At 42.5% G+C, this 72089-nt stretch overlaps 1 long non-coding RNA gene across 2 annotated transcripts; it reads left to right on the top strand.

The window, feature by feature from the left end:
* Nucleotides 1–33577: 33577 nt before the first annotated feature.
* Nucleotides 33578–69211, top strand: LOC112547279 (uncharacterized). Of its 2 annotated transcripts, XR_016349145.1 has the most exons (5): nucleotides 33578–35683; nucleotides 39565–39635; nucleotides 60240–60443; nucleotides 66928–67386; nucleotides 68421–69211. It is a non-coding gene; the product is annotated as an uncharacterized LOC112547279 (long non-coding RNA). The 2 variants fall into 2 exon arrangements; XR_016349144.1 differs by lacking the exon at nucleotides 68421–69211 and having other exon boundaries at nucleotides 66928–67642.
* Nucleotides 69212–72089: the final 2878 nt, after the last annotated feature.

Genomic DNA, 72089 nt, shown 5'->3' with positions numbered 1-72089 from the left:
CGCAATCACAAAAGAGTGCAAATGCCACAAGACATCACCACGCATATGCGGTCCAGCCAAGTACTGTTACTAGAAAAATCTCCATTATGCAGTGCTGGGGCAAGCCCAGCACCTATGGTGGAGCACCCACGGGGACATACATTTCAAAGAACGACAGTTACTGCACCAAGGTGAGTAACTTTGCTTTTACACACAGGTGTATTCTATGTGCAAAACTAAAAGATCATGAATCCCTTGTGTATATAAATATAATGTGCCTAATTGCCCTCTCTGCAGCAGTTTCAGTGGTATCAGTAAGGCCATGCATATCACAACTCAATGTGGGTGAACTCACGTTTGTACAGAGAGGTTACATGAGGTGCTTACCAATGTGTTTAATTGGTTCAGAGGATCTTATACAGACCTTCTGCCATGAAGAAAATGTCATGCTCTGTGCAATACATATTAATGTCTGGAGAAATGAACACTTCAGTCTTCAATTAGCTTAAGGAACCTCACGTATTATATAGTGGTCTAAGTTCACAAAAGGACTTAAGCATCTATTTTTGATTTTATGGGTGTAAATCCCAGAATCAGTGGCATGGGAACATTTTTAAGAGTGGGGGTGCCAACATTCCCCTTTACCCTATCCTGCCCCATCCCAACTGAGGCCAAGAGCAAAGCCCTGAGGTGCAGAGCCAGCTGCAGAAACTCCAGAGCATGAGGCAGCAGGTGGGTCTTTGTGTGCAGAGTAGATAGCACAGCCTGCAGCACGAAGGAAGGCAGCTGGGCCAGAGGCGTAGTGAGAGTGTTATGCGCATGGGGGCAAAAGCAAATCTGGCACATGGCTGAGCCCGACCCTGGGATGGGGGGAGGGAGCTTATACCATGTCTTCCCCCACCCCCTCCAGTTTGGGGCTGAGCCCCCGCATGCACTAAGCCACCAGCAGAGATTGAGGAGGGTGGGGATGGGGGCGAAGAGGTGGGGAGGAGGCTCTAGCTGGTGGCAGTGGGAGGAGGAGGAGCAGGTGAGCCGAGGGATGACAGGGGGAGCAGAGGGAGACTAAATTGCCACCCCCTCCTAGCATGGTGCCTTGTGGGGCAACTGCCTGCCTCCTACCCCCCCTCACCACATTCCTGGCTGGGCCCCTTGGTACTAGGCTGGGAGCCCACCGGTGCTGCAGAACCTCTCACACTCCTTGTTCCCACTTCTATGCCCAGAATCAATCCCCATTGGGAGTCACAAAACCCCTGCTTAGCTGCTATAAACAGTGTCAGCACATACATTTGCTCCAAACCTTTAGTTTGCAGTAAAAGTTTTCTAGGCACGTATATTTCTACTGATGTGCACGTATACAGCAAACCCATGGTAGGCAAAGCCCCCGAGCGATTCACACTCTGGAAGAGGAATGCCGGTCTTCCTCTCTGTGGGTATGTCTACACTACAAAGTTAATTCGAACTAACGGACATTAGTTCGAATTAACTTTGATAGGCGCTACACTAGCGCTCCGCTAGTTCGAACTTAATTCGAACTAGCGGAGTGCTTAGTTCGAACTAGGTAAACCTTGTACACGACCTCCGCACTAGGCACAGGAAAGCGGCCGTCTAGGGCAGGAGAACTGCCAGCCTGGCCACCCAGGAGCAGGTGTGCATGAAAATCAAGGTGGTCCACTGAGATCCCCGACCCTGAGCCCTGAGCTTAGAATGGCCATACTGGGTCAGACCAAAGGTCCATCTAGCCCAGTAGCCTGTCTGCCAACAGCGGTCAACCCTAGGGACCCTGGAGGGGATGGACCAAAGACAGTGACCAAGCCATTTGTCTCGTGCCATCCCTCTCCAGCCTTCCACAAACTTCGGGCAGGGACACCACTCCTACCCGCTGGATAATATCACTCCATGTACCCAACCTCCATGAATTGATCTCACTTCTCCTTAAACTCTGTTCTAGTTCTAGCCTTCACAGCCTCCTGTAGCAAGGAGTTCCACAGGTTGACTATTTGCTTTGTGAAGAAGAACTTTCTGTTATTAGTTTGAAGCCTGCTACCCATTCCTTTCCTTTCGTGTCCTCTAGTCCTTCTATTTTGGGAACTAATGAAGAACTTTTCTGTATGCACCCTCTCCACCGCACTCATGCTTTTATAGACTTCTATCATATCCCCCCTCCATCTCCTCTTTTCTAAGCTGAAAAGTCCCAGTCTCTTTAGCCTCTCTTCATATGGGACCTGTTCCAAAGTCCTCATCATTGTAGTTGCCCTCCCCTCTCCCACCTCCTTTTCCCAGTCTCCCCCAGTTTTGTTCAATAAAGAGAGATTCTATTTTTGAACACAATTGTCCTTTATTTTGTACATCAGGAAGGGGGGCTAGAGGGGTAAGTGGAAGGAGGTGAGGGAGGAATGGGGTACGAGCCCCCAATGGGGAGGACTGGCCTGGCTCTGCGGGCTTCTGGGGGTGGAACCTCTCCTGCAGCCCCCCAATTGCCCCCTCTCCCCAGATGGCAGCCTGCGGCAAGTGCAGCCGGTCTGATGGCCGAGTGCTGTGATGTGCCCAGTGTGGGTACTCCGGGCAATCCAAGCCAGGACTGCTTTGCAAGCGGGGTACCCCTGAGAATTGTCTGTCCGGGGTGGGGTCGGGTCCCTTTAAGCACAGCCCTCGGCTAGCCTGAGACAGCAGCTCCACGCTCTAAGTCCTCATCTGATGCGCTGCCGGCACTGCTTCCGGCCATGCTAAACCCCGGTTCAGGGTCCACTCTGTGTGGACATGCTAGTTCGAATTAGCAAAACGCTAATTAGCTAATTCGAACTAGTCTGGATGCGTTAGTTCGAATTAGCTCTGCAGTGTAGACATACCCTGTCTTACCTGATCTGGTAAGCATGCTCAGATCTTCTCTATAAGATTGGGTTCCTTCCTAGAAGAGAGCAGGGGGTTGCGGCAGGAGCACCTGTCTCTTACATTTTAGCCCAGTGAGTAGGGTGAGTGAGTATGAGGCTACGTCTAGACTGCAGAGTTTTTGCACAAAAATGGTAATTTTTGTGCGAAAACTTGTGGATTGTCCATGCCTCAAGCTTGTTTTTACACAAGTAAATCAACAGAATGGAGGAGTTTTTGCACAAGAGTTATTCCTTTTTCTATGAGGAATAACTCCTTTTTGTGCAAGAGCTCTTGCACAAAAAGGTATATGTGGACAGGGAACTACCTCTTTTTGTGCAAAAAAACGCTATCGAAAAAAGCACAGATGTCCCGGTGGGCATTCTGTGACTAGCTATCAGCGCTTTCTTTCGAGAGTGTGTCCATGCAGTCTGGACTATCTCTTGCGCAAAAGCGCATCACTTTTTAGATGCCCTTTTGCAGTGTGGATGCTTTCTTGTGTAAGACGTTTTTGCAAAAAGCTTCTTGCGCAAGAAGCCTGTAGTATAGGCATAGCCAGAGACCCCCAGTTTGAGTCCCTTGCTATCTGAAGGGTATAAGGGACTTGAATAGAGAAGTGCCACCTCTCAGCTCCATGATGTAACTACAGGGCTATTATGGAATTTTCTGATGGGGGAGTGGTATGCTCCATTAGTCTCTCCCATTGAGGCTGTTGCACCCATTGGAGCATGGGGACTGGATTGTTGGTCTTCCACATCCTAGATGAGTGACTCTGTAGCTTTGAGGTTAGCACATTCTTATGCTCTGTAGCTTTGAGTTTAGCTTGTGTTATCACAGTAGCTTTGAGTTTAGCTTGTGCTGGCTTAGTGCTTTGTTCATTATTTACTCATACTGGAATTGCTTCAACAGGAGAGACTGAGGGATTTCTCCACTTCAAAATATCCCATAGCACCTGAGAGGTTGTAGGTACCTGTTTAAATCCCTTCCCCCCTTATAAGGAGTTTTCTGCATTCCAGGTGAGTATCCTAGTGACAGGGTGGAAAATTAAGAGGATGGTTTTCCTTCCCTAGATTCTTGCTAAAATGATGTAGATGTCAAACACCAAGAGCAGATTGCAACTAGTGAAGTGAGTGGAATCCATTTCTTATCAGTATGGGGGGGGGGACATGTGAGCTCTGCACATGACCCTCCATGTGACTTCACACCCATCCCACAGCCTCCACAATCTCCCTGTGCCTTCCCCCTTACTTGGAAATGGGGGTAGGGGGTCTGTCCTTCACCCACTACGCCAGTGACTTCAGAACCACAGCAGCAAAAGGAGCATAATGTAGACCATTGGGTGGCTCCACACCAGCAGGGCCTCCAATGCAAATGTACTGGTCCCAGCCCTTCTAAACAGGGTCTTCTCCATCTGCACAGCAGCCCATCTGGGGAACAGGGCTGAGGGAAGGGCTGGGCATGGTATAGTCATGCTGGAGGAGCTGCTGGCATGGAGCCGCCCACTGTCCCCATGTTCTGCTCCTTTCCCCGCTGCAGTTTTGCGGAAGCTCTGCGCTTCAGGGCTTTTCTGGGAACTGCAGTGAGAAAAAGAGCAGAACGTTGGCAGTTTCTCTCATGTGGCTATACTAACCTCAGCCCTTCCTCCCCCAGCTCTGACTTCCAGCAGGACTTTGGTACAGATAGAGGACACCCGGCATGGAAGGGCTGGGGCAGTACAGCTGCACTGGTCTTCCCAGTGTGCCGTACTAGCTATAAATACTTGCTGGTATGGTATGATATAGCATACTGGACTGGAACACCAGTCTTGGACTGCTGTTTGCAACTGAGACTCACAAACAGGGGGAGGCATCTTCCCATAGCTCAGATTTTGAGCATCTATCTCTGAGAAAGGGGCAGGGCATAGCACATATCCCTCTGCTTGCATCTCCCATTAGCTAGTTTAGGGGAGAAGCTGCCTAATATGCTAGTTTTTGTGTACCCCATTTGCAGGCTTCTATTGCTCTCCCTTAATTATATAGAGAGTTTAGCTGCTAACACACACTTTCTGAATCTTAGGCTATGTCTACACTGCTGAGTTTGGTTTTTTTTTTTTTGGAAAAAGATACTCAAATTGCAAACCATAATTTGCATATCTTTTTCCATTTGTTTTTTTGGAAAAGGCTTTTGTGACATTTGGCCCATCTACACCTCCTCCTTTGGAAGGTCCCTTATTCCTCATAAAATGAGGAATACAGGGATGCCAAAAAATGAGCCCGCTTTTTTGGAAACTGATCCGAAAAAGCAGACGCGTTCCCTGGACGTGATATCCCAGAAAAACTCTGCAGTCTAGACATAGCCTTAGTGATTTTCTAGGCATCTAAAAGCTTAGATTCACAATGCTGAGTATTATAGCGCCTATCTCTCAAACCGCCAGCATGAAAAGAATTGCTGTATTAGCATTAACATACAACTTCAAACTCTTTTGATTTCAATCAATATTTAATTTCTTCGGGTCTGAACAGCGCCTGATATTATATCAGATGAGGCAAAAGTCAGACTGAATAGTTTGTCAACGTTCTCTTTAGAGGAAAATCTGCAAACTGATCACGAGTGTAAAAATATGTAAACAAATTTTTCTTAAGCTGACAGCAGTGAAGATATAAAAACCAAGATATTCATTATTTTTACTTTGGGGAAAAATATTAAAACAAAATTTTACTCAGGTTATAGTAATAGTTACATGAACTACCACTAAAATTTTAGGGTGTCAAAATAAAGTATCACTATCCTTGTTTTACTAATCTTCAAAATCAAGTCATAGTTAGATGACTCCCATCCCCCCAAAAAAACCCTAAAAGAACTACCTAATGCATCAGCCTGGGCGGGGGAGTAGTGTCAGAAGCTGGCTCAACTCTAGGACCCAATCCTTACTTACTATCAAGTTAAGTACTTATTTTTGATAGTTGCTCCATAAAATTCAGTGGGACTACTTAAAACAGTGCTATAAAAGCAATGGAATGATCAGTTTCTCGGTAAATGCATAGGAATAGCTATGGACAAGAGATGTGAGCACCTCCCCTTTGGGGTACTAGTAAGCAAAATTCTCCAGCTTTAGAGTGCTTGAGAATTTTCCTGGTCAGAAAGCTACCCATGCCGGAGAAATAACAAAAATAATGTTGGAAGTGCACACAAGCCACAAAACCAATAATAATTTCACAATATCAGCAAAAGAGCAACATGCGCCTGTAAATGACATTCTTCAGTAAGGTTATTGAGTGGCAACTGTTAACATTTAAACAGCTGTTTGAACTATGATGCAGCAGCTTGTGAAAGCATTTTGAGGGACATTCTACTGTTCTCGCGCTCATTGTTCCAAACTACACAGAATGTAAACTGGGCTTAAACTGAGTTACAGAACCATGTTCAAGCTGTGCTGACTGGTTTTCTTGCACATTTCTAATTCTACCATAGTTTGGTATACCACTTCTGCAAAAGAGGACTTTTTGCGGTGTTTTGGAGAACATAGACAACATGTGGGTCCCTCCCATGCCATGAATGGGAGGGGCAAAGGGCCAGCTGACAGGGGGCTTAGTGGGTGGTCTGCCTGCCCCACATCCACCGGTAGCCAAGAGGAAAGTTGAGCACAGCGAGTTGGGGCTGTGTTATCCCACCTGCCTCGCCACTGCCAATGAGTACAGGGGGTTGTTTCTCAGGCTATGTCTACACTACAGGCTTCTTGCGCAAGAAGCTTTTTGCGGAAGAGATCACCCTACTCCCTTCTCTCCATTTACTCCACACCTTCACTATGCTTGTGAGTTAATCACAGAGTTCATTATCCTGTGCTATCGAAGCTAGGTACCTGAACTACCCTATGTTTGGTAATGGCTGTCCCCTCTCCCTTGCAAGGAATCCATAGACCCTATATCAGCAATAAGCAAACTAAGCTAATGAGTGGGCCTCATGAGTGGCTCTCCTTCCTTTAGTGGGCCACAAAATTGTCATAACCATGATGGTTTCTGGAGAGAGGGTAGTTTTGCTAACTGCATTTGTGTACCTAGAATGTGCTAGGTGTGGCAGTTGAACCATAGCAGTGATTGGATTGGCTGCATAGGGAGCACGTGGCTCTCACAATGTTGTGTGCAATCAATACACATCTCACTTCACATGCCCTTGCTTTACATGTATGTCACTTTAGTAATATGGTTAGGAAACAAACTATGCAAATGGAAACCAGAAGACTCTGGCAACCCTGCCATGGGCAATGGTAAAGAATATGTCTCATGGGCCACACATAGAAACCTGATGGGGTGCTTGTAGCCCATGGACCGTAGGTTGCCCACCACTGCCATATACTTTGTTTTTCTGATTTTCATGACATTTATATCAAGTAATGCACCTACATCTCTCTAAATCTGCTTCCTGTTTGCTCTTTTCCCTGGGCACAACATTTTCTGCAAAAAGCATTCACTAGGGTGCCATTCTCTGAATGTTTTCAGTAAGTATATGAAGGACTAGCATGAACACAAAGGAGCTCAGTGCTGAACCTTGAACTACTAATCATTTACAATAAACTATTCAGTTTCTCCATGTTGCCTTCTGTAGTAACAGCACCCTTAAGCATGTCTGAAATAGTCTTCAGATATTTGTTTAATTCTCATACACCTACTCCGCACTCAACTTATTTCAGAGTGTAGTCATAAGCCTTCTCAAGAGTGAAGAACAGCGTGTTCAGAGTTTTCCTCTTTTCTTTGCTTGTGGAAAAAAGTAATCTTAATGTAAAGAGAGCCTCCATTGCTGGCTTGCCTGGCAGGAATCCAAACTGATTGCCAGTGAGCTTTACTTATCTTCATAGTCTCTTATCAATAACTTTCTCACAAGTGGTCTTTATTGTGTGGTTTGTGAATTTAATCCTGTTGTAGTTACCACAGTCTTGTATGTTTTCTCTTTTCAGTATTGGTACAAATATGCTCTTCTTCTATGTATCAGTCAATTCTCAGTCCGCATGCTTCAATTTTCATTGTGTTAGTATATTCATGCCTGCTTTCCTCAAATACTTTCATATTTCTGTTAGTATGCCACTGGGGATAAGAACCTTTGTATTTTCCATGTTGTTCAATGATTCTGCAACCATTACTTCTCAGACTGCTGCCACCAGACCCATACAGCCTTCTATTTCCATCTATATCTATCCCATATTCATCCCTATGGTATCTCAGATTCTCTTGCTGTAGCATGCCTATCAACTATAATTAGTGACTATTCTATTCAGACAAGTAGTACAGGCTGGGCCTCTTTGGTCCGGCATCATTAGGACCTGACCAGACCTGAACAAGAGAATTTATTGGACCAGGGGAGGTCTCCTGCCACTGGCCCCCAAGCACATCATCTGCTGGTGGCAGGTTGCTCCAATAGGCAACCCTGCCTCACCCTCCCCCACCATTGCTGGGTCCCTGGGTGGCACAGGCTCCGGCTCCTACACAGGGCTCATTCCTATGCTGCTGGAAGCAGCTGCGGGGCTGAGGCTCCAACCCTGGCTCTGTGCAGCCCCAGCCAGGCGCCAGGCAGCCCCAACCTGGCCCCACCCAGCCAGGAGAAGCCACAGGACTCCGACCTCAACCCCATGTTCCTGGGGGCTGCTGGAGGGCTCCAGCCCCAATTTTGTGCTGTCCCCAGCCAGACTCTGATCTATGGACCAGCTGGCCCTCCTGCCCATAGGCTTCTGGACTCTCTGCTCCAGGATGTTGCTGGACCAGAGAGACCCACATTTTGGAGGTACAACCTATAGTACTTTACCAGATTGCTTGACACTGAAAGACCTCAAACTCAGGCTCTGGTCAACCACCAGATGACCACATTGTACTGGTGGGTAACCTCCTTTGAAGCAACTTGCTTCAACAGATCTCTGCTGCCATGGAAGCATAGAGAAAGGCAGTTTGAAGGCACACAGTAATACTGAGCATTTATTGACAAACTCCACTTAGGTCAGTGTGCTATCAACTTCTGTATTTCTTGCAGCTTCCAAATGACATAAGGGGACCATTAAGTAGACTATGTTTTAGTAGCTTGAACTAGAGGTTACAGAGGCAGAGATGACAGGTCCATTGCATATTGGAAGGGCTATAAACTCAGCAAATTGAAACTGAAAAAAAGTAGAGCAAGACTGGGGAATATCATAGCTCAGGCTAAGGTAAAAAGGAACTTTAAGTAATTACTTGTTTCAGGGAAATATTGTTGCAGATTATAGGAATTAGTAATACAATAGTAGAGGGGCATTTTCAGCCTTTGGCGTAAACTCCCACTAAATCAATAGAAGCAGTGATTGTTTATGCCAGAGGTAAATTTGACCAGTGCTGCAACTACTCTTGTGTTAGTGGGCATGCTGAGTCTGCTGCCAAAAATAGCTTTACATCACTGTTAAACTAATTTCTGGGGCTGAATTAATTGTTGTTACATCAAGGGTAATTTTGGCCCCTGCTACAATATTTAAAAACTATTTTACAAGCATATTTAATGTTGCACAAAGATAATTTCTTTTAAAAATTGTTTCACTTGTGACACATCCACTGAATAGCATGGTATGGCTGATCCTCTTATTTTGTTTTCTTCTGTAACATACTGCATTCTGCTAAAAGAAGTAGAGGTGAATATGGATCGTTTTAGTTATTCTTTGGACTTCCATGACTCACAAGAATTACTCTGTAATGAAAAACGCATAGATTCTGTTTTCTAATAATTGTTTAGTTTCATGTATTTTGCTTATTTTTTTTTAATTGACAGATCTGTAAAGATTTTATTTTTCATGATTCATTGAAGAGTTAAGACTTTAAAAGACATGGCCTGTTAAACAATTATGCCTCTTTTTCATTAAATTATACAGATATAGATGAATAACACTAAATAAAAAGCCCCTAAACTACTATTGGTAAGGAATTAATAGCTAGAAAAGAAAACAAAGCAAGCTGTGCAAGTTGTCTTGTTATTCTAAAGGCTAGATGGAAAGTTGTGGCTCAGTCTTGCTAGCATCTTTGAGAAATGTAGAAAATGTGACCTTTCTTTTGCCTGAGAAAATAACTTCCAGCAAACAAAACATTTAATTGGACTCCTTACTCTATAAGTCAACATAGTTTACATGGGATATGTTATCAGCTTTGTGTCTAGCATTTCTTAATGCTTTGCTTCCTTGTATAGTATGTTCTCATTTTAGAAGACTATTTTAGTTTTCTAGGTTGCAGAATGTAATCTGTTCTTGTCCACCCTATACGCTGACTCTGTTCTGAATTGTACAGTTTTTTGCATATTTAGAGTAGTTTTATTCTTACAAGACACAAATTATTCACTGCAGCTGGCAGTGACTTTTGTTTTAGAATGGTGTATTGTTCCAAACAGGAACTGATTTGGGGATGCTGATCAGTGTACTATTCTATGCTGTTTTTTTCAACTTCTTATAAGCAGCCATTCCATGCTAGATCAGGGCAGCCTAGAGCAAAGAAAACTACTGAAATATCTCTTCATTTGTTTTAAGACTATGCATACTTAATAGGCTACAAATAGAAAATAAGCCACCCATTATTAGTCACATGTATAAAGATGTCACTTCCCATCCTGTTAATCCTGCTCAAATGCCAAGAGAAAAACTGCACTTTTCAAATGTATTTAGAAGACAAATGTCTGCATAGAAAAATTAAGGGATAATTATGAGAACTCTTGGACTGCAAGAACCCACCTATTCTATTATTCAGTGCGGAGTGTGGAAATCACTTGACGCATAAAGAGGTGTACTACGTATGTAAGGCAGTTGTGTGTAAATGTTGTCTATTTGGCAAGAAAGATTAGAAACCAAAAATAAGACTCGTAAAAATTTTCTTTTTTGTCTCCTTTAAATAGAAGCTGTTGAAGCACGATTTTACATCTTTTTCCAGTTCTGAGCACTAGTTCTCCTTAAAGAGAGCAGCAATTTTCAGCACCATCCTACAAAGCTGCAGGAATATCCATGTAAGAGCATTTTAATTGTACAGTGCTGTGTTGTAATTGTCACCTGTTAGAAAGACAGCTGCAGAAATGCTAACTAATGACGTGTTCCCTGGAAAGACCATTCATTGCCACAGAAGAAAAAGGCTGAGGCATCAGAAACATGGGAAGGAAGCAAGTGTATCTGTTCTATAACTCACAGCAGAGCCAGCCTTAGTTTGCACTGAAATTCTCATGGTTTTTAACACCACCTATGGAGCTTTGAAAGAAACAAACAGCAAGTTCCTCCTCTGCATATGTTTAAGTAGCCTACACTGTTGTGGTGGAAAAATGCTAGTTGGACATATGTTTATTCAGGGATTTAAAATAAATGTGAAAGCCTGTACATTTCAAGTTCCCTTCCAGGTACTAGAATCTTTCCCAACTCTATGGCTCAATTAAAAGCAGGTTAAGCTTTTCAACGTCAACCATATTGTTCTTGCTTATAAGGTCAATTCTTCCCCCCTGCTCCTCTCTCACACCATAGCAATTCCACAAAAGCTAGTGAGGTAGCCCTGATTTTAGAATACTAGAGATATTAATCCAATAGAGTTAATGGAACTGACACTGGGGAGACGGACGCTGACTCTTTCATTACAAAACTAATTCAATAATGGAAGTTTGAATAAATGGAAGTGCAAGAGCCAGTATTCATTTACATACTAAGGAATTTGTAGGTCCATTACTTAACAAGGAAGAAGAGCAAATAATAAGTGACATCAAGAAAGCTGAGGTTTTAAATGCCAATTCTGACATTTACTAACAAGTTTAATTGTGACCAGATGTTTAACACAGCTAATATTAACAACAAGGGGGAACAAATGCAAACTAGACCAGGGAAACAACAGATTAAAAAGTTGAGATAAGTTAGATGTATTCAAGTTGACAGAGTCTGATAAAATCCTTCCTAAGATACTTCAAGAACTGGTGGAAGCAATCTTGGAACAATTAGCAATTATCTTCAAGAACTTCTGGAGGACAGGGGAGGGGTCCCAGAGTAGTGGAGAAGGACAAATATAGTTCCTGTCTTTAAAAAGGGGAGTGAAGAGGGAGTGTTAGACCAGTCAGCCTAACTTTGATATGTGGAAAGACACTGGAATAAATTATGAATCAATCAACTTGCAAGCACCTAGAGGAAAACAGAGTTTTAAGGAATAGTCAGCCTGGACGTGTCAAGAACAAATCATGCCAAACCAACTTCATTTCCTTCCTTTGGCAGAGTTACCTCTGGGGAGGCAAGGCTTGACTTTTATTCAGGGCTTTGACACAGTTCTTCATAACATTCTTTTAAACAAAGGAAATACGGTCTTGAAGAAGTTAGTATAATGTGGGTGCGCAATCAGTTGAAAAACTGTACTCAGAGTAGAAGAAGGATGTGGGGGTGATGGGGAATCACAAATTAAATATGAGTCAACAATATGATGCAGCTGCCAAAAAGGATAATATCGCTCCGGGGTATTTTAACAAGAGTATTGTAAGTAAGACATGGGAGGTAACTGTCCTACCCTACTCAATACTGAGAGAGCTCATCTGAAGCACTGTGTCTAATTTGGTGCATCAGACTTTAAAAAATTATAGACAATTTGGAGAGAGTTCAGAGAAGAGCAACAAAATTGATACCGCGTTTCGGAAACCTGACCTATGAGGAAAGGTTAATAAAACTGAGTATGTTGAGGCTTGAGAAAAGCAAACTAAATAAGGACCTATTGAGTCCTCAGTAGGTTAAAGATAGTTATGAACAGTTATATCGTTCTTCATGTCCACTAAAAGTAAAACAAGAAGTAATGTACTTAAATCTGTAACAAGGTAGATTTAGATTAGAATATTAGGAAAAAATGTCTGATGATAAGGGTAGTTAAGCTCTGGCATAAAATTTCAAGGGAGGCTGTGGAAGGCCCATCATTGGAGATTTTTAAGGATGGGTTGGATAAACACCTCTCAGGAGTAGTCTAAGTTTACCTGGACCTGCTTCAGATGATAGGATTGAACTAGATGACTTCTGGAGGCCCATTGTAGCCTTACATTTCTGTGATTCTATGAAACTGGACACAAATTTTACCTGAAGCAACATACCTAAATCCATTGGTCTGTTTGCTCAGTGCCTTTGGGAATCACTTGTTTCTCCTGCTGATTTTCATTCAATTTCTCTATTTGAATTTGACATCTAACTTTGACACTCTAGTCCTGATGTTAAAAATTGTGTCCAGTATATTTTGCATGTATTTGAGCAGTTCATAGAATCATAGAACACTAGAACTGGAAGGAACCTTGAAAGGTCATCGAGTCCAGTCCCCAGCCCTCATGGCAGGACCCAGTACCATCTAGACCATCCCTGATAGATGTCTATCTAACCTGCTCTTAAATATCTCCAGAGATGGAGATTCCACAACCTCCCTAGGCAACTTATTCCAGTGTTTAACCACCCTGACAGTGAGGAAGTTTTTCTTAATGTCCAACCTAAACCTCCCTTGCTGCAGCTTAAACCCATTGCTTCTTCTTCTATCCTCAGAGGCCAAGCAGAACAATTTTTCTCCCTCCTCCTTGTGACACCCTGTTAGATACCAGAAAACTGCTATCATGTCCCCTCTGTCTGCTCCTTTCCAAATAAACAAACCCAATTATTTCAGTCTTCCTTCATAGCTTATGTTCTCTAAACCTTTAATCATTCTTGTTGCTTTTCTCTGGACCTTCTCCAACTTCTCCACATTTCTCTTGAAATGTGGTGCCCAGAACTGGATACAATACTCCAGCTGATTTGAAATACAGGCAGTCCCCGGGTTATGTACAAGATAGGGACTTTAGGTTTGTTCTTAAGTTGAATTTGTATGTAAGTCGGAACTGGTACATATTGTAGGGGAAACTCTAGCCAAACATTTCTCCAGAGCTCAGTTTTATTCTCCCACACCTCACTTCCCTCAGTCCTTTATTCTCAAGCTGAGGTGTCTGCTGAGAAAAGCCGCTCCGCGTCTCCCTGTTCTGCTGGGGGGAAGCAGCTAGTGCGGGGTTGCCTCACCCCGTTTGTAAGTAGGGATCCGATATAAGTCGGATCCATGTAACCCGGGGACTGCCTGTATACAAGTTCACTCACTTGAAGAGAAGTACTGCAGCCTTAAGTGATATCTACATGGCAGCAAGTTGACTTGTGTCAATTCATTTGGGGATCAGACCATGTATCTATAAAATTCTAATGTGGAGGTTTGAGCCCAAATTGGTGGTTTTCATCTTCAGATGAATTTGAAGGGCTGCTGGGTATCAGCTGCAACAGGTTGGACATTTTTAGTGTTTCAGAGGGAAACAGCACAGGGAAGTAATTGGGGATGATCTGGGAATAGTTGTGGGCTAGATCTGTAGTTGAAGCCTGAGTTCAATCACAAGATTAAAGCTGTAACTTAGGACTGAATTTATCCATGTGTGCAAGGACTAAATTGTGCTTCTGGACTGCAGGAGATCTGCATTCAATTCATGATTGTGTCACAGATTTCCTGTGAGATCTTATTCATGTCACTTAATCAGTATGATTAGGTTCCTTATCTGTAAAGTAGGGCTAATGGTGCTTCCTTTCTCCAATGTATTGACTGTTTTAAGAACATAAGAATAGACATACTGTGTCAAAACTGTTTCCCAACAGTGGCTTGTGCCAAATGTTTCAGAAGGAATGAACAGAACAGGGCAATTATTGATTGAGCCATACCCCATCATCACGTTTATGTCAATTATAAACTTTTTGAGGTGTGCGTTGTTGTATAGTGCCTAGCAAAATCAGGTCCTAATCTTAGCTCTGAGAACTCAAGACACTCCTTTAACATTTATACCTAATCCTGAACATCTAACGATAAACGTGGATTGTGTTGTTGCACTGTTGTGTTTTAGACTTGATGCTTGAAATCAGAAATGGTGATTTAGAAGATCTGATGATCCATCAAGAAGGGATATATAGGCAGAGAAAATACTTTGAGGCAAAGACTGACAGTTTAGGTATTAAATAAGCATGTTTACATTTTTATGTTAGTTTTGTGATTCTTCTATATTTGTCTGTATTGGTCCCTGTCTTTCATATAGTTTATTTGTAGTTTGACGGTTTTTTTCTAAATCATGGTGCATAAAATAAGAATAAAACAGCTAGCAGTCTGCTGCTGCAATTCTAAAGTTATATATAAAATGGGAAGCACTTACTTCCTTTTAACAAACTAATTTCAAATAATTCCATTTTCTCATAGAGCACTCTTCAAATAGTTTATCGTTTTTTTTCTTAAATTAAAGACTGATTTTTTTGTTGGTTTGTTTGTTAAAGATGTGTTCACTTGAGAGGGAGGAAGGGTGTAAATCGCACCGTGACCCAGTGATTCTAAAGGGTCCAGATCTTCCAGCTGCCACTGCCGCTACTGTGCTGCACTCCAGATGGCTCTAAGGACTGGGGAGGGCAAGCATAGCATGCTCCAGGTAGCACCGAGGGCCGGCTACTCCTGTCCCTGCTTCTTCTGCCTGAGGCCCTGCAAAGTATAATTGTTCAAATGATTCCTTATATGCCATACTTTGTATAACGTGCATTGCAATTGTATTACAGTGATAGCAACAATGGTATAAATTCCTTTTCATACAGTATCACACTGGTATCATTGTGAATGTACTTTTAACAGCCTAATTAGCACCTAAAAAAGATGTATCTACACATATGCCATCAGTAAAAACAAGTAACTAGGCAGACTTTATTTCTAAAAATCTGATGGTCACCATTACCATTTGTGCTCATGAATCTTTGTGAATGAGACTTGGTAACTGCACTTTTGAGCACATTGCTTTTGGGAATTCAGATATGAACCCTGGTTAATGAACTTGGAACATGCAACTTCCAGATAGCTGCAGTAAGTGACCATCATGGAATTTATTGCCTTGTTCTTATCACCATGTAGTTTCTGGGTCTCAGTATTTTTTAGAAGCTCTTTAAAGATTGTTTGGCTCTCAGTATCTTTTGAGTCATTTAGTTCATAAAGAAAATGTTGTGCCCTGGAAAAACCTGCTTCCCATTGCAATACATTGCCTGGAATTATGACATCCTGCACTCCACAACTGTAAAGGGCCTTTGCGTCAAGCGCTTGACTTTTGAATATCACACAATGTAACGCTGGGTGAACTATTAAAAAGATTAATACTATGCTACAACATTGCAGTTTCTCAGAAAATGCCAGCAGTGAGGGCAAGCATAGCAAGTGCTTCAGCTTAATGATGATAAGAATTATTCCATCACTTGGAAGAAAAATTCCAAGCAAAAGGTTCACCCACACAGAACCTGAAGAAAATTATGTTGGAAGGAGATCTGGTCATGAATGACCTCTCTCAAAGCAGTGGCCATCAAAAACATAGGAACAGCAATTTTAGTCAGTATTTCTTCATGTTCACAGCTATGGAATCAAAACATGGTTACAGCTTGGCTATTAGAGTACAAGGATTATTTAAAATGGTTAAAGGAGGAAGCTTTTGAGCTAAATTTTTTGGCGCACAGACAGGAATTTTCCTGATGTAGGGAGGGCTGTTAAAATGCAGTGTACAATCTTCTTCCTCCCATCTAACCCAAAACTCCTATGCCATAGAAGGAACAGCTTACCTGTACGGTGGCAGAAAATAAAAGGGAATATGTCTTGTGATGGGATGTTTACCCAACAGGAGAGGTGAACTAAGGGTTAACATGAGTCTGAGAGCTCAAGTTCATCCACTTTGTTGTGCCTGGAGAGTGTGCTGGCTTCATTTGTTACTAGACCCAGCTGGGAGGAGCTGGGACTTCACTTATTAAAGAAGTAAGTGGAAACTGCAGAGGAGTTAATGGAGTTTCAGTCTCTGGGAGCAGCTAAGAAAGGCTGATTGAAGGAGGCCAAGAGACAGGGTTAATCCCTATGCTGGGCCCTGGAAAGGGGATAAGACACAAGGAGGCAATTCTGACTGGTGATATCCAGCAGAGAACAGTGGAGCTAGGAGGACCTAGGGAGAAGCCCTGGAAAATAAAAGGGAAGTTGTGTTAAGCTGCAGGGAAGCATCACCAGGCTTTTAGATGGGAAGGGTCCCAGAGGAACAGCAGCATGCCTGAAGGAGACCAGTCTGCTTAATACAGGGTCCCTGGCTTAGAACCCAGAGCAGAAGGTGCGTCTGGGTTCCCCTGTCAGCCCTGGGAAAGGACCACACAAGCTTGACGTAAGGACCAGTGTGGGGCTGAAGACTGAATCTCAAGGACAAATCAAGGAATAACCTTAAAAGGGACAGAAGGAGCTTTTGTGCTGGAACATGTTGGACGTTCAGTTGTACTTTAGAGCCTCTCCCCTTCTGGGAGAACCAAAGTGGCCAGGACGAAGGACCATGTATAAGAAGAGGCAGATCACAGCAGAGCTGGAGTGACCTTCAGCTAGAAAGAGCAGCTATGAAGTCATGAAGGCATGCTGTAGTAGTGAGTCTACTTTTCCACATGCTCACGTACTTGTGACAGGAATAAAGGACAGTGTGTGTGAATATTTCAGATAAAAGAGAGTAGAGAAGGAGGGGAAAGAACTGCAGATTGTTCTGGTAGGGCCACAATTAGGGGAAATAAAACTTCTACATCTGAAATCATCAGGCCAGTTTCATGCCAGATTTTTCAGTTTTGTGGATGAAAAATGCAATTGAACAATCCTTTCGCTAATTGCTGCTGAGTGAGATGGTGCAGCCTGTGGAGCACCATACCCCATGTAGCACCACAGCACAAAGCAGATGCTATTGCATTAACATTTTCTTGCTATGGAGGTATGGGCTTTATAAAGCAAAGGCCAAGGTTTGGCAGCATTGTCTGAACTGGCACTAAAGCCATTTTCAGTGCTAGAGTTGTGGATTATGAATCTGAATGTCTGATCGTTTCTGGGTCTTCTCTGATGACAACATTCTTTGTTTTACAAGGAATGATTCCTGTCTAAAGCCCTGGTTATACAAACAATTCACATGGACAGATCCCATATGCTTGTGTATCAGGGAGAACCTAGACCTTGGAGGCAAGATTATGCTTTGGTGCAGGGGCTTTTCTGCCTATTAGAGCACAGCTTTGCTGAGCAGTTACTGACCTACAACCTTAAAGGTATTTTTCAGTAATACTATCGGGGGCAGTACCACTTAACCTGTTGGTGCAGATTGATTTGCATACTCATTGAACAGACATTTTTGAATAACCATTTAATCGGGATACAAATCTCTTTGCTTCAGTTGGTAACTGTCCCAAGTGAAAATGGTCATATCAACGTGTCATCTGTCTACTCCTACTTCTCTCAGTCCTCCAACTCCCTGCCCCTTTCCTGTGTAGGTTGAACCACCAAACTCTGATGACTATGTCATACCAATTTGTTGTTAGCCACTTTTCTCACCTGCCCCTCTTCTTCATCCTACTCTTCTCTCCATCCCTCCCTTCTCCTCTTATAAGTGGAAAGGGGAGCAGTCCTGAGACATCCAACTTAGAGCTGTGCAAGGTGAAGTGAGAAAAAGTGGCATACGAGGTGCCGCAAAGGAAGGTGGCTCAAAGAAAGAAGCTCTGAGATGGAAGCTGGAGATGAAAGCACCTTTGAGTGGTGCTTTACACATCAGCTCCTCTTCCCAGAGCACCATGGCTGCTCTCCACATACCTTGTGAAGAGGAGGGAAGGAAAAGAAATGGAAGTAAAGTTAGAGAGTAGATTAGTGGAAAGAAACGAAACAGACAAATGTTAACATAACTAGAGACACAAGGCGGGTGAGGTAAAAGACATTTGTCTCTTCCATCTTGTCTCTCTAATGTCCTAGAACAAACACAGCTACAGCACCACTGAATAGAATATTCATGTAATTATTCATTTAAATATTGAAATACAAAACTTGGTGAGCAAGGAGTTCAAGTGGCTATATACCCTTATTCTTCAGGACATAAGCCAATCACTAATTTGAGGGGTTAGTAAGAAACCTTGGGCAGGTGATTCCCTCTTTCGGGGTTCAGTGGCTGGGGCTGACGGCATTCACACAGGATGCTGGGCTGGATAGATTACTACTCAGATCTAGTATGGCAATTCTTATGCTCTCCATTTAAATGGATATTACTTGGCCGACCGACTCGCCAGACCCTTGGACAAGGTGGAAGACTATCTGGAACATGTCACCGAGGGGTCCAGTGGTGATTTAAAGGGCCTGTGGCTGCAGCCATCTGTGCTGCCGCAGAAGCAGCAGTGGTAGCCGGGAGCCCTGGGTCTTTCCCCACCCCATTTGTCAGTGTACTTGATGCTATAACACTTTAGCGCTGCTTAAGAGATCTATATAGCATTTTGCCGAGTGTGAAGCGTTCTTTCTAGAACTTTACGTTTGGGGTGGCAGATGGGATAGGTGTAATATTTACCTACAGCAGATGCTGATTTGAGACTGACACAGATTCAGAGTGGTGATCCTGTTTCTGTGGGTGTTTGCTTCCCCTCCACCTCCAGCTTCATTATGTCTTTGTGCTGGTCTCCGAATTACTGTGCTAGTGCTAAATTAAATCATTTTTTCCTCTGAGGGGACACTTTTATCTCTTCAGCCTCTCACTCTTTTAGTGTAATGTTTTCTGTATAGTGTTTATGTTGCATTCCTCCTTTATTTTCCCCTCTTCCCTTGTTCCTGTGGAGTGAAATGTACTGAAATGATTATGGCAGCTGTAACCTCCTAAATCCCTCAGGAACATAATAGTTCAGAGGTATCATTAAACAAAGACATTCTAAATATTAGACTCCTATGGTAGCTTGTAAGGAAGCACTAAGGCAGGGAAGATTAGAACTTACAATGGATAATAGCCAAATACATTTGAAATAGGTAAGGCCAAGTTGTGCCTCTGTAGAATTTTCTTGTACTTTCACAGTTGTTCTTGCAGGCTGACATCTCATGATACTGCATTGGACAAACTTTTCTATATTATTTTAAAATCTTTTTTTTTCTCAAAAAGCAAAAATCCCAAGATTTGCTTCCTATAGTTAGTTGACTAGCCTATAATTATTTAAATTTAATATCACAATAATATTTCTATATATTCTTGTATCCTTACCATTCTGTTATTACCAATCAAATGAAGAATGAGACATTATCTTTGCAGCTACCTAGTTCCATACAGATATAACAATTCTGTCAGGCCATATCTGCACTAGATGATTAGTCTAAATTTACTAAATTCAACTTCTGGGCACCCGATTTTACAAATTCGAAGTTCCGTGTCCTCGCTATGAGGAAGAATAAACTGTAGTCCAAGGCAGGCTCTGTTAATGTGGACCTGTTACCTCAGACTCAGAGCCCCAGGAAGCACTTTAGGGAGCTGCGGGAGGCCTCCCGGAGGTCAATAATTTCAAATTAGCATCCCCGGAGCATCTCCACTAACATTATTTCAGGCTTTCAAGTTCAGGAATAGTGTCATTCCGCATGAAAAGCAGGACTATAGAGTTTGAATTCAGTGGCCCTTATTCTGGAATAGTGGGCTTGGTAGTATAAATGCATCACTTACAAATTCGACCTTGAGGGGCTAATTTCGGACTGAGGTCCTGTTGTAGACCACGCCTCACTTCCTTTTCTCAAGTCAATCAAGCTCTTTAAACTATGCCAGAACACATATGGATAAATTGTCTTTTCAATACATTCTGTTTCCTTGGGTATTGTTGAATTCCTAGAGTTCAGATAATTAGAGATTTCACTAAGACAGTCTTCAGGAAAAGCACAAAAATATATTGCTTGTATGACTGTTTCCTTTTTGTCTGTTTGATCACAAATATGGAAACATAATGCAGATTTGTCGCTTATTATGCATCTTGTAGAACTTCAAGAATAAGTATGATGTTGATATGTTGACCAGAATGTTTTTAGGGGCAGCTAGTGCCAGCAGCACAGCATTGAGTATTTGTAGAATTTATAATTTCTTTGGCAAGCTCTTAGTTTAGTCCATTATAGTTAAGTGCAGATAGGATTGTTGCACCGCTAAGAGGTGTTTAATGGCTACCAGTTCTTAGCCTTTCCTGTCTCCAGGAGGCGGAAGGCTTGGTCTGCTTCTGGCTGCCTCAGGACTTTTTGATTTGTTAGTGCTGTCAGGCACAAACACTTTTTCTTTATTTCCTTGCCTCACTTTAAACTTTTTTTCTTAAAGGGAAGAATCTCTGGCCAGTAAGACAGCTTTCTCTTAGTCTGTTTGTTGTCATGCTTTTCCATGTCTTCTCAGGAGGGTGTCAGGGCAGCAGATGAATAGTGAATTAAAAAAAAACCAATCCTCCATCTGTTTACCTAGCTTGGACAGGTACATCCTCTGCTCTAGTAAAAAGGAACGAAGTCTCTGAGGAGTCCAGAACTCAGTATTTCCATTCCACAGACAAATTACAGGCTCCTTTCCTCAAAGTGGATAATCCTCTAGTGGGGTTTCCCATGAAGGCCATCATTCTTGCAGAGGGTATAGTTTCTCACAGCGTTCCAGTGGACACAGCATAGAGGTACACAAAGATGCAAAGACCAAAATACTGCTGCTGTGCTTGTTCTCATGTAAGCACCCTATTCTGTTTTTTAGGGGGGTAATTATAGACAATGGGTGTAGGGGGAGCCCAATAGGAGGATCCTGGAAAGCTGTGTAACTTAATTGTACTTCTTGACTGCTAACTTTGCATGATGCCATCTACAGTGCATTCCTGTGTCTGTGCAGAGTGTGGCCGCATCACTTACTACACATATCCTTGGGCTCTGTTCCTGGTAGGTCTATTCTACTTCAAAGGCCTTCCTCCTAGCCAAATTCATTCAAGGGTAACTGACTTTCTGAGAAGGTGTTTGGAGAAGCAGTAGTCACTGAGGGACAAGCCTCTGTCAGGAATACGTAAGCAAATCCTGAAAAAGAGAAATCTGTTTAAATCTTTCTCAGGACCCAATTCAAAGGTAATCTAAGATGAGACCATGTAAACCAATTTCTGGCTTTTCTACATGTAATTTACACTATTTTTAGACCCACACCTACTTCCCAATATGTAATTTACACCTTCCTATACAGTTCACCTTTGAATTTGGCCTACTGAGTTTGAGTCCTCACACTAGGGTGCTAGAAAAAGGAAAAATTACATCAATTTGCTACTGTCTGTCCTCAGGCCATCTCTCCTGTTTCCTTCCTTAGGCAGGGACTGCAACATTTGTGGTCTGTTATATAGTCTTATGCTATGTTTACACTTGCATGCCTATGAAATGCTGACATCATGAAATGCTTCCGTGTGTTCACCTTTCCCATGCCAGAGTGCCAGCCTATGCTGTGCTTGACATACTCATGCAGTGCTCATGAGTATATCTGTGTCCACACTGCCACCGCAGAAACATATTAGTGATGCCATTTCAGAAGCATTATCCCAGGGCTCTGTGTGTTACAGGGAGACACTCAGTTGCTTTGCTGTGTGTTGTTGGTCCTGTCCTCTGCCTTCACACATTTGTGAACCACAATTTTTGATGATATAACCTCTTAGTGTTATTTCCCGTGAAACTGTGTGGAAGACACACAGTGATTGGCTGATGATCCGGTTTTGTACCTGCACCTGCAGGACAAATGATTATGCAGTGTAGCAGGAACTTGGTGAGATGCTTGATGGAATTTGGGCAGAATTTTCTGACACATCAGAAATGACTGAGACAAGTCATTCAGCTCACACTGTATAGATGCAGTAAATGCTATTTGTGACAGGACCCTGGGTTACGACCGGGAACTGTGGGATCACTGTACCCCCTTAACTCTGCAGCCTTGGCTGTCTCATATGATGCTTGCTTGTGACAAGCAGTAAAGCCCTCCAAGTGCTGTTATCCTGCATACAGATACATATCCAGAAAAATTGCAGATGTGCTCTCCAAGCCATTCAAAACAATGTAGAGGGAGACACCAACACATCCCGCAGCCTTGCATCCTAGAAATGTGCTGCCTTACATTATTTAGAACCTTGTACTGAACAATACAAACTCATTAATTAGTCAGTCACTTTGTCAAAGGGAAAGGATGTCCACCAGCCTTTGTAATCTGAGCAGATTCCCCAGGCATGTTTGACAAACTCACTGCTAAGGATCAAACATTAAAAAGTTCATTAATTAGAAAAAGTAGATTTTAAGTGATGATGAGTGGTCGGTATAAAGGTCAGAGAAGTACCGAAGAAAATTAGAAGTAAATGCACCTTTAAAACTCTAAACTTTTAGACTAAACAAGATTTGAATCAAACAGTTGTTCTCATTCCATTGGATATTTCAGGTAACTTACAGTTTGTAATAGGCTGAATTTCCTTCTCAACCTGGGACATAGAACAGAATATCATTATTCCAGAGAAAATGATGATGCTGCACATGAATGAGTTTTAACAGATCACAGCCTATCATATGATATTTCCATGGCATCCTTTGTACAAAATACAATAATAATGTACAAATGAATATGGGGCTTGTAGGGTGCTCTTTTAAGCTACACAGTGATATTGCTATAATATACCCGTGAGTGGACTCTCACTCCTGGTGCAGGAAAACTAGTACTATGTGGTGGGATCATATTATTCTGCAAACCTGGGATGAACAACAGTAGCTTTAGAACTTCAGAATGAGGCAACATCTAGTGGTGTGGCAAGCTTGTACCAATCCTTGAGTATCAGACCATTTAATTCAGGGAAAATGTACGGGTTCAGAAGCAAGTTGCGACTGCCCCCATGGAAGCTGGCTATACCTGACAGCAATAGGTCTGTTGCAAATCACTTTGAGTAAGGAAAGTAATTGTTGGGGTCCTGAGTTTATAGGTTTCGGGGGAACCAACATTATAATTTACCCACAGCTGGCTGCCATAAGAAAGCTTCATAAATAGTAGCTGGATTTCAGACAAGGAAGTTTCCAAAGCATGAGGGGACCCATTGGTGGCATTCATATTCCAATGGTTTGCCTGCCACAAGGGACAAATGAGCATATGAACCAAAAAGATTATTAGTCACTCTTTCTGCAAGGCTTAAACTGGGCCTTTATTTAATACTCAACAGTGGCATAGGCTGTAGTGCTGCAGCTGCATTGTTTTAGTGTTTCAATGTGACAGGAGGAGCTCTCCCATTGCCGTAGGTAATCCACCTCCCTGAGAGGCAGTAAGCAGATAGATAGAAGAATTCATCCATTGGCATGTGAATTGAATTTATGGATGAACTGAGATTCCAGGGTTTCTCTGTGTATTTTGCTTGTAGAACAAAATTCAATTCATATACTAATGGTCTCAATTGTGATATGGGCTTGAGGTTAGGTGGTTGTCTATAGGAGACTATGGGCTAATACCAACCCTGGTCCTTCCCTTGCAACAAACCCCGTTGCCAGCTTTGTCCACATATTCACTCTGCTGATACCATTATTGGACCTAACCAAGTGAGTTATAAGATCAAGAACACATATTCCTGCGCATCCAGAAATATAATTTATGCTATCATGTGCCGAAAGTGTCCGTCTGCTTTGTACATTGGACAAACGTCTCAGACACTTCGCCAAAGGATCAATGCCCACAAAACAGATATTAGACACGATCACAAAGAAAAAACAGTTTCTTGCCATTTCAACCAGAAAGGACACTGTCGCAATGACTTAATTACCTGCATCCTGCTTCAGAAGCCTTTTAAATCTGCACTTGAAAGGGAATCCTCTGAACTGTCATTCATGCTAAAATTCGACACTCTATGCGGGGGGCTCAACAAAGACTCTAGCTATCTTACCCATTACAAAGATAGCTTCCCCAATTATCACCTCTAATACCATTAGCTCACAGACATTTACCTCCCTCCCCCCCCCCCCGCATCCCCCTTCTGTTCTGAAATTTGATTTGTCCTTTTCATATGTGTTCTTTTTTTTTTTATTGTATCCTTTGGTATATATGGTTGTGACTATTTTCTTCCACTATTTGATCTGAGGAAGTGGGTCTGGCCCACAAAAGCTCATCATCTAATAAACCATCTTGTTAGTCTTTAAAGTGCTAGATAGTCCTATATTTTGTTTCAGCTACACCAGACTAACACGGCTACATTTCTATCACTATAAAAGAGATGGTGAGCTTTGTAGTTGCAAAGTGTTCTCACAGAATTAATCCACAGATTATAGTCCAATGTTCATATTTCAGAGTGGATCTAAGCAGGCTTGGAGATCTCAGTTCATGGCTTAAAACTTTCCCTGATGAAGCATCCTGCAGATCGGAGATAAAAAGGATCAGGGCCCAAGGCTCTTTTATACAGCTCCAGTCTTCACTTCACAGTTCAGAGTCTTTAAGTGAATAATAGGCAATCCTGGAGACTGATTTCCTAAGCATCACCGGTAATTAGTTATACAGATTAACATAAGGTAATTGCTTTCTGCCTTCCACAGATGATTTGCTATACACTTCAAAGAGAGATGAATACAGTATAGACAGGAACCATTTGGTTACATTGTTAACCTCTAACAATATATATGTAAACACACAAACCCCACAAATGTTATCTACCAATATATCCCTGAAGGCTGAATTTGAGTCATTTATCCTGCAGGATGCTTAACACTTTCTGGCCATGTGTCTGTATCATGTGCCTGTACCAAGTGTTACTTGGTGGGGAACAGCATACCTGCTCCTGATGAAACAATACCTTCACATCAATATGACTGAAAAAAAAGCAACTCAATGAAAAGTGAGGTGACTGCAGAATGATTATGGGGCATGCATTTGTTAGGCTGCCTGCACCCCACTGTCTGTCCCCCCACGACCTGGATGGCAGTGTGGCCCACAACATTTATATAACTATCGCCTGCTACACTTTATATAATATTTAGGACAGTAAAGGGGACTGCTTTTGTCCCAAGTGGGATCTGCACAAGTTTGGTTTACAAACTCTCTGCAGGAACTTGGATCCCACTTACATGCACAGAGATTCTACTTCCCAGCAAGCAAAGGAAATCCTTGGGGAGGCAGAGATGATATTCATATGCTGGGAACTCTTTAATGTTCTGTAAAGTTGTTGAGGAAACATTGGTACTTTTACATGGGGGAGGGGAAAGGGGCTTTGCAAGATTTTTGTTCCACCTTAGCTGAAGATCATTAGCTATTCATGTAAACTACACACATTTAAGAAAATATAACAGAGCACCTCCATTCATTTTCACCTCAGAGTTGGATGTGTGCTGTGGAGGATGACAGCCAAGGTCACAGTTCTTTTTTTTCCCTTTATTCCTCTTCTAGAGTTTGATAACATTTATTACAGTTTTCATGTTTGGGGAATATTGTACCCATTGTGGTTTTTCATCTTTCATTGTCAGCAGTGCTACATGCAATCAACAATTATTAGAGAGCATTAATTCCTGGTTAAAACTACTTAAAGTTTTGGGTGGGGTGGAGGGTTTTGGCAGACACTGTTATTACTGGTATTTTCCCTCTTTGTTGCTCTTTAGTTTTCATTTTCAACCTGGGTAATAAAGCCATTAAGACTCTAGAGGCGATCCAGGCAATTACAGACCGGTAAGTCTAACTTCAGTACCGGGCAAATTAGTCGAAACAATAGTAAAGAATAAAATTGCGAGGCATGTAGAAGAACATAATTTGTTGGACAAAAGTCAACATGGTTTCTGTAAAGGGAAATCATGTCTTACTAATCTATTAGGGTATGTCTACACTACAAAGTTAATTGGAACTAACAGACGTTACTTCGAATTAACTTTGATAGGTGCTACACAGGCAAACCGCTAGTTTGAACTTAATTCGAACTAGCGGAGCGCTTAATTTGAACAAGGTAAACCTCATTCTAGGAGGACTAACGCCTAGTTCGAATTAAGTAGTTTGAATTAAGGGCTGTGTAGCCACTTAATTGGAACTAGTGGGAGGCTAGCCCTCCCCAGCTTTCCCTGGTGGCCACTCTGGGCACCCCCAGGGAAACTCTTCTGCCCCCCTGCCAGCCCCGGAGCCCTTAAAGGGGCAAGTGCTGGCTATGGTGCCCGTGCCAGGTGCAAGCCTGCCAGCACCGAGCCAGCAGACCCTGCACCTGGCATGGCACAAGCCAGCCACCCGCTGCCCCCCAGCCCTCCGCCTCTTCCCGGGACCAGGCTGGCAACTCCGGGGAGCCTGCCCAGGTCCGCAAGAGGCGGGCGCCTGCCTGGTCTAGTGCAGACATCGTGGACCTCATCCACGACCTCCACACTAGGCACAGGAAAGTGGCCGTCTAGGGCAGGATAGCTGCCAGCCTGGCTACCCAGGAGCAGGTTTGCATGAAAATCAAGGTGGTCCAGTGAGACCCCGACCCTGAGCCCTGAGCTTAGAACGGCCGTACTGGTCAGACCAGAGGTCCATCTAGCCCAGTAACCTGTATGCCAACAGAGGCCAACGCCAGCTATCCCGGAGGGGATGGACCGAAGACAATAACCAAGCCATTTGTCTCGTGCCATCCATCTCCAGCCTTCCACAAACAGAGGCCAAGGACACCATTTCTACCCCCTGGCTAATACCATTGCATGGACCCAACCTCCATGACTTTATCTAACTTCTCTTTAAACTCTGTTCTAGTTCTAGCCTTCACAGCCTCCTGCAGCAAGCAGTTCCACAGGTTGACTATTTGCTTTGTGAAGAACAACTTTCTGTTATTAATTTGAAGCCTGCTACCCATTCATTTCATTTGGTGTCCTTTAGTCCTTATATTATTGGAACTAATGAAGAACTTTTCTTTATGCACCCTCTCCACACCACTAATGCTTTTATAGACCTCTATCATATCCCCCCTCAGTCTCCTCTTTTCTAAGCTGAGAAGTCCCAGTCTCTTTAGCCTCTCTTCATATGGGACCTGTTCCAAACCCCTGATCATTTTAGTTGCCCTCCCCTCTCGCACCCTCTCTCTTCCCCTCTCCCACCTCCTTTTCCCAGTCTCCCCGAGTTTTGTTCAATAAAGAGAGTTTCTATTTTTGAACACACGTGTCCTTTATTTTGAACATCAGGAAGTGGGGCTAGGGAGGGGTAAGTGGAAGGAGGTGAGGGAGGAATGGGGTATGAGCCCCCGATGGGGAGGACTCTGCGGGCTCCTCGGGGTGGAAGCTCTCCTGAAGCCCCTTGATTGACCCCCCCCCCCGGATGGCAGCCTGCGGCAAGTGCAGCCGGGCTGATGGCCAAGTGCTGTGATGTGCCGAGTGTGGGCACTCAGGGCACTCCAAGCCAGGACTGCTTTGCAAGCGGGGAACCCCTGAGAACTGTCTGTCCAGGGTGGGGGTCGGGTCCCTTTAAGCACAGCCCTCGGCTAGCCTGAGACAGCAGCTCCACGGTCTAAGTCTTAATATGATGCCCTGCCGGCACTGCTTCCGGCCATCCTTAACCTCGGTTTAGGGTCCACTCAGTGTGGACATGCTAATTCGAATTAGCAAAACGCTAATTCGAACTAGTTTTTAAGTCTAGATGTGCTAATTCGAATTAGCTTAGTTCGAATTAACTAATTAATTAACTAACTAAGTTAGTCCGAATTAGTGCTGTAGTGTAGACATACCCTTAGAATTCTTTGAAGGGGTTAACAAACATGCAGGCAAGGGGGATCCAGTAGATATAGTATACTTAGATTTTCAGAAAGCCTTTGACAAGGTCCCTCACCAAAGGCTCTTGTGTAAATTACATGGCCATGGTATAGGAGGAAAGGTCCTTTATTGGATTGAGTACTGGTTAAAAGACAGGAAACAAAGAGTAGGAATAAATGGTACATTTTCAGAATGGAGAGGGGTAACTAGTGGTGTCCCCCAAGGTTCAGTCCTGGGACCAATCCTTTTCAACTTATTCATAAATGATCTGGAGAAAGGGGTAAGCAGTGAGGTGGTAAAGTTTGCGGATGATACCAAACTGTTTAGGATAGTCAAGACAGAAGCAGACTGTGAGGGACTCCAAAAAGATCTCACCAAACTGAGTGATTGGGCAACAAAATGGCAAATGAAATTTAATGTGGATAAGTGTAAAGTAATGCACATCGGGAAAAATAACTCCAACTATATGTACAGTATGATGGGGGCTAATTTGGCTATTACAAATCAGGAAAGAGATCTTGGAATTATCGTGGATAGTTCTCTGAAAACTTCCACACAGTGTGCAGCAGCGGTCAAAAAGGCAAATAGGATGCTAGGAATTATTAAGAAAGGGATAGAAAATAAGACACAGAATATTTTATTGCCCCTGTATAAAACTATGGTATGCCCACATCTTGAATACTGTGTACAGATGTGGTGGGCTCACCTCAAAAAAGATATTTTGGCCTTGGAAAGGGTTCAGAAAAGGGCAACTAAAATGATTATGGGTTTGGAATGGGAAGAGAGGTTAAAGCGACTGGGACTTTTCAATTTAGAAAAGAGGAGACTGAGGGGGGATATGATAGAGGTGTATAAAATCATCAGTGGTGTGGAGAGGGAAGATAAAGAAAAGTCATTTATTAGTTCCCATAATAGAAGAACTAGAGGACACCAAATGATATTAATGGGTAGCAGGTTGAAAACTAATAAAAGAAAGTTCTTTTTCACACAGCATGTAGTCAACCTGTGGAACTCCTTGCCAGAGAAGGCTGTGAAGGCTAGGACTATAACAGAGTTTAAATAGAAGCTAGATAATTTCATGAAGGTTAGGTCCATAAAAGGCTATTAGCCAGGGAATAGAAATGGTGTCCCTGGCCTCTGTTTGTCAGAGGCTGGAGAAGGGCGGCAGGAGACAAATCACTTGATCATTGTCTTTGTCCACCCTCTGTGGGGTACCTGGTGTTGGCCACTGTCGGCAGACAGGCTACTGGGCTAGATGGACCTTTGGTCTGACCCAGTACAGCCGTTTTTATATTCTTATGTTCTCCTTATTCTTATGACATTGACTCCTTTTATGTGTTTTATACTTCTGTTACATAGCAAAACAATAATGTTTTAAAGCACATATCACATTATATACACTGCATTATCCCCATCCCTTCCATTTATTCACATGACTTAAGAATTTTCTGAGTGTTAGGAGAAACTGAAAAATAATTGAGTTATGATGGAACCAATGTTCCCTCAAATTTTTGTTTCCATCCATGTGTGGATTTTTTCTATCCACATGCAGAATAAATTTTATTTGCACCAAGATATGTGTGAATGTGCACTAGGAGTAGAACCAGAAAACCTAGCTATGGGCACTCTGCTAATGAGCTGGGCAACATTTGAGTCTGACCTGAGCAGCTGCACAAGTGTGCAGCTTATAGGGAACACTGGATGGCACCAGTTTTTCACTCACTGTTCAAATATATGAGGTAGGAAAATTGCATGCCATTTAAGTTATTTGGTTCATCAACAGGAAGGAGGCCAGCACTCAGTTAAACAGAGCATAGCATTTAATAAAAGTTGGAGATAGAAAGTTTAATGGAGTTTGAAATCAGAAAAATGACAGTAACTGTTCACAACCAAGAACACTGCTTACAGTCTTATGTCTTGAAACTGCCTTTTCCCCTCCCTGTCAAAAGGGGTGAATGATAGGGGACATGATCTGGTGGGGCTCGAGCAGTACCTGGTAGTACTTCAGTACTCCTGCGAGCTCAGCATTCCCCAACCCTGGTTGAATGCTGGGGTGGGTGGATATGTGTTGTTGCTACAAGATCCTCCATCTCAGCTGTATTCTGAATGTCAGCAAGAGAAGTAGGGACAGGCAGACGCTCATGAGCCAGTTCTGGGACCTCAACAGCTGGTGGACAGTGCACTCCTTTGGCCACCAGTTCAATTAGCCTCTTTAGTAGGGGATGCTGTCATTCTCTGTAGCATGTCTCCAGTTCCATGAACTCATTCATAAGTGTCCATCTTCTGATGAGGCTGCTTCTCAAATGTTGAGAGGATTTCAAAGTGTTCCTGGCTTTTCCTGTCCATCCCGATGAGCAGCTCTTCCTTCTCCTTCCACTCCTTCTGTCCCTGGATTGCTACTTCTGCTCTCTTGGTTATATGGTTTGGGTCTTGGGAGCTGTAGGGCCTGACAACTCAAGGAGGAAAGCATTCTATTTTTGGCCCTTGGAACAAGCAAATAAATGTCCCCCATGTGATGTAATTTTGCTATAAAAGACCATAGCTTTAATACTTTACAGCATTCCAGGAACATAATTGTCTCACTGTCCTTGCTTTTTTCTCAGACAATTTTTCCAACTCCTGAGGGAGGCACAGAAGCTATTCATCATGAGACACGCTGTTCTAGTGTTTTTTAAAATGTAAAATATTCTTACTGTCTCAACAAGAATGGGAGGAAGTTGGATACTTCCTTTGAGGGCTCTGTTACCGGTTTGCATTTTTTTCTTAACACTGACCAATATTTGGAGAACATGGCAGCCCTCAGGATATCAGAGAGGAAAAGAGAAGTGGTTTTTCAGTCCTGTGCAGGAGATCCCACAATCTGTGCTAGAGAGTTGTTTCTGCAAATGGTCACCTGACTATATATTGCTGAATGAAAGGGTCTGGTCAGTTCTAAAGGTGGACCAAGCAGATTTGCACTGCTGGTGAACCTGAAAAACAGCTGGAGTTTGTGCTGAAACAGAAGTTTGCTGAAATATAGTTACATGACTAAGAGGCAATTTTAATAGATATTGACTACATTCTGAGCTAGGATTCAGAGATTTCATGCAAAAGGAGGTCTGAACCATGAACCCACCTGTGACTGAAGGGCAGAGAGTAACGTGGGCCCAGCTGGCTGAGAGATCCCCGCCCATCCAGCCCTGCTGTGCATGTTTCCAGTGGAGCCAGAGTATAAGGGCTTCAGGATCCTGGCAGTGGAGAGAGGCAGCTGGGGAAGGAGGAGGTCAGGCTGCACTGCCTGGGTTTTCCTATAACTGCTGCAGGGCCAGCAGCTGTAGTCGTCTCAGAAGCAACACCAACAGCTGCTACCACCTCTACCACTTGGCAAACAGTGGCCGCAACCCCCACGTCAGCCTCAGCCAAGGACCGGACCTGGAGGCAAGCAGACTACAGGGGTGCCAGGGAGTGGTAGGAAGCAGCCCAGGGCAGGGGACTACCCCAGAGAGGCCCGGTGTGTAGCGGCAGGAATTCCTGCCGAGTGGGCAGGAGCGATTGTCTCTGCCTGTAGGACCCTGGGCTGGGACCCAGTGGAGAGGGAGGTCCTGGGTCCCCCTGTCACCCTTTTCCCTACCCTGGACAAATTGCTCCCTGGCCAGGAGAGTTGCCTGTGACTAGGCCAGAAGGGCCGTATATACATGAATAGAGGGATGTGTACTTTAGGATTGGGCCTGAAGGGCCGTATATACCTGATAGGGGCGTGTGGGCCCCTCAACAACACCACCCCACCTTTGACTTTATCTGAAAAGCCTGGCCCTCTGCCTGCCTAAAGATAGTAAAATGCACAGAAGAAGAATGAGCCACACTGCAACTTCATTAGATTTCCTGAAGATTCAACTCCATGCCATAGCCCCTTACCTCAGATGACAGGAAAAGGACACTGCATTATTTTTATTCAGCATCCAGATCAAATCTTTTCCTCCTTCCCCTCCATCCACCACTCTCCCATTGTATGTGTTGAAAGTACAGGCTCCCAGGACAGAGATTCTAATGACACTGAAATCTTCCATGGGAAAATCAGCCTCTGTAAATAACTTTTCCTCAAACAATCATCTATTCACTTCCTATAACTGTTTTCTTCCCTTCTCCAACTGGGGCCTACCCAGTCCTCCATGAAACCCCTGAATCCCTGGCAACTGGCTGCGAAATTGCACACAGACAAGGGCACAGTGATATTTTTCTTTTATAAATTGTTTGAAAAAATAGATTCAGAAGCCAGATGAATAAAATTGCATTACAAATTCATTACAAATCATTCAAATCATTGGTTTAGAACTGTGTTTTGCTTCAGGACCATTTCAGGGTAGGGAGAGTTTAGACTGGAAGGGGGAATGCTTGCTGTTTGGTAAGGGGATGAGGAGTGGTAATGCCCCGGCTTCAGCTAAGTGGCTGCAGTGTAAACTCACAGACATAACAGGGTATGGTACATGCTATCCAAAGCGTGAAGTCAGTACACAGCAACATTACTTTGAATGTCCATGGTCTCTGTGGGAATTTAGCACCAGAGCAAGAGGGGGTTTTGGAAGGAAGAGTGGGGGATCATTATGTCTTACCACTTTGGGGTTCTAGCTCCTGCTGTGGCTCAGGGTCTTACTCAGGTTCATCGGGGGGAAAGGGGGGGGGGGTTCTTTAAGCTTCTCCTCCTTGTAGAGGTGCAGATACATGAGCTCCTTGTTCTTTGGTTCCTCTGGTACATCATCTATGATCCCAACTGACTCCTTGCCCTGAAACTTATCAGTGTCCTGTCAGATAATGAGGTTCTTGGGATTGAGAAGGGGATTTTGAGCCACCTCAGGCTTCATACTTGACAGCACCTGGTCAGGCTTCTTGTACCAAAGGGCATGTAGGACAAACACTCCAGAACTCTGTTGGAGTTTTTGGCCTTCATGTATCAGGAGCCTTGCATGTTTCATGTGTTCCCCTGAACTGAGATGGAGTTTGCTAAATGCCCACTTGCTCCAGCTTCCATTAAATTTCTCAGTTCCTGCTGCTCCAGCTGAGTTCATGGAGGATTGTGTCACACTGATCATCACACTGATCATCATTCAGATATGCTTGGTGCGCCAAGAGGCTTCTCTTGGAGCTAAATCCATTTTTCATGTGAAAAGAGTACAGTAGAAAGCTGTTTTGCTTTGGTCAGTCACTGCAGCATGTTACTCCCAGTGCATGGGGCGGGGGAGAGGTGTGGAGGGGGAGAGGGGAGAGGTAGTATGACCTAGTTTGTGGAGGGGTCAGGAAGAAAAGGGTTCAGTGCATTGTGGGAATGGGGATGGAGGACTAATGAAACTTGAGACCAGATACATGCCTTTTGCCACTGTTAGTACAATAAACTGGCCCATGTATGAAACTGCCACAGCCTAAGGTGGGTTCTTGCCTACACACCTCAGGTGTACTAGCTTATCACCACTCCTCAACTTTGGATGTGTACTTCTGGAGTTTAAATATGGACAATAGGGAGGGAGGGGAATGGGCACAAGTAAACACATGAACACATGTTCAGGGGTTTGTGTACATGTACCTTTAAAGATTCCAGAGAGCTTCTGACTAGTGCATTTGAAGGGGGCTTCTGCAGTTTCCCTCCTTCCACATTGGACAGTCATACCTAGCTGTTGTATAGACTCTGATACAAGGTTATTTTCAGAGCCCTTCAGGCTTGTAGGTTAGTAATGTGGCTATCCCCATCTTCTTCTGGCTACAGGTGCTAGGGAAACAATTTCAGAACTTGTAGGCTTACCACAATGCTTTGAATATTTAGAAACTTAATGGTCATAGCTCTTTTTCTAGGGGTGGATGATTAACTTTGTTTGGGTGGCTGGCTACACTGAGCCCCCTCAGATCAGGAAAGCAGTAGCTAGAGTGAAGAGTTGCCTCAGGGTACAGAGCTGAATGAGCAGAAATAGTTTTCCTATCAGGATACTCTCCACAAAGGGCCTGATTTGGCATTCGTACGGTCAAATTCTTCGTGTGAACTAATAAATACTATAAAAATTCAGAAGCAAAACTCTGTTTCAATCAAGTGTAAGCATGGCACAGCCTCTAAATCTTAGGGTACTTCTAGACTACAGGCTGTTGTCAACAGAGGCTTTGTTGACAGATACTGTCGACAAAGCTTCTGTCGACAAAGAGTGTCTAGACTATATCCAGTTCTGTCGACAAAGCAAGCTGCTTTGTCAACATGAGAGTGTAGACGCAAAGGACAGTATAGATGCAAAAACGCTTTCTGTAGACAGAACTCTGTTGACAAAAGGCGTTATTCCTCGTAGAATGAGGTTTACCGCCGTCAACAAAACTGCTGAGTTCTGTCAACGCTAAGTCGACAGAACTTGGCGGTAGTGTAGATGTAAGTATAGTTTTGTCAACAAAAGTCCACTTTTGTCAACAAAACCCTGTAGTCTAGACACACCCTATTAGACTTCAGCAGCTGGCCCAAGTCTGATTCAGTGGTCTGACTTGCAGTTGTCCCATTCATCCTATTCCATCTTGTTTCCCAGTCAATTGCTGGTGCCCCTCAACTTAGCATTGCTTTATGAAGCTGCTTTTCTCAGAAATGAAGGCTTAGGGCCTGTCTACACTGAGGGGTTATTTCAGAATAACTCCTCTTATTTTGAAATAACAAGGCATGCATCTATACTACCAAGCCTGTTACTTTGAAATAATGGGATTGTTATTTAAAAATAATAGCTCCTGCTTGTGAAGAGGAATAAACTTATTTCAAAATAAGTTATTTCAAAATAATAACTCCCCAAATAATTATTTCAAAATAACCTGGTTGTGTAGACACAGCCTAAGAGGTGATGTTGCAACTATACAAGAGATTACCTCTCCATTTCTTCCACCTTCCCACATGGTAATTGCAACAAAAATGGTACACACTGGAGGGGAGAGGCTTATTTGTGGACTAGAGTCTTGAGGACCAATATTGTGTTTTATCTTCCTGAGAGCAATCTTAATATAAAATTGTGTCCATCTTTTTACAATGATTTCTATGGATTGTAAAACAGAATAACTTAAGCAGAATCTGGCAGAAAATTGTTACTTTTTGTTGTCTTGACAAAGTTTTTTTTTTACATCAGCAACTTTTGGTGTTGAACCTATTTCAGAAGTGGGTCAGGAGACTGAAAAACAGAAGAGAAAAGAAAAAGAAGGAAAAATGATCAGCAAGCAATAAATGAAATGCTTTACATCAACAGTCTATTATATTTCAAAACAGACATACTTTTTTAAAAAATTGGATGTGGCATATTTGTGGCTGGCAAGAGTAAATCTCAGGTCCAACACCGGGTTTTTAAAGTACAAAGGACGCTACACAGGTATCTGTCAAACACAAGTAGTTTATTTCCTGACAGGTAACAGCTGCACCCCTTAACTAGAAGGGTAAGATAACAAAGAAGCGTCATATCTTACGTCCCTTCAGCTAGCCGGGGATCCCGAGTTGGCTGTGGACAAAGTGGGAGACTATCTCAGCTTCTGATGCACCAGTACCCAAAGCCCATCAGTGAGGTTCAAATTGCTGTGCTTTGGTGCAGCCTTAAATACAGTTTTCTTGCCTTGTTTTGCAGTTTGGAAATTTCCAGGGGTTACTCATTATGTGCTGATGGAGGGCTCAGCTGTTAGTTATTGATCTGGTTCTACTTGTTCTTTGGCCTTGTTTACGTGATCAGTGCATTAGGGTAAACAGGATTGTTTATGCGTTCTTGCCCTTTACCCTTATCTTACACTTGTTCTTGCTATACTGGCAACAATACTTATCTTGAATGGCGTATGTTCCCAAAGACGTGCTTCTGGCTCATCAGATATGGGGGAAGGGAGAAGAATGCAGGCCTCACCACTCCTAAACGTGAACGTATGAAATTCTTCTGCAATTAACCCCTACATTGTTCTGTAGGTGGGGATTTCTATCTCCTATTTTACAACATTTTGTTTAGGATGGTGTTTGATAAAATTGCATCCCAAAAAATACTTTGGATAACATGTATGTTACCCTAATGCTGCTGTCCTCGTAGGCACAATATATTACAACTAAATTTTTCTTCTTTGCAAAATTTTGACATCATGCCTCTTGATTCATTTTATTTGCTGGAATCAATTCTTTTTTTCATTCACTTCATAAACCTGCTTTACGTTAGATATTAAATCTTTGTGAAAGGTTGAATCCCTAGATATCCCTTGTGAGTATATCTTTGCTCTCCCATCACCAATAGTGTAATTGTCAAAAGCAGCTCAGTAAAAATAATGAAATAATTTAAAATCCTATGGACCTGATCCAAAGAATTTTCTATGCAAAATACCCATCAAAGTCAAGACAGGTGGTGCCTAGGGACCTGAATGTAGGAAAAGGAAATCCTGGCTTTCGTAATTATAAATCTGAGTCTGTGCTGATTTTTATGAGGTTTAGCACATAGCCTTTAACCTACCTGCCTCAGTTCACTTATATATTCTGACTAATAAATAATTAATGTTTGTAAAGCTCTTTGAAGATGGAATGCAGTCAATATGCACAAAGTACATTTTCTGAGCAACAAATTGAAGGACTGGTAACTGAAAACACAATAGCAGTAAGATAAGCCTGTTAATAACTATTAGGATGTCAAGCAAGGGTGAGCAAATTCCTGCCCATGGGCCAGATCTGGTCCATAGAGTTAATTCCTGGTGGGCCCCACCTCTGTGTTTACATGTGCTTCTACAGGTATCAGATGATCACAGCTCTTTTTGATTGTGAATCTCCTTTTGTGGTCAATGCAAGTGGCAGGAAGAGGCATCCCAGTCTGTGCCACTTCCAACCACTTGCATTGGCTGCGAACGGCAATCTGCGGCCAATGAGAGCTGCAATCGTCTGCTACCTGCAGAGGTACAGGAAAACATAGTAGCAGTGGCCTACCACTTCTCCTTTTTTATTGCCCATTCCTTCCTTAGATAAATACATAGTGCAGTCTTACCTATGCTACACATTTTGCACAGAAAAGCTTGAAAGAGTAAAATGAAACTCAATTATTATATTGCTATTGCATGTAGTTAAACATACACAGAAGTTAAAATGATCAATTTATCTGTTCTTGTCATGCAGAGCACTCATTTCCTGAGAGAAGCAGAATCACATTCATTCTGCCATGACTATTCACCAGCAAGTCATTTATCAAAGTCAGTAGCTAAGCTCTAAGCAGCTGCCAAAGCATCAATGTTGTGAAAAAAATGAATGCCTGTCCTCAGTGGTGAAAAATATTTTGGTTTGCCAGCAATTCTGAAAAATTGGTAGGAAAAAATTATGTAGGGTTGAACCAAAAAGGGAAGTTTTCAGACTTTTTTTTTTTTGTAAATCAAGAAATGGGAGGAAAAATCAGTTGGGTTAGGATCTAGTTCTAACAAAATTTTATATGACCCAAACCAAAAAGGTTCCCTTCAATTTTGAGCTCATTTTAACATTTTCAATTCTTTTTCAAAGTTAAAAAAATTCAAAATTGAAAAATTTTACTGAATTAACCCCCCCTCCCTCCAGACAAAAAATTTATAAATGTCTGACTGAAATAAGGTGATGCTGGTTGTGTTTGTTTGAAAAAAAAAGAGATGTTAAAAACAAACTATAAAACTAAATTGGTGAAATTGATAGACATTTGTGAAAAGTTTTGGTGTTTATTTTGTTGCTAGAAATAATATTTGGTCAAAGTATTTCACCCAGAGCAGCTGGGACCTAAGAGGGTGAAAATAATTTTTGAGTGAGCTGTTACAATACGTGTTTCCATCTCAAATCACATCATTTAATGCAAATTTCTTTCTAAAAGGAAATATAAGTATATTTTATAGTACATGGTGGTTATATATTTTAGTTCTTCACAGTGCTCATTATTGATGTGGATTTTAAAAGTCCTAGACAATTAGAACATAAGTGAATCCTTGTCAAAATAGATATTGATTAAAAACAAAGCTGGAGAAGGTGCACATTCAAAATTCAGCAAATTTAGATAACATGTTATCTAGGACTTAACTGAAACAAGCTAATGAATTTCCTAAGCATTGGGGGGAAAACTCGCTCATGAGCAACTGGAGAGGTCCTGAAATATTGGACAAGTAATCAATACTTATTGACAGACAGAAGGTGCTTGGCAACTGCCATCCAATATGCACCATTTCATATTAAAAACTGATAAAAGGAAACACTGTTTTTACCTGTGCAACTCATTACCCCAACATGTCATTGAAGCTAAGAATTTAGTGATTAAGCATTTTATGTGAATAGTGACATTGAAGTCAGTAAGAGTTGGATCAGGCCCATAAATTCTCACAGCCAGAGAATAATCCAACCACCAAAAGAAGAAATTGAGAAAATTCAGGTTGTTCTTTAACTGTTCACTAATAAAGGTGTGTCTAAACTACGCCCCTCTGCCAACAGAGGGATGTAGATTAGGTACTTCGAAAGTGCAAATGAGCCAGGGATTAAATTATCCCGGGCTTCATTTGCATCCTTACGTTTGGGCGCGGTACTGATCAAGCACCCTTTTGAAAGTGAAAGTAAAGTCTAGCCGTGGCTCTGCAGACAGCGGGTAGCTTTTTCAGCAGATCCTGTACTCATTACGTGAGTATGCAAATGAAGCCACGGATATTTAAATCCCGGGCTCATTTGCACTTTCGAAGTGCTTTATTTGCATCTCTCTGCCGACAGAAGATGCAGTCTGGAGGGAGCCCAAATGGTTGAATGTACTCTTCTTTGAAGTATCATCTGGTGCCAGCCATATTGAGGAATCTCTTGCAGCAAAACTGCATTAATAGCTATTTTAACTTTCTAAAGATAATTATGTTCTCAAACATTATTTTCCAACCTTCATTAATTTCTCTCAGTTTGTGTGTCTTGTTTTCTTGGGTTTGGTTTACATGCCATATACAGTATGTGTGCTATTTCTAGTCTTTGTTCCTTCCATTTTATAGCTTGCTCAAATTCAGATGCTCAAGGATGAAGTTCTTTGCATCCATTTTCTATTATTTTAGAATTTCTGCAACATTAACTTATTGTCTCTTTTCTCATGCCTCATCAAAATTTTTCTAGACAATTTTCTCACAATTTTTCCTCTGTCAATATTTGGCTAAAGTTTTATTCAAACATCAGTCAGTTCTTCATAGAAATTAGTCTATAGAAGATGGAAAATGCAAAAAGAAGTTATTTTAATATTTTTTCATAATAATGATATTCTGCTCTTCACAGGTTGTCACTGCCCTCAAGCAGTGTGCTTGTATCTCACAGCAGTATCCTGAATGACTAATGTAATTATGCTTGTAAGTATACAAAGTTCCAAAACACAAATTGATCTGTTCCTATGATTGAATTTGAAAGAGCCCATATAAGCACTATGGATTGTTTGAGCAGTTCCTTTCCCCAGCACAGCAGGCATTTCATATACATGCCACTTGCTGTCAGTTATATTTTCATCCTGCTGCCATTTTATCAGAGTTATTTTAGATTTGACATTCATGTAGAGAGGTTTGTCCACTGTGACTAGACTTAGGCTGGTTGTCTGTTGCAGTACTCCCAACCTCAAATGTTCAAAGATCAAAAGTAAAACACCACCCCAAAGCATTAATGATCAGCTTTAAAATATATTTTTAAATCATATTTTTAAATGTAATTTCAGATTTTTATCTTTGGGTTTGGGCAATATCTTAATTTCTGTATTAATACATAATTATACATAAGCAGATCCCTGAGAGTTCATATTATGTTGAAAGGAAAATTACTTCATTCCACGTGTTGCAATTGTGGCACTCCCTCTTCCATTCATAAAGAGTCATGAATGATGTAATGTCTTTGTGATATTACTACAACTCATCTACCATTTTACAGTATTGTAAAGATTCTAAATTAATTCATTCTGGTTTTACCATGCATCAGAGAGTCATAAGCACTGTTACTGCAGGGCTGAAGAGCTGTGTATTTTATGAATAAGGAATCGGTGATCTTGAAACAACCTTCCTTTCATTGATTATGGGCTATTATTTTATTTTATTAAAATAAGACAATTAAATAATATTTTAACATAAAAAGTCAGGTCTTGCCAAGGTTAAGATGAGAAAGTCAGACTAAAAGCATATTGATAATTACAGCTTAACAAAGAAAAGAATGTAACCAATGGATTTTGTATTTGAGATATATATATATATATATATATATATATATATATATATATATATAAAAAATAAGATAAAGGCAAAAAAGTGTGATTAGTGAGGGCTAGAGCTGCCATAGAGAGAGAGACAAAGCAAGAAAATCTGCAGAGTCTTTAGAGATTTTTTACATATAAATTCCATCTGAAAGATATAAACCCTCAAGCCCAGCTTCTTACCTCAACTCACCAAATTTACCCCATCAGCAAAGATTTGTGTGTTCCCCAAAATTACAACATGGTGCATTTTGGATTCCTCATGTCCTCATGTTCTGGTGCAATTCTGTCTTACTCAAAACAGAAAAAAAAACGCAATGAGTTTGCAACATCAGACGTACTTAGCAATTATTCAATAATGCAAACTTGTGAGGCAAATGCCAATTGCTTGCTTTAAACCCTATACATCCGAGTGCATGGGAGGGAAAACCTTACTATAGAAGGAGAAGGGACTATAGAAGGAGGAGGGGTCTTTTGCTCCCCCTTCAGCTAAATCTAACGCTGGGCAGAGAAGGCAGCTCAGTTCCTACCAGCCAGTAAGAAGACTCATTATAACCAGAGGCGAAGCCTGGTACTTATCGATGCTGTAATTGGTTAGGAGGGACAAGCTGGCTTTGTCATAAACTCAGCTGCTAAGGCCAGCCACCACACTGAAAGTCTGAGTGGCGGATGGCAAGGAGCAACTGAACTGAATTATCATGGGAGGGTAATTTGTCTAAGTTGACAAAAGTGGGTGTTAGTAGCTTGAATTTTTGTATACATAGCACATGAGCCTAGCAGATTGCCTTAGAAACTACTGTGACTACTTGCAGAATTTTCTGCTAAGCAAGATACATTCTTTGAACTTTAAACTATATCTTTCTCTGCACTGTAAGGCTACGTCTACACTGGCCCCTTTTCCGGAAGGGGCATGTTAATTTCAGCTATCGTAGTAGGGAAATCCGCGGGGGATTTAAATATCCCCCGTGGCATTTAAATAAAAATGTCCGCCGCTTTTTTCCGGCTTTTCTACACTGGCCCCGATCCTCCGGAAAAAGCGCCCTTTGAAGTAGGAATAAGAGCCTCCGGAAAAGGGCGCTTTTTCCGGAGGATCGGGGCCAGTGTAGATGCTCTTTTCCGGCTTTTCTAAAAGCCGGAAAAAAGCGGCGGACATTTTTATTTAAATGCCGCGGGGGATATTTAAATCCCCCGCGGATTTCCCTACTACGATAGCTGAAATTAACATGCCCCTTCCAGAAAAGGGGCCAGTGTAGACGAGCCCTTAAGGGCTTAAATCTCAAGGAAGAGGTTGTTATTGTGTTGTATGTTACGTGAGCATTGTCTAGGAAGAGCAGAGATGGGCAGTTGTAGGACTGTGTTAGTCTAAATGAAGTAGGAAAAGACCCCTGGATCCCAAAAGAGAAATGAGTCAAAGAGAGGCTGTGGATGATTAGCATCTGCCCATCATTCACAGTGGAATTTCCTTCTTCTATTAGTAGGGTTCCTACTGGTTGTCCACTTCAATTGTACATGTGCTTCTTGTGCCCTTGATTGGAGATTTCCAGCTTACAGTATGTGTTCAGCGCATGCATGTGTTTTGTGCCACTCCATAGCAGGTACTGAGGCTATGTAGCAGTGTGAGGGTGAACCATCCTCAGTTCTTTTTCTACCAGGTAAACCCAAGATGGAATGCTAGTGTGTCTGTCTAGAGTGTACTTTGCTTTCCTCTTTACTATTTTTCTATGAAAGATATAGTTTAGAGTAGCCACTAGTATTAATATAAGTGAGAGGACTGTTTTCCCCCAGGACACTTGTCCTCTTCTGCAGGATTCAGATGCTGCCTTTTCTCCTGAGAGATTATACCAGTGAGTGATGGGAGCCCTATATTTCCCATACGTGCTACTTTTGTTTAGCCCTTAAGTCTTGGACTATGAAAAATAGCAAACTGAAGTTCAGACTGTTGGTGATGGAACATTATCTGCAATCACGCTCTGAATCATATCAGGAAACTGCCTGGACATCCAACATGCTTCTCTTAAGAACAGAAAGCCTTTGGAGCCCTCTGGGAAGACCCCAAAAAAGAGGGGGCAGGCCATATCTAATGAGCCAGATCAAAAAAAGACCAGATGCCCATCAAGGTCCTCAGTCTGTGAGATATCTTGGAGGCCAAGGTCTCTTCTTCTGATACAAAGGGACTCCAAGGAGAAGAAGCATGGCTCAAATAGGGCCACCTGTACCCTCCACTAATAAGGAAAACAGAGGGTACCATCAAGCTCAGCCCTATCATTGCCACTGAGGCATTTAGCTCAGTTGTTGATGGCATCATGCAACTTAACCCTTCCATCAGTACTGTTCTGAGTAGCTCACCCAGGGGGGCCTGTACAAGCAGTACCGAGCAAGCCTCAGCATCTGACAAGGCCTGCAGAATGCTCAGCATTATTGATACTGTCAGCTTCAGCCATGCTAACATGAAGTACGGTGATGGTACCAGTATTCTTTCCAGTACCACAGATGCTGTGTTTTTTGGGGATCTCTCAGTGACCAAAGTCCCCATATTGTTATCAGGCACCAAGTATTTCATGGTACTGAGACCTCAGTCTCTGAGTGGCCTGTCCACTGCACAAGACTCTCCTCACTGACTGCCTCCCCAGGAAAAGAGGTGGAAAACGATGAAGAGGTAGTCTCCTTAGTTTCTGTTAGGATTGTCCTACATATCCCTTTGGATGTGAGTCATGCAGGGAGGACTTTGAGACACATCAAGCACAGTGGAATCTATGCCATTCCTGTTCTTTTCTGGACTGCCACAATGGCCATATTGAGATTGGTGGGCTGCCTATTGGCAGTAATTCAATAAAATACCAGTTTCATATTTTAGGGAGGCTGGGGTTCTGCATCATCTCTCTACCTTACCAAGGACACAGGAGACTTTTAAAGAGGCAGAGGCTAATGCAAATGAGGAAGTCATCACTGAAAATCCCACTTTATCATCATCATGGAATGAGAGAATCATGCTGATGACTTCTATGAACTCCAGGGCTTCATTGTAAAACTAGCAGTCCCTCCTGGAGGAGAGCGAAGACTAGCAACACAGACTACTTCATATTTTGCCACCAGCAGTATATTCCATATTGGTGTCACCTACTAATATGAGTCTCCTGGATCTGGTTAAGATCATAAGGCAAAGGCCAGCCACTATTTCATCAATGTGCAAGAGGGCAGACAAGAAGTATTTTGTGCCCCTAAGGATTCTGACTTTTTATTTTCCCATTCTCCTTTGTGGAGGGTGCTGTGAGTGAGTGAGGTACACAGCAATGTTCAAAGGCTCCCACCTAGGACAAGGATCAGAAGCAATTGGAAATCTTAGGACAAAAGTTTTACTTGTCACCAACTTTGCCTCTCCATATTGCAAATTGTCAGGCAACCATGGTGAAATATAACTTTTCTAATTGCAACAAGCTCATGGCATTCATTGAACATCTGTCACATGACTTTTGGGAACAATTCTAGTCTATTGTTGCAGAGGGTCAGCTGTTGAATAGCATGGTTCTTTAATAATCCTGAAATGTTGCAGATACTGTGGCAAAAACTATCCCTATGGTGGCAGTTATGAGCAAGCTACATACAAGCTCTAGCTTTCAGGATTCCCAAGAGCCACTCAAAACACAGTAGATGGCCTCCCTTTTGATGGCCACAAATTCTTCTTGGAGCCCATGAATGACTGCATATGTAACCCACACATCTAGTGTGATTACTGAGCAATGCAAGTGGTACCTAGACCACAGCAATAGTTAAGTTCAAAAGACCTCTACAGTGTGGGCTGGGAACCAGCTGGCTTTTAGCTCAGAGGGTAGAGGTTCTTATACTAAGCTTCAGAAGTCTTAGGTTCAAATCCACTTAGTGGCAGTTACGGTGCTTAAGGACTTCAGGGCTACCCTACATTTCTTCTGCATTTATATGCCTATGAGCAAGAAGCATTTCAGAAGGTCACAGATTGCCTGTGGAACAAAAGTCATGTGACAGGCTCAGTTCTTGAGAACCATGCAACCCCTTAGAAAGAAATGCATGTTAGACCAGAAACAGCCTGCTTCACTGCCCTCCATGTCCACAAAGACATCATCAGAATAGCAGTTGGAATCATCCCATTCATCTGATGTTACAGTTGTGCCCTTTAGTCCACCTCTTTCCATTTAGGGACCACTTTGTCCATTTCTTTCTGTTTTGAGGAGAGATTACTACATAGATCTTAACATCAAACTATGCGATACAGTTTTTAACACTTCCTCAATTGTTAGCAAAATTCTGTCTCTTCCAAATTAAAGATTATGTTTCAGAACATTTGTAAGTATGCCTTAAATCCTTACTTCAGAGGTGTCACTTGTGACCTTGTCTTTCTTTTAAAAGTTCAGAGTGCATTTTCACCACTATAACTTTTTTCAATGTTACGTGTATTTTAAGTCTAGTTTGGTAGAGTGTACTGATTTCCACTAGCTCCAAATTTCGGCCAGCAACTTTGTAACAATTTTATAGCACAGAAATGTTGTTCAAGATTAGATTACTGCAAAATCGCTACTGAAGGAATTTTCCTCATAAAGCAGGTAAGGCAGAAAATTCATTTTTTACCTTTAAATTGCTGACACAGGTAACCTGTGGAGTGAAAGGTCAGTCTTCAGAGAGTTATAACAAAAGTGCCTCCATTAAGTATTCAAGAGAGACAATAACATCTTAACTTTAAGCCAGAAAACTGTAGGTTTGGGGTGAAACCTTGTTCAGAAGAAAGCCAAAGTTGTTCAGTCCATTACCCCGCTCAACATCTCCATGGGATAAAGTGTGTGGGGGGGGGGGGGAGAGAAAAGTAGTGCTCTACAATGCTAGGATATGTTGTTTGATCTCTTTCCCCATAATCTTTCTCTCTCCCATTTGCTGTTATTTTTCTATTTTTGTTTGTTTGTTTTTTCATTCTCTCTGTTTTTTAACTTTAGCATCTGTGCTTACAGGTACTGACTCTGTGGGTGCCCTGTGGCTCTAGCACCCCTGGAAAAAATAAGGCATGCTCAGTATCCAGCACTCTCAGGAGTTATGCAGACCCAGGTTTGGCTGCCAATGTGCTGTTTGTGGACTTCGGGCTAGCTGCACATCAGGCAGTGGCTGGTGGGAGGTACTTAGGAGAAGGGGGGTAGAGAAGAGCAAGTGGGTAGGGGACTCTTTTGTGGAGAGGAGTGAGTGGGAGAGGGTCTTTGGGAGGGATCATGGGGGTTGGGGATGGAAATAGCTGGAGCAAAAGCAGAAATCTGGGGTGGAGATAGAGAGGGCTGAAGAATCTACTAGGAAAAAGAAAAGTCAGGATATGTCTACACTTGCACCCTCTTTCGAGAAGGATGCAAATGAAGACATTCGAAAATGCAAATGAAGCCGGGATTTAAATATCCCACGCTTCATTTGCATAATCGTGCTATGGCGCTGTTTTGAAATAGCGCTATTTCGAAATAACAGATGCTGTTAAGAGTTGGTTATTTTGAGAGAAAACCCTTCTCTCAAAATAACTGGTAAACCTCATTGTATGAAGAATAAGGGTTATTTTGAGAGAAGGGTTTTCTCTCGAAATAACTACATCTTAACAGCGTCTGGTATTTCAAAATAGCGTTATTTGGAAATAGCACCATAATGTGATTATGCAAATGAAACATGGGATGTTTAAATCCCAGCTTCATTTCCAATTTTGAATGTCTTCATTTGCACCCTTCTCTCGAAAGAGGGTGCAAGTGTAGACATACCCTCAGTGTTTGTGTCTCTGTACATATAGTGCCCTAGTACCATAGTAAACATCTATGAAGAAAATAAGTGTGTCTTCTACAATTATACTAGAAGTCATAGTGGTTGTAGGTTTTTTGTGGCTAAATTTCATCTAGGAACAAAAATACCTGGCCAGTCCTTAATGGGAGAGGCTGGGTAATAAGACATTTAGAAATTCTGGCTACTTTGCTGAATGAGGGCTGAGCTCTTTTGGAAACTGGCTAACGGGACACATTTTAATGTGGTCTTCTGCAGCCAAGGCAGTGATGATTCAGCATCCTCTTCAGATTTTTCTGCAACTGCCATTGGCACCCAGAATAGTACTAACATCTTGGCCCTATTGCTGGGTGTTATAGCACTTAGTACCTAATGCTGGTGAGTCATGCAGAGTCAAATTTATTGTACTGGCTCTCTTACCTGCACATCCTTTAGCCAACCCATTCGATTTCAGTAGAGTTCCTTTAGGTCTTTGTTATTCTATTGGATGCTCCTATCTTAATACGTTTAATAATCTGCTTACAAGTTCTGGTTCTTTATGTCAGCCTCTCAGTTCATCACTTCATGGATTATCAGGACAGAAAGGCCTATTAGATCACACTGAATAACATATGCCATACATTTTTTCCCATTTACTCCTTGTATTGAGTCTATCTTCAATCTTGATTAACTATTTCAGAAGGTCGACCCTTGGTTGTTTGTTCCAGTGGTTAGTCAACCTCATTATTAAAAAGATTTCTGTATTGTTAATTTGAATGTATCTGGCTTTAATCTCCAGCCACTAGTTCTTGGTATTCTCTTATCTGCTAGATTTGAGGCCTTTAATATCTGGAATAATCTATGGGTTTTGTGATCAATGCTTAACTTTGAGGCAGTCTATGCCGTGTAAAAGGAGGGGAACAAAAAGTACAGTCTTTGGGATCAATCATTCCAAAGTTTAGACTCTGCCTAGATTATTCATCCCCCTGGAGTCTACAAAAATGAATGGGAATCTCACAAGATCAAACTTTTGTGTAAGATTTGACACTCATACTGCTGCTTACAAGCATAATGCTCTGATAACTAGTATTTTTTGTTTTCATTATGGTAGCACCTAGATGCCCCAGTCAGGGAGAGGGTCCTGTAATGGGCTATACCCTAAGGCCAAAAGAACCATAGAGAAATCCTCCAGGTGGCTAGACTGGATAGAAAGAAACCAGAAAATCAGGGGCCAGAAGGGACTACATAAAAAGCTGCAGGACTAGAGGCAGATCAGTTGCAGCCTAGACCTGGAAGGGAGAAGGTCAGGGGTGGGTGGCTGGCAGGAAAAACCAAGGACAGTTCAGATTGGGGAACTGTTTAGAACACTGACTTCAGGAGGAGAAGCCCTGGAGGCACCACTCTCATACTGAGTGAGGAAATAAGAGAATGAATTGAACTGAGAGATACTATAGGGGGCACTGGGATGGGCCCCTGGTAATGTGTATACCCCAGAAGGGGGTTGAGATTCACAGACATGACTCAGCTGAAGGGCAGAGTAGCCAAAAAGGTTTTTAAAGAGACAGTGCATGCAAACATACTTGACCAGATGGAGGTACTCGCAGCACGTGAATGCCTCCTCATTACAGAGCCCCATTGTTCTGGGGCACCACACACATGCAGAACAAGGTGTTGCCCATCCCAGAATTTTTACACTGACTAACTGTCTTTATGGGAGGGGGGGATGAGAGGGAGGAGAATGTGCTGTCCCAAGTGGAAACCGGAAATGGGAGAATTTAGCTATACATTTTAGAACACATAAGGTTCAATTTTCATTTAGTTCTTAAAATGGTTAGTGGTTTTTTTTTAATTCCCTAGCCTTAGTGCTCATATTGCTGAGTAAGTTATATAAATTATCTTACAATGTCATCTGCACAAACTACCTCTTACCATCACAACTTGTTAAAAGTCTGGTTTCTTGCTCTTTTTTTTTTTTTACTTCTATTTTGTCAGGATTAATCCTAAAGATAATTTTTTTCTGAAACTAGAACATGTAAAAGGAAAAATAAAATTTTAGGGTAAAGTAAGGCAGATTATAATGATTGGATGTTAAAATCCATTCACCAAAATAATTACCTAAGTCACTGAAATGCTCAAGATGTTTTACTGGGGGGTTTTAAATAAAAGATCAACCCAAAAGTTATATTAGTGTGTATAAATTAGAAGTTATTAAATTCATTTTGGAAATTTACAATTACATCATTTTATTTTTAGTTCAAATAAAAGCTTTCTTAAATCTCTCCATACTCTTGTTTTTCACTCTGTAATGTGACTGAAAACTTTACAAACACAAAATTTCTTTTACAAAAGAGAATGGCAATGGAATGTTTCACTGGATAATTCACTGTGCATAAAAAAAGAATGATTGTGAGAAGAGTAACATCTGAAGTTATGGCAGAATAGCCACATAGGCTTGGATGGCAATTCTCATAACCTGGGAATTGAATACTTAGGGGATCTCCAAAAGGAAATGATTTCTTGAGGATTTTTTTTGTTTGTTTCTTTAGTTCTTGCAGCATCCATGGATTTTCTGCAGTCTGATTTCTTTCACACACACAAAAAAAAAAAATAAAATAAAAATAAAAGAAAAGAAAAGAAAAGAAAAGAAAAGAAAGGCCTGAAAAGGCAAGAAACTTAACTGCTCTGGGGAATGGAAAAGCTTAATTATTCTTTCAAACTTCTCTCACAGAGATGAAGAAATGCAACAAAGAGAATTCAACTAGTATGAATTTTTGCAGTTCAGAAATTTAAGATTTCTGAAACTACAGAGAAAGAATTTATTCTTCTCACTGCATAGTATGCACAGTACTGTGTGGAAGTATTTTATCCACATGTGTGAGGGACCAAATAGAACTTTTCTCTGTAAACAAAAGTAAGCAAGAAAGGGTTTGTTTTTTTTAACTAACTTTTCTCACCCTACAATCATAATATCCATTCACCTTATTGAGACCTTCACAGAACTCACGAGTCCATCTCGTAGAGGCTAAATCCAAATTCTATATAAAAATCAATGGAAATATTCTTATTGATGTCAGTGTTAATTGGCAGGGTCCTAAGTAAAGTACTTTGATAATGAGCAATTATAGATTGTCTTTAATTTGGATAGCAAAAGATAATGTGTCCTACACTAGTCCTAGCTATGTGATTTTTTTCCATTGCACACAGTCAGGAAGAGAGAGGCTGTGACGGGGCGGACCGGCCCCGCACTGACGAACGGGGGATAGCCCAGGCCCAGCTGGCAAAGGAAGTCCCACCCCTCCGACCCTGCTGGGCATGCTCCCAGCAGCAGCCGGGTATAAAGGCAGAAGGATCCCTATAGTCAGGGAGGCCGCAGGGTGAGGGAGGAGACCAGGCCGGGCCAGTGTTCCTGCAGCAGCTGGGGCCAGAGTTGCTGCCCGTGCCTGACCCTGACACAGGGAAAGCAGCCGCCGACCCAGGGCGGTAGGAGAGCGCCCACAACCCTGGCAGGTACGGCCTCAGAGGCGAAGGGGCCCCAGGGGAACCGGGGCGCGGTAGGAAGCAGCCCAGGGCAAAGGATACAAAGTTTGGCTCGGCGTGTATCGGCCGGATCCCCCGCCGAGTGGGCAGGAGCCATAGGCCCTGCCTAAAGGGCCCTGGGCTGGGACCCGGTGGAGAGGGAGGGCCTGGGTCCCCCCACCACCCGTTTTCCCTTCCCTGGATAAGCAAACCCCAAGCCAGGGGAGGCTTCTCAGAGCAGCTAGGCCTCTAGTACCATATATGCCCTGATAGAGGGACCTAGACTTTTATGTTGGGACTTTGGGTACTGTATAGACCCGGTAGGAGGGGGCCAAAACCCCTGACAGGGGCATACCCCCTGACATAGGCAAAACAGCTCTATCTTAACAAATAATTGTATATTAATATGAGATCAGTAAGCACCCATGGCAGGATTCCTTGTCACTAGATTCATCCTGTGCTCCTTAAGCAAAACTCCCCTACATCAGTTGCCTCCAAGTGCATACATCAGTGGGAGAAGGAATCATATGTGAGGTCATGTTGAGAGCATGGTGCAGCCAGGCTCCAGTATGCATAATTATAGTGTTTAGGTAAAATAGATGCCCTACTTCTCTAATTTCTACCAGGGCCAAGTGGCCAAGGATTCATAGCTGGCTCCCTGCAGCTGTCACAGCCCACTGTATCTGTGCTCAGATGTGCTGGAGAATTGCCAGTCCCGCGTTAAATGAGTAGTTATTGTCTGAAACCGTACTTCTCTTTTAATTGCTGATAAAATGTGGATGGCATTTTAGAAAATTTGGGTGTGGAAGAATGGTATTTTAGAAAATTTAGAAGATTAAATGGTCTCACTAAGCGTGCTGCTTGAGCCATGCTTATGCAAATTATTGTTTTCTACAGCTTTAATTTTGGATGGAATGTTATCAGGCCAGATTGTTGTCTAGAAGTCAGTGAAGTTATATGAATTTACACCAGCTGAAGATTTAGATCCCTTTGTTTGAGAGACAAGGCTGATCATTTTGACATATACTATTTGTAGTGCCCGGTCTCTGATGAAATCAAATGTCTGTGTTGTAGAGTAACTATTTAACAAATGTGTAGAATCATAGAATCTTAGAAATGCAGGGCTAGAAGGAAACTCAAGTGGTCATCTAGTTTAGTCTCCTGCATTGGGACCATATATACACAGACTATCTCGAACACGTATTTGTCTAACCTGTTCTTAAAAGCCTCCAACAACAGTAATTCCATAATCTCCAAAGGAAACCTATTCCAGAACTGAACTTTATAGTTTGAAAGCTTCCCTAAGATCTAACCTAAATCTCCCTTGCTGCAGATCAAGCCCTTTACTACTTGTCCTGCCTTCAGTGCAGATGGAGATTAATCATAATCCATTTTATAAGGGCCCTTACTCTAATTAAAGACTGCTATGAATTCACCCTCATTCTTCTTTTCTCAAGACTATATATAATCAGTTTTTTTTATCTTTTCTCATAGGTCAGGTTTTCTTCACACTTTATTGTTTTTGTTACTCTCCTCTTGACTCTCCAAATTTTCCATATATTTCTTGAACTGTGACACCCAGCCTTTCATACAGTTTTCCAGCGGAGTCTTCCTGAGAAGAGAGTCGAATGGACAGATTTCTCCCTTGGGCTTACGCAGGGGTGCAAATTCTGGCCCACGGGCAGGATCTGGTCCACAAGGTTAATCCTTGGTGGGCCCCCACCTTTATGTTTACCTGTGCTTCTGCAGGTATCAGATGATTGCAGCTCGTGTTGGCTGTGAATCACCTTTCATGACCAATGCGAGTGGTGGGGAGCTGCGTCCTGGTCCGTGCCACTTCCCCCCGCACACATTGGCTGCAAATGGCAATCTGAGAGTTACAATTGTCCAATACCTGCAGAGGTGCAGGTAAACATAGTGGCAGTGGCTTGCCAGGGACTAATTTGGGTGAGCTGCCACTCTTTTATTGCCCACCCCAGTCTTACAGCCCTTCTATTAATACAACCTGGAATATTAGCCTTTTGCACAACTTCATCACATTGTTGACTTATATTCCATTTTTAATTCCCCAGATTCTTTTTCAGCTATAGTATTACCCAGCCAGTTGTTCCCCATTTTGCAGTTGTGCTTTTGCTTTTTCCAGTGAAATATTTTGAACTTATCTTTACTGAACTTCATTTTTTACTTAAAACAATTCCTCAATTTGTCAAAATCCTTTTGAATTCTAATCCTGTCCTCCAAAGTTCTTGCAACCCCTCCAAGCTTGGTGTCGTCAGCAAATTTTATAAGCATACTCTCCATTCTATTATTTCTTAGTAGTGAAAATAATATATAGTACCAGAGCCAGCACAGACGTCTGTGGGACCTAACTAGATGTGTCCTCAAAGTTTGAATGCAAACCACTGATAAATACGCCTTGAATAATTTATTTCAACCAGTTTTGTATAACCTTATCAATGAATGGTTTTAGCAAGGATATGTGAAACACTGGGTGTATTCTGAGGTATATGGATACTAAAACCTCATAGTCATTTGGTTGGTTATATGGCTGACGTATCAGGATTTCAGTTTAAATATGTCTAGCTGATGTGAAGGATTTGGGCTGAGCGCCACACTTTTCCCTCAGTAGTGGATGCTAGGCTTTCCTATCTCTGTCAGCATACTGATTTTCATCTTGCGTGGCCTTGTCCAGAAGTTCCTTCACTTCTTGGGACTTATCAATCTTGTGCACCCAGTTGTCTGCCATGGTATTGGGAGAGTTGACGGATGTGGCTGTGTGGAGATGAAGTGTAGAATATATCATTTGCATAAGACAGATTCTGCCTAGTGGAGACATGGTAAGCATTCTTGTGCATAAACTGTGCTTGGGGCAGGAGATTTAACTAATAGTTTTGATGGAAATTCATGAAGCAGGCACATGTATTGTTCTAAGGCCAGGTCTATACTAGGGGGGCAAAGTCAAACTAAGATACACAACTCCAGGGAGAATCTCTCCTGTTGACTTCCCTTATTCCTGGTGACCTGGTGGAGTACCAGAGTCAATGGGAGCATGATCAGCAGTTGATTTAGCATGTCCTTACTAGACCTGCTAAACTGACCCCTGGGAGATCAATCTTCATAGCATCAATCTTCTGATAAGTGAAGATAAGACCAAAAATTTGATTTACTTGTTCAGATTACTAGTCAGTTTGAAGATAATAGGGGGTGATGGGTCAGTAATCATGGACCCCAATCAATTGGGTTTTATGCCAGAGCCATGACAAACTATAAACCCTAATCAGTTGTGACTTACTCTGAAGTGCATGGAATTGTGAGTCACCAGGAGCTGGGCCACTTCTTCCGCAGAGGGCTGGTGCAAAGCCTCTGGGAACAAAGCAGGCCATTTTTGTCAATTATTTAATCATGTATCAGAGGGGTAGCCATGTTAGTCTGAATCTGCAAAAATGGCGAGGAGTCCTGTGGCACCTTATAGACTAACTGATGTGTAGGAGCATAAGCTTTTGTGGGCAAAGACCCATCTGACGAAGTGGGTCTTTGCCCACGAAAGCTTATGCTCTTACACTTCAGTTAGTCTATAAGGTGCCACAGGACTCGTTGCTGCTTTTATTTAATCAAGGTGAGGTCTAATGTCTGCCAGTTAGACACTGGGAGATTGATTTTGAATTTAGAGTAATGGCTACCTAGAATCTGGACAGGATCTTGGAAGGCCTTATAGTGTGGAGATGTTTTGAGCACAGTCTCTTGGTGTAGGCATGTGCCTTACAGAAATTAACATGTGACTGGATTGTTGAATACAACTGAGGCCACTGAAAAGAGTGGTTGGCCAAATGGAAGGTCTTGAGGAGATCCAGGTGGCCTGCTGATGGCCAGTTCCTCCTAATCATCTTCAGGTGCAGACGGAGAAACAGCTCCCTCTCATGTCAATCCTAACAGGAGCTGAGAGGAGAGAGAAAAACGTGTATACAGTTACTTGTTACCTCCTATTGTTTAGTTTTTATTTAATTATCCTTAAGTGAACTCCCTTGTTGTGGACATGGCCCAGCAAAGAGAAAAGTGCCACATTATAAAAATGCCTCCGGGGACAAAGACAGCAAAAGGCTTGACCTATTAGGCAGGAAGGTATACTCATCAGCTACACTAACACTCCTCATGGCGAATTATTCTGTTTTGTTGGCCAATCACAACTTTGATAATTATGCCAAACTTGTTCATCTCATTGAACATCTTCCAGAGACCAAACGTCAAGTCCTGAAAGCGATCATACAGGAAGGATACATGTCCTCCCGTTCTGCACTCCACGTTACCTTGGACACGGCTGATGCAGCAGCCAGGACTATAGCTACATCCGTGGTCATGCGTAGGGCTTCATGGCTACATATGGTAGCAGTCCCTAAGGAGCTCCAGAATAAGGTGCAGGACTTACCTTCTGATAACCAAACCTTGTTTACAGATAAAACTGATTAAGTCCTCCACTCTGGGAAAGACTCATGCACAGCATTAAGGACATTGGGTATGTACACGCCACCTTTCCATCGGAGGCGATATATACCCGAACAAAGGCAAAGACCCTTTTACTACGCACCATCACAGGCACGGCAATATGACCCTCAAAGAACAAGACAGCATCCCCAGAGTCCACGCCCACAAGTCGCCACACCAACCCCCAGCAGTCAAACAAGCAGTAGGTTTGAAAGAAACATCTCATAGACTCATAGACTTTAAGGTCAGAAGGGACCATTATGATCATCTAGTCTGACCCCCTGCACAGTGCAGGCCACAAAATCTCACCCACCCCTCCTAGAATAATCCTCTCACCTATATCTCAGATATTGAAGCCTTCAAATACTTTGAAGACCCCAAGATGCAGAGAATCCTCCAGCTGTGATCTGTACCCCATGCTACAGGGGAAGGCGAAAAACCTCCAGGGCCTCTGCCAATCTACCTTGGAGGAAAATTCCTTCCCGACCCCAAATATGGCGATCAGCTAAACCCTGAGCATGTGGGCAAGACTCATCAGCCAGACACCCAGAAAGTTCTCTATAGTAACTCCTATCATCCCTCCATTGACCTATTTCCCACTGATAATGAATGGTCAATTAGCTACCAAGATCATGTTATCTCATCAAACCATCCCCTTCATAAACCCATCTAGTTTAATCTTGAAACCAGATAGATCTTTTGCCCCCACTACTTCCCTTGGAAGGCCGTTCCAGAACCTCACTCCTCTAATGGTTAGAAACCTTCGTCTAATCTCAAGTATAAACTTCCTACTAGCCAGCTTATATCCATTTGTTCTTGTGTCCACATTGGTATTAAACTTAAATAATTCCTCTCCCTCCATGGTATTTATCCCTCTAATATATTTAAAAAGTGCAATCATGTCCACCCTCCGCCTTCTTTTGGTTAAAGTAAACAAGCCAAGCTCCTTGAATCTCCTTTCATAAGACAGGTTTTCCATTCCTCGGATCATCTTAGTGGCCCTTCTTTGTACCTGTTCCAGTTTGAATTCATCCTTCTTAAACATGGGAGACCAGAACTGCACACAGTATTCCAAATGGAGTCTCACCAATGCCTTGTATAATGGCACTAACACCTCCTTATCCCTACTGGAAATACCTCGCCTAATACATCCCAAGATCGTATTAGCCTTTTTCACGGCCATGTCACAATGGCGGCTCATAGTCATTTTATAATCAACCAGGACTCCGAGGTCCTTCTCCTCCTCCGTTACTTTCAACTGATGTGTCCCCAGCTTATAACCAAAATTCTTGTTATTAAACCCTAAATGCATAACCTTACACTTCTCACTATTAAATTTCATCCTATTGCTATCACTCCAATTTACAAGATCATTCAGATCCTCCTGCATGATATCCCGATCCTTTTCTGAATTGGCAATAGCTCCCAACTTTGTGTCATCCACAAAGTTTATTAGGACACTTCCACTTTTGGTGCCAAGATCAGCAATAAAAAGATTAAATAAAATTGGCCCCAAAACTGATCCCTGAGGAACTCCGCTAGTAACCTTCCTCGAACCCGATAGTTCACCTTTCAATATGACCCGCTGTAGTCTCCCCTTTAACCAGTTGCTTATCCACCTCTCAACTTTCATATTAATCCCTATCTTTTCCAATTTAACTAATAATTCCCCATGTTGTACTGTATCAAATGCCTTACTAAAGTCAAGGTAGATTAGATCCACTGCATTTCCTTTATCTAAAAAATCTGTTACTTTCTCAAAAAAGGAGATCAGGTTAGTTTGGCACGATCTACCTTTTGTAAAACCATGTTGTAATTTGTCCCAAATGCCGTTAGTCTCAATGTCTCTAACTACTTTCTCCTTCAAAATTTTTTCCAGGATCTTACATACTACACATGTCAAACTAACAGGCCTATAGTTACCCGGGTCGCTTTTTTTCCCTTTCTTAAAAACCGGAACTATATTAGCTATTCTCCAGTCAACCCCTTAGTTTAGAGATTTATTAAAAAATTTTGCTAATGGATTTGCAAGTTCATGTGCCAGTTCCTTTAATATTCTTGGATGAAGATTATCTGGGCCCCCCGATTTACTCCCATTAAGCTGTTCAAGTTTGGCTTTTACCTCGGATATGGTAATATCTACCTCCTTATCTTTAGTCCCATTTGTTAACTTACCATTATCCCTAAGCTCTTCATTAACCTCATTAAAGACTGAAGCAAAGTATTTGTTCAAATATTGGGCCATTCCTAGATTATCCTTAACCTCCACTCCATCCTTAGTAATTAGCGGTCCTACTTCTTCTTTTTTTGTTTTTTTTCCTATTTATACGGCTATAAAGCCTTTTACTATTGGTTTTAATTCCCTTTGCAAGGTCCAACTCTACCTGACTTTCAGCCTCTCTCACTTTATCCCTACATGCTCTAACCTCAATAAGGTAGCTTTCTTTACTAATCCCTCCCATTTTCCACTCCTTATATGCTTTCTGCTTTTTCTTAATCACCTCTCTGAGATGCTTGCTCATCCAACTTGGTCTAACACACCTGCCTATAAATTTTTTTTCCCTTTTCTAGGTATACAGGCTTCTGACAGCTTCTGCAACTTTAACTTAAAATAATTCCAGGCCTCCTCCACTTTAAGATCCATAATTTCTTTAGTCCAAACAATTTCCCTAACTAATTTCCTTAATTTACTAAAGTTAGCTCTTTTGAAATCAAAAACCCTAGTCTCAGATTTATTTTTGTTTATCCTTCCATTTAATTTAAACTGAATTAGCTCATGATCTAGGTTGTCTCCTACAACCATTTCATCTATGAGGTCCTCGCTACTCACCAAAACCAAATCTAAAATAGCATCCCCCCTGTTGGTTCAGCAACTACTTGATGAAGGAATTCATCAGCTATCACATCTAGGAAAATCTGAGCCCTATTATTATTACTAGCATTTTTTCTCCAGTCTATATCTGGAAAGTTGAAATCTCCCATGATTACGCAGTTTCCATGAGTATTTACTTCATTAAAAACATTAAAGAGGTCTCTATCCATGTCCAAATTGGATCCTGGTGGTCTATAACACACCCCAAGCACTATCCCAGGGGAGGATCTGATAGTTTTCTTCCCCAATGTGATTTTTTCCCAAACAGACTCTGTCTTCTCCATTCCATCACTTTTTATTTCTTTACAATCTACCTCATCTTTGATATACTTTTTATTTCTTTACAATCTACCTCATCTTTGATATACAATGCGACTCCACCACCTTTACCCTTATTTCTGTCTTTCCTAAACAGCACATACCCTTCAATACCTGTACTCCAGTCATGCCTAGTATTCCACCATGTTTCTGTTATTCCTATAATATCTGGTTTCACTTCCTGGACCAATAACTCTAGTTCCTCCTTTTTGTTACCTAGGCTCCTCGCATTGGTGTACAAATATCTTAATTTTTGCTGCTTGGCCTCATTCACATTCTTTACCCAATTTGGCACGGACGTTATACCTCCAATATGACCTATTAGACTAGTATCCACCCCACCCTTCCTCATGTTCATTCTCCTACCCCCAGCTATATCCTTTCTTACTTCGTTTTCCTCCCTCTCAGTGTTAAAATCTGGTGTAGAGATTACCTGGGCATCTCCCAACCGTCTCCCCCAAATTCCTAGTTTAAAGCTCTCTTAAGTTGAGCCAGCCTCCATCCTAGCAGTCTATTTCCCTCCCTACTTAGGTGAAGTCCATCTCTAGAGAACAGTCCTCTGTCCATAAATGCCTCCCAGTGACCATACATCCCAAAGCCCTCCTTATAGCACCACTGCCTAAGCCATCTATTGATCATCATAATCCTGTCACATCTTAGTTGCCCTTCTCTAGGAACAGGCAGAATCCCACTAAAGATCACCTGAGCCTCAATTTCCTTGGGCATCCTCCCCAGCCTAGCATAGTCTCCCTTAATTCGTTCCAGCGAGAATCTAGCTGTATCATTTGTTCCTACATGAAGGATGATCAATGGATTCCTTCCTGCTCCCTTAATAATCCTCTTCAACCTCAGTTCCACATCTCGTATCTTAGCACCTGGCAGACAGCACACCCTTCTATTCTCTGGATCAGCTCTGGTTACAGGCCTATCTATTCTTCTCAATAAGGAGTCCCCAATCACATAGACCTGCCTTTTCCTAGTGACAGTGTAATTCTCTGGTCTATCTCTAGCTTCCTCTGGCTGCAATTCCTTGCCATTCTTATTTTCCCTTGTAATCCTAATGCTCATTATTGGTGTTGTCTCCATTAAGTCTTCCCCTTTATCTATGGGACTAGCCACTCTTCTCTTCTTCTTTACCCTTCCATCTTCATTATCTATCTGCTGTACCCCTTCTACATTTTCCAGCTCCACATGCCTGTTCTTGAGCTCTATTTTTCCTTCACTGACCCATCTTTTCCTCTGCCTGGTCCTCTGAGTCACATGCTTCCACTGTCCATTTTCTTTGCCCAGCAGTCCCCCCTCTGAGGCCCTTGAACCTGCTTCCATCTGCATATCTAAGCTTTCCCCTTCAGCCACGTCATGCCTTTGCCCCATCATCTGCTCAAACCCCCTTCTAAACTCGACCAGAGTTTCCACCTGCATCTCCAGTCCTCTGATCTTTTCTTCCATCAGCTCTATCAGGCGGCACTTCATGCAAACAAAACTCCTTTCAGGTACCCCCTCCAGAATCATGTACATACTGCAGCTACCACATCCAATCATCCTCCTTGTGTTCTCTACTACTTGGGCCATGGCCACTAATGCCTGTGTTTTATCTACTTTCTCACCAAAATCCTATTAGTCCGCTGAACACAAAAACAAACCAAAACACCCTCTCCACAGCAAAAACAAACTCCAAACAGGTTCCAATATCCAAACTCCCCTTACAAACTCCCTCTCAAACTCCCCTGTTTACAGCTCTGTTTGCTTGGCTCCTGTGCCGCTGCAGCATCGAGGGATTGCAAACCATCCACTTGTTGTCCAGTCACAATGTCACCAATGCGCACTTCCACCATTGCTTAAGACCCTTCCAACATCGTTGGGCCACAATAACATCAGACCGATGGGTCATGCAGCTTATAACATCAGGCTACATGATCCCATTTGTGTCCCCACCCCCTTCCATCCCCTTCCTCCTGGAAAAAATTTTGAAGGAGAAAGTAGTTAGTACTCCCCCCCCTCCACACACACACTTGCTGCCTTTACCACGGGACCTAGCAGCAGCAACAGCTGCTTGTCCCACTTCTGCCCGATCAACCCATGATCCCTCTCCCACATCCCCCGCTGCCACTCTGCTTTTACCAAGGGACCTAGCAGAAGCAACAGCTGCTTGTCCCGCTTCTGCCCGATCAACCCAAGATCCCTCTCCTGCTGCCGCTCTGCTTTTACCACCGGACCTAGCAGCAGCAACAGTGGTAAAAGCAGAGCGGCAGCGGGGGACATGGGAGAGGGATCTTGGGTTGATCGGGCAGAAGTGGGACAAGCAGCTGTTGCTGCTGCTAGGTCCGGTGGTAAAAGCAGAGCGGCAGCGAGGGACGCGGGAGATGTCTGAAAGGGGAGCGGGGAAGGAGCCAGCGTCTTTGCGTGCCGGGCTCCTCTGTCTCTTTATGGGCGGGGGGAGAGGAGCGTTCGGGTTCTCACAGAACCCTTACGTTCGCTTCGCAGAACCCCAGGGTTCTGTGGAGCACCATTTGGGAAACACTGCACTACACGCTACAAAACATCCTTATGGCTGACACAGTGGTAGCCACCGCAGTACTTTCCACAGCGTCAACCCATTAACTCTGAACCTGCCGCCTTTACTTCGGCTATTGCTGTGAAGTCACCCACAGTGGAGCACCCATGGGGCACTACCCGAAGAAGAAGTTACTCACCTTGGGCAGTAACGACGGTTCTTCGAGGTGTGTCCCCCCCATCGGTGCTCCACGACCCGCTCTCCTCCCCTCTTTGGAGTCTGTTGTTTATGTCTTTCAGACCTCGACGATCAGGAGGAACTGGCGGGAGCTGGACCGCGCGACCAGAAATGGCATGAAAAGCCGCAAAATGGCCACCATGCATGCACGGTCCGGCAGACAATGGCTAAAAGATCTCCAATCTGCAGCGCCGGGACAAGCCCGACACCCACAGTGGAGAACCCACGGTGACACACACTTTTAAGAACCATCATTACTTTACAAGGTGAGTAACTTCTTCTTTTCAAATTAAGTTATGTGAACTCTTATCCCTTGAGATATGTGAGGAAAAACATTCAGTAATGATAAACAATGCCTTTTATTTAGTAAGGCTTGGTAATCTAATCTTGGGTATATTATGATGCTACATCAAATTGGGTACGCAATAGAATACGTTATTTGGAAAGGGATACAAAACCTAAAAAGTTTGAAAACCACTGCTCTGGGGCATGCCAGGCAGGGAATAACCTGCAGTCTCCATGTTCCCCGGAGTAGGCCTTCATCAAGGGGTAGGTTGGTCCAGGCAAATTGTCAGGATCCTGGCAAGGACAGTCACAACCACAGGTTGGAGCAGGGTCAAACCTGAGGCTGAGACCAGTTGGGACATGCTAAGCATGTTCCAGGACTTCATTAATACCAAGGATCCAAGTCAGATTTCAGAGTTTATGTTGGGACGCCAGGTCCAAATTAATCTGAGGTTAAAACAAGGATCTGAAGAGCAGGCAGCAGAAATGGTGATTGCAGCCCGTCTCCTAGCATCTAGCCCTCCATTAAGATTGTTTTTTTTTATATATCTACCTGTACACTTTTGTCACCTTTTCCCCATAAACCTAGTTTAAAGCCTTCCTCACTAGGTTCTCGCACTAGTGTACAAAAATGCTTTTCTCTTTCTTGGTTAGGTGGATCCCATCTCTTCCCAGTAATCCTTGTTCTTGAAAGATCATCCCATTGTCAAGGAAGCCAAATCTCTCCTATTAATACTTTCTGCTCCGGCATGCATTCTTTTCCAGGGTGTGCATATCACTGTCCCAGTCCTTACACCAAATTGGGAAGATAGATGAGAAACCAACCTTTACTGCCACCTGACTTTTGGAAGTTATGTAAAATCTTCAAGGACAGATTTTATGAGTTGAACTTTTGTCCCCTTCCTTTATGTGGCTGCATGCTCTTCAACTTCCACTGGAGTCAGCAATGCATTGGGTCCACTATATTTTAAAATGTTTTAGTCTAATCAAGCTTGATCAATATAAATGAAACACAATTAGCTGAAAGAAGCAGCATGCATGATAATACAAAATATTAGGCAACATTTGAGGAAAGCAAAAGGCAGTACTCATTAAAAGTAAAGAAAATATACAGCAGAAAAAAATAGGGGAACGTAAAGGAATCTGAAATCAATCTTTTCCATTATATCACATTAGGTTTATAAGATTTCACAGATACTGTTTGCCACCATACAATGTTCCATGTTTTAGAACTGTCCCTCCTTTTTTACACTTACGCTGTGTTTGAAAGGGATGGGGTTTTTCTCTCTTCTACTCCCTTGGGAACAAATCCAACATCCAGCCCATGTACCTTGATTGGAACAGAGAGAACGGTGCTTGGGCTCCCAAAGATCCCTTGCATCTTGTCATGCAAAAGCCTTACCCAGATCTGAGATCAATGTTGTGTACATTCCAGAGATGGAGGGGGAAAAAGGTGAAATATATAAAGAGTATAACAAAGAGATTATCTCCTACTGATTGAGGCCTGGAGTTGCTGGGTTCCTCCTGAGGGTGTTTGTATTGAGCACAGTAATATCCAGAAATGTAATCTCTTAACTAGCCATAGCACATACTGCACTTCAAAAACATACCACATGGGCTCATTACCCAGTTGGTGACTGTTTCAGAATTACAGTTTGGTCTCCCAGCAACTAAGGGCGTTTCTAAAAGATGTGGGAGTTCCTCTGATCATGAACTACAGGTTGAAACTCCCTCGTCCAAGACTTCCTGGTCTGGCAACATCCGTGATCCAACAGTGTCACGGATGTTGCTAGACCAAAGAGCCCCAGCTGCAGAGGTTGAGAGCTGCAGGGAGCAGAGCCAGTTTGGTTGGTGGGAGCCTTCAGGGGCAGGGACCTGGGGGTAGAGAGCCCTGGGACCTGTCGTCATGCGTGGGGCTGGGGAACACGGCGAGCAGTTGTTGCTGCTGTGCATGGGGCCAGAGAACCCCAAGAACAGATGCCACCGCCATCGCACACTCAGGGCCAAGGAACCTTGGGAGCAGCTACCACCCCACTGGGGGCAGGCAGCAGAGCCCTGCAAGGGGTCTGGGAGCAGCTGATCCAGGCAGGTGAGCCAAAGGAGGTCAGGCCTCTTGGTTCTCCCAGGGCAGCTGCCAGGAGGGAAGCCCCAGGAGAGCTCGGATGTTTGACCTCCTCTGGTCTGGCAAATTCCTTTGTTTGGGACCACTCTGGTCCCAAGGGTGTTGGACTAGGGAGCTTCAACTTGTACTGCCTTAAAATCTGTTTATATAGATAAAGAGATTAACCTTGTACATCTCTGAAACTGCTCTCTTTCTAGTGACTTATAGATCCACAGCTCAAGCCAAATTATTATTTTCAGTAGAAATGAGAGTACTGCCATAGTACTTACGCTGAAGTTATTAAGCACAGGAGTATAAGATGCTCATGTGACAGTCCCTATTCTTTCCTTCTCTCCATGGTGTTAAACTAATTGAAAGTAAATTCTGCAGATCCCTCAGACTGAAATTTTTGATAGAAAAATGAAAACAAATGTAGCATCTGCCTGAGATCCCTTATGTAAAATTGGCGGTTTTCCAGGCCCAGCCACTGACCCTGTTTCTTACAAAGACTGGTTTTCCAGGTTTTCATGTGCAAAAGCTCATCCTCAGAACTTTAACAAGTTGAATAATAGGGAAAATATGGGATTTTTAAAGTAAATATGGTATTTACGAAAAAATACCTCTTAACCAGCATGACGGAATCTTCCCCTTACCAACATAACTAAAACCCTCCCATTTTGGAGGGGAAAAAAGCAACAGTAGATCCCCTTTCTTTAATCCTGGACCATTCTGAGAGACTGCCAGTAACTGGACTCATTTGCTTGCCAACTTTACTATATATTTGTGATGCTCATCTGTCAATTAGGGAGTGAACTGGGAGAGACCCATGTCCCCTTGCTCATTTCACACAGGACTCTGAGCTGATGCTAAGTGGCAATGATTTGGCAGTGAGAAGTCAAAGAAGTATGAGCAAAGAAAGCAGGCTATGTGCTGTGAATAAATATGCGGCCATGCCTGCCTGACATGTGGACACATCTGTGGATCCCTCATTAGTTTACATTTGCAAAAGCTGACACACTAAAGCTAAAATAACTCTTCCATGTGTAGGGAGACTCCAGCTTATTTCCTAGTATCTCAGCTATTGTAGCTTCTTGATCTAATTCCTGTGTGTCACATAGGACTACTATTACTAAGAAAAATGGTTGCTAAAATAGTTGAGCTTTTCTATAGTGCAAACGAGGTTAATGTTTTTCATGCAGACTGATCTGTTTTATTCTACTTTGTATTATCAAAAACTGAAACAGCAGTTGAGGAGACTTCAGCAAATAGATACAGTTGTCTTACAGTTTTCAAAAGAACACTACCACAATCTCTCAGTTGTAACGTAGCTGGTGTCGATGTACCTTAAGGCAAGCTTTGGCACCATCCTCACAGGTAGGAGGTCAATGGGAGAAATGCTCCTATTGATTTTCTTTACTCCTCATGAGGACTAGGAGTTCTGTCATTAATGCGGGCACCCTTAGGCTGTGTCTACACTGGCACCCTTTTCTGTAAAAGGGATGCTAATGAGACACTTCGGAATTGCAAATTCCACGGGGGATTTAAATATCCCCCGTGGCATTTGCATGAACATGGCTGCCGCTTATTTCCAGCTCGGGGTTTTGCCGGAGAAAAGCTCCAGTCTAGACGGGATCTTTTGGAAAATAAGCCCTTTTCCGGAAGATCCCTTATTCCTACTTGAAAGCGAATAGGGCTTATTTTCCGCAAGATCCCATCTAGACTGGTGCTTTTCTCCGGCAAAACCCCGAGCCGGAAAAAAGCGGCAGCCATGTTCATGCAAATGTCACGGGGGATATTTAAATCCCCCGTGGAATTTGCAATTCCGAAGTGTCTCATTAGCATCCCTTTTACGGAAAAGGGTGCCAGTGTAGACACAGCCTTGGTAACTAATGTTACTCCTCGTTTTTTGGTTCGAACTAACGCGTCTCGGCACGCACTTTCATTTTCGAAACAGCTGTTGATCGGAGTAACGCGCTGATGAGATCATGCTAATGAAGCATGGGATATTTAAATCCCCGCTTCATTGACTATTTCGAATGTCTACATTTGCAGCCTTAGTTCAAACTAGGGTGCAATAGTAGACATACCCTGAGATCTGAACTTCCTGAAAAAGTCAATGATCTCAGATCCAAGTTTCTAGTCCAGATCTGCTTCTAGTCAGGAGCAGAGTAGGAAAGGAGGATTTTAAGGCTTTTTTTTTTTTAAGACAAAAAGTAACTAATTTTCTCTGAAAGAGAAGAAAGAGAGGAAGACTGTGATGGGACTGTATGGCTACGTCTACACTGGCATGATTTTACAGAAATGCTTTTAACGGAAAAGTTTTCCGTTAAAAGCATTTTCGGAAAAGCGCATCTAGATTGGCAGGACACTTTTCCACAAAAGCACTTTTTGCGGAAAAGCGTCTGTAGCCAATCTAGACACGCTTTTCCACAAAAAGCCCCGATCGCCATTTTCACGATCAGGGCTTTTTTGTGGAAAACAAATCTCCGCTGTCTACACTGGCCCTTTTGCACAAAAGTTTTTCAGAAAAAGACTTTTGCCCAAATGGGCGCAGCATAGTATTTCCGCAAAAGCACTGACAATCTTACATGAGATCATCAGTGCTTTTGCGGAAATTCAAGCGGCCAGTGTAGACAGCTGGCAAGTTTTTCTGGAAAAGTGGCTACTTTTCCGGAAAAAGTGGCCAGTCTAGACACAGCCCATAAGTAATCGATCAACTCCAGAACCATGTAAATCATAGCGAAGGCATGGATAGGGTCTTAGCAGTTGGTTAATGTGAGATGAGAGAGAAAAAATACGAACTAGGATTAATATATGCAGGCCTTTAATAACATGGGGCACATTCTCCTATTATAAGATATAATTGGTTCTTCTGGGAGCTACTCATATTCTGCAACTGGAGAACAGGGAGGTAACTAGGCATAGGATGTGGAGATGAATAGATAGTTGGTGATGACCATAGTTTTCTATAGCACTTATTAGCAGTTAATTCTGGAAGTAATTAGCCCACATATTTGGTAGTTTAAAACAACTATAAAAGCTCTATTACTTTTAGTACCTTCAATTAATGTGGGTGGTAGCAAGAATTTTGCTGCAATAATCTTTTAATGACACAAGTCTGCCAATTCAGTAAAGATATAGTAGATGACTTGGGGTTTGATAATTTTATTCCCCCCCCCCTTTTTTTTGCAGATATATACATCACTCTCCCAAAGGGAAAGCAAATTTTAACAAACTTTTCTAAATGTAAAATTGTTTTATAGTTAGAACAAGGCACATTTTTATGCATGTGACATTGAGATTATTCTATTTATTGGGTACAGTGCCTCAGAGATACTGTAATATATGTCTTGTCTTTGCTTGTTCTTTAAATAGAGAAGATTCCTATCATGTTTATTTTTTATTAGATAGGAGGGATTTTATCTTTCAAATCTTTGGAGACTAATTCATTCATTTGATCATCGCTACTTTCCATTGTAAAACTGTATTCAGGTGTTTTTGTCTGTTTTCTTCTTCTTCAGACTCTGATTATTCAGGCCCTTTGTATTCAGGCCCACTGACGTGGGAGGCAAAAGAGCCAGTTGCTTTGTGCAATTCAAAAGGGCCTGGGGCTCCCAACTACTTCAGCCCCAGACCTTCAAATTTGTTCCAGAGGCCCACACAGCACACTCTACGCCCTAGGTGTGCTCTAGGTAGTGCTGAAGGGCTGGCATTAGTGAGGCTAGCTCCAGACATGCCCCTGTTACTCAAAGCCCCACCCCTTCTGGGAACAAAGAGCTGCCCCCCCCACTTGGATCAGTGGGACAGCATTTCTGACAGCCCCCCTGATTCTGACACTCCTACATTTGTATTCTTTGAACAGTGATCAGTCAGCACAGTCTTGTTCACTAGACAATCACCCAATAATTGAAGAGCTTTCTTTTTTAGATGTACTAATGGCTTTGTAGTTGCAGTGTTCAGAAAAGGGCACATAAAATCCCCAGTTAATTTGACATTCACATATCTTATTATCTTCTATTTAATCAAATTAAATTTTGCTTTTATTACTTTTTAGCCAAGGCCACGCTATTGAGATGATTCTGTTTTGTTTTTCACTTTATATTGGATTTATTAATTTCTTCATAGGCTTTTCTTTGGCACTAATCATTATGGTATCCAAATGATTTGCAAACACCAATGAACTTATTTTCACAATATCATCCAGGAAGTGGGTATTGTCTTCATTTTACATATGGGAAATGGAGGCACAGAATGTTTAAAGTAAAAAATATCCACTAAATTGTAGTGGGCAGCCTTAGTCTAATTCTAAGACACATGGGACCAGATTTTTTCAGAGTATTTAACATTATGTACTTCATTTGCAGCTGTGAATGTTCAGCATTTATGCAAATCATACCCTAGATCTCAAGTCAAGCACTCAGAAAATGAAGCACACACAATCAGGAATCAAAAGTGGCAAGTTTGGGTTAAGTGACATGACTTGAAATACATAGGAACTCTGTGGGCACAGCCGGGATAAAATCCAATTCTGCTGGTCTGTGTTCAGCTGCCTTAATCATAAGGCTGTAATCCTCCCTCATTTGCTTCACGCCTTCTAACCTGATATACAAGCAAGCCACACACACCCTGCCGACTAATCAGAGGGAATGCTGCAACCTCAGACACAGGCACATTGCCTTGCTCCCCAGTATGGACTACAAGGTCATAGTGAAAGCCATCTCACTCTGGCTGGTGTCCCTGATGGCAGATGTGATGCACTCTTGCAAGAGCTACCACCATCCCAAAATGGAGCAGGAGAAGATGTCTGACAAGATGGATCACAGGTATTTAATAGACATTCTGGGCCATTTGGCATCAGGCCCTGCTTAGTCAGACCCTGCTTTCTACAAGTGCTTCATACCTTGTTAGAGCATTTGATCAAGCTCATCTGTGTCATGGCTGAACCTGTCTTTAGTCCAGCAGTGCACCAGGCTGACTGATCTTTAGCCAAATCTTTACCATCACCATTGGGCCCCTTTCTCTGCGTCCTTCATAAGAAGATATGGGTATGTCTACACTGCCACCCTAGTTCGAACTAGGGTGGCTAATGTAGGCATTCGAACTTGCAAATGAAGCCCGGGATTTAATTATCCCGGGCTTCATTTGCATGTTCCCGGGCGCCGCCATTTTTAAATACCCCGTAGTTCGAACTCCCTGCCCGCGGCTACACGCGGCACGGACTAGGTAGTTTGAATTAAAGCTCCTAATTTGAACTACCATTATTCCTCCTGCAAGGAGGTTTTACGGTAGTTCGAATTAGGAGCTTTAATTCAAACTACCTAGTCCATGCCACGTGTAGCCGTGGGCAGGTAGCTCGAACTACGGGGCATTTAAAAATGGCAGTGCCCGGGACATGCAAATGAAGCCTGGGATATTTAAATCCCGGGCTTAATTTGCAAGTTCGAATGCCTACATTAACCACCCTAGTTCGAACCAGGGTGGCAGTGTAGACATACCCTATGAGAGTTGATTTTGTGGGAACAAGACCTGCAAGTGATCCTGTTGTTGGACGCCAATGATGTGTTCCTCGTGGCTCAGAACCAGGGGGCCTTGGCATAGATGGAAACCCTCTATTTGATGGTCTTCTTCACCCAAATCAGCTGGGTCAAGAGCTCTGTCTGATGATCAGGGATAGGTGGAAGGTAGGCTGCCTTTCACTGGCACTCTGGGCCAGCCAATGGGGGCATCGGTCCAATGGTCTATGGGTCTACCTTTCAGCCACCAATCTCTCCCCACTGGAGTATTGGAATAATCTACGGGCTAAGTGACTGACTGGTTATGCAGATGGATGGTGTTTCACTTGTGTCTTTCCCTTCAGGACAGAGTGCTGTTATTCTATCAGCTGGTTCTCTCAAAAAATCGGGTACCCGTTCAACATCTAGAACCTGTTAGGACTAAAGCCATTCAAAATGGAGGCAGTGAACTTTTCAAAATGGAGGCAGTGAACTTTTGACTAAGGACTTCATTTTGATTAAAATGCCTGTGAGCAGCAGAAGACTCTGAGCTGTGCTGGCTCTCATCAGCCAGAACTAGTTTTTCCTGTCCAATCGGAACATGCCATTGCCTCAGAGTTTCATGCCACAGAAAAGATGTAAGGATCTGCGCAGCTGCTGGAGGGTGTGGTCTTTTCCATCTGTGTTCCTGTCAGCACCGGACCACCATAAACGCTGTGACTAGAGAGGGAGAAGATATACCATCAGTGATCCACCACCATCCTGGAAGATCTCCACTGTGATCTCCCTGGAGTTCCTCCCTGAGAGCTTCAAACTAGCTCAAAGGTAGAAGGTCCCAAGCCTTGGCTGCACAGCACCATTTGTGCCTCCCAATGTAAATGGGTTTTTTTTCTTTGGGTTCTTTGCTATCATCTCTTCCTTTATTTCTGGCCAAAGTGGGTATTTGGGCCTAGGCTTCATGCCTCTTTGATGTAATCCCTGCACTGTTATATAGTTATTGTTGATTAAGAATGCTTACTATTGTTTGTGGTGGTGTTTTTTGAGTCTCGTTTACATTTTCCATTTTCCCAGTTATTGTAATTTTAATCTTTTAATACATTTGTTAATTTACCTAGAGTGTCCTTCTATATTATTTCCACTGCATCGTGGGAGGGTGCACAGAGGGTATGTCTACACTACCCTCCTAGTTCGAACTAGGAGGGTAATGTAGGCATACCGCACTTGCAAATGAAGCCCGGGATTTGAATTTCCCGGGCTTCATTTGCATAAGCGGGGAGCCACCATTTTTAAATCCCCGCTGGTTCGAACCCCGTTTAGCGCAGCTACACGGGGCTCGAACTAGGTAGTTCGGACTAGGATTCCTATTCCGAACTACTGGTACAGCTCGTGGAACTAGCGGGGTAGTTCGAAGTAGCGGGGTAGTGTAGACATACCCTGAGGTATTATTACAGCACACCAGTAATAGGTGCAAGAAAAGGGTGCCTCTGAAACAGGGGCTACCTGATACAGAGGTCACCATTTGATACCTATTTCCTTAGTTGCCTTTACCCCCTAGGTAACACCTGCCTCTGGGAACCATGGCCAGCCTCCAGAAGAAGATCCTGAAGTTTGTCTGGCTGGGATTGTGCTGGTACTCTTAGGGGGTTCTGAGCCTCTGTGACAGCCTATGCTCTTATGGTCACCATTTTTATAAGACTATGATGGATTTTGTATCAAGTATGCCTTGTGAGGTATCATTTGAAAAGTCAATCTGCTGAATCTCATTTTCCTGTTAAAATATGTATAGTGACACTATGTGCAAAGTTATAGCGTTCAACTATATGACTGTTACTGAAATATATGGTAATTCTGGGAAATATGCACAAATCAGCTTTTCAAAGGCAGAAAAACACTAGCACCCCAATAGATATTAAAGGACCATCACCCACTTTAAGTGGCCATCCTCTAGCAGGATGGAAGGTACAAACAAGAAATTTACATTTAATCACAGGGACAATTGAAATGTCATGCCCAAATGGACTGTGTGTTACCATAACTCAGCAAGGATGTTTCTAGCACAAGAAATTGAGCTATAAAAACAGAGGAAAACACTTGGTCTTCACCTCTCCTCCTCCCATCTGTCTTCTCATGACATCTAAAATTGTTGAGATGCTTCCTGGTGTAAATTAAAGTGGTAGCTCACCTTTCTGATTGCTCTCTTGATCTTCCAAGGAATATTTCTCTATAACATATGGCTGTACATAATTTAATCATTGTGCAAATATTCATAATTCTTTGGCCACTTAAATATCATATTATTGTCCCTCCAATCTATTAAAAATACAGTTGCAATTATTATCTGGAGCTGGCCCCACATCATACCTGGCCTCTGAATCTTTCCACCAACTCTTAACTTCTTGTTCTTGCTTAAAGGGTTGTATATACTTCTGCCACATGACATTTTGCCTTTTCAGTGACCCTGCCACTCTAACATTGAGGCTATTCTCAATCTCCCACACGCCTACTATAGGTCTTTCTGCCATGTCTCCTGGATGCATGTGCTCTGCCAAGCCAGTGGTACAAGTCTTTCTGGTACTGCCTCAGGATTTACTTTTTGTAAAGGGTCTACCAGCAAGGAATCGACAAAAATATGGACAGAAAAAAAATAAAAAATATTTAAAAATCACTCACCGTTTTCTCTCAACTTCCTGTCATCTCCTTTCTAATGTGTGGCAGTCTTGTTTAGATTGCATGCTCATTGGGAAAGGAGCTGTCGGTATTTTGTGGGTTTTGTTTAGTAAGGAGCACTAAGTTCAACAAATATTATACTTAGGCAATTGATTTAATAGTGTCTTTAAACTGGACAAGTTTATTTCACTTTCCTCCCAGTCTGATACTAGCTTAAATACTTATTTCCTCAGATCTGAGGCTGAAGATTCAGCTGTATAGCTCTCCATCAGTTTTAATGGGACCATGAGATTTTAATCATTTTCTTCTTAGGACTCATTCCTGGTCTCCAGTACAGAGAACTACTTAGCATTTAATCAAGTACTTCCCATTTCAGCTTCCAGAACCTAAAGCAGACCAGATTAAGAATAGAAATTCCCTTAACCCTTCTCTATGGCTGAGTATTTCTCAACATTTTTCTTTTCACTTAGTGCAGTTTGATCATTGCAGTCAGTAATCATATAATTGCCTTCAGTGTTCTCATTATTTATAAGTGTAGGCAAGAGACCAGGAAAAACTGCCTCATCTAAGTTTTCTTAGCATTGGAATCATCACTTAAATATCACTGGCCCATGTTTAAGATTAATGAAGAGTCCAGAGAGTTGGTCTTCAGGGATATTCTTATTTTTGTTTCCTTGATCAAATAATTTACAGAACTGTATGGCAGTGTGATTAAATACACTCATCCCCACACTAAAAATCTGGGGGATGAACTACATAAGTTTATTTTCAGTTGTGAAAGCTGCCATTAGTTGTATTGGCAATCTTCCCAGCTCAGTGACAATTACTCAATTAGTGTGTTGCAAACATTTGTGATACACAAACTTTCTCCAGCTGTTGCTAAATCAAAAGTGAACGCAAACACGGTGAGGTTTGCAAATCTTTAATTAGTTACATTAGAACTGCTGACTATTTCTATTTATACATCACCTGTCATTACTGACTAATGTCAAGCAGTGATAGAAAACAGCTGAATACTTGATAAATGACCATCAAAGTTTCTTCACCGGTTAGAGACATCCAGTCAGTGAAATGTTTGCCCCACTGCTTCCAAATTAATAGCTGTAAATGTGTTGTTTACATTTTTCTTCTCAGGGATAGCACACTTCATAACTTCTGGAGGCTGAGTATATTGCATACACTAGGGATCCTTATATTCTGTCCAGTAAGCTTCCTGTCTATCATGCTCCCAGTCCCTTTGGTTTCACACACTACACTTCCCCATCTCTGGGCCTTTGTGTGCCCTCTCTTCCTCCGCATTGCCCCCATTCTTATTGTTTTCTTCCTCTTTGGGAGACAAACCATTCAAGGTGTCAGTATTTTTAAAT

This window comes from Pelodiscus sinensis, chromosome 3 (genome assembly GCF_052426305.1).
Source record: "Pelodiscus sinensis isolate ZL-2025 chromosome 3, ASM5242630v1, whole genome shotgun sequence".
Classification (NCBI taxonomy): domain Eukaryota; kingdom Metazoa; phylum Chordata; order Testudines; family Trionychidae; genus Pelodiscus; species Pelodiscus sinensis.
This window is presented reverse-complemented; position numbering and strand designations above follow the sequence as displayed.